The 72,089-nt window shown below is 39.2% G+C and overlaps 1 protein-coding gene across 1 annotated transcript; it reads left to right on the top strand.

Annotated features, from left to right (window-relative positions):
* Window positions 1-12,673: 12,673 nt before the first annotated feature.
* ptpdc1a (protein tyrosine phosphatase domain containing 1a) lies at window positions 12,674-69,045 on the top strand. The gene is made up of 9 exons (XM_060835158.1): window positions 12,674-12,887; window positions 13,548-13,719; window positions 19,913-19,993; window positions 23,021-23,139; window positions 50,618-50,755; window positions 52,288-53,588; window positions 62,514-62,699; window positions 63,096-63,206; window positions 68,606-69,045. The coding sequence occupies exons 1-9, from the start codon at window positions 12,674-12,676 to the stop codon at window positions 68,741-68,743; spliced, it is 2,460 nt and encodes an 819-aa protein (XP_060691141.1). The 3' UTR covers window positions 68,744-69,045.
* The last annotated feature ends 3,044 nt before the right edge of the window (window positions 69,046-72,089 follow it).

Genomic DNA, 72,089 nt, shown 5'->3' with positions numbered 1-72,089 from the left:
GTTAAATTGAGAGATTAGACAAATCAAGCCTTTAATCTCTTGAATTTAGAAGATTAATGGGTAGTCTAAACGAGGTCTTCAGGATATTAATAGGGAACGACAGGGTATATGAAGATAAACTATTTTCATGGATTCAAGATCTTAGAAATTTACGAATTAGGACCAGATTATTCAGCAGAGATGTTAGAAGTACTTCTACATGCAAGGAGTAGTGGAGGTTTGGAACTCTCTCCCTCAAGCAGTGGTTATGTTAATTCAGCTATTAAATTGAAATCTGAAATGAATTTTTTTATGAATCAAGGATATCAAGCGAAATGGACCCAAGGCAGATATATGGAGTTCGGCCACAGATCAGCCATGATCTTACTGAATGGCAGCGCAGGTTCAAGGGGCTGAATGGCCCAATGCTCCTCTATGTTCTGTGTACTTAATAGCTAGTTACATTGCATCTGAGTTTGTGATAATCTCTTGAGACATCAGGTTAGACATACAAGTAGGTATACATACTGCTAGCTCCATGGAACTTAGCACTTGAATAACTCTAACCAAACACTTTCAAACACACTGGTTGACAGTTTTTATGTATCATGACAGTTTTTATGTATCATGACAGTTAGCGTTTGTCTTGTATTGTCAGTTAATCCTTTTGGTCATGTACAATAGTAAGGAAATCCAGATATGTAGTCAGATGCTTAAGTGTAATATCAAGGTTGTAAATGGATTGGTGCATCCTCAGAAAATTATTAGAAAGAGGGATGGAGATTGTGGTGGAGATCAAAGAAAATGGCTTCAGTCTTCTGAATATTTTTGATTGGAGGAAATTTCTGCGCATCCTCATTCAGATGCAGAGGTAATAATTAGTTTTGATAGGTTTTCTGCTGTGGTGTTAGTCTTTATCTAGGAAGAAAATTTTGAGTTAGTTACAAAAATGTGTCTGAAGATTATAGGTTTTGCTTAACATTGGTGTTTAGGTTGTTTTCTGCAAGTTTGTTGCTATATGTTTCTCAGTTTGCTTTGTCACACTATTTTAGAGTTCCTTTCCCTTGTACATTTCCCATTGCATAACCTTATATTTTCCAGTTTCTGTTTGTGACTGTGAGTGAAAGACATAGGGAGGATGAAGTTAGTATATTGGTTCCGGTCAATTTAACCTTAGTGGTGAGAAAACCACTTGGAACAATTATTCAGGACAGAATTGATAGTCGAATGGAAAAATGAAGATTAATTAGGAAGACCTAGCTCTGATTTTGTTTTAAGGTAACGCATCATTTTAAAAGAAATAGGAGTTTTTTTGAAAAGGTGACAGTGTTGATGAGGGTAATGTTATTTATATGGTGTACATGGATTTACAATAGGCATTTGATACCATCCCATGTAACAAATGAGAAACCTTTATAAACTCATTGAATAAATGGATACAAAATCGTCTGAGGACAGGAAACAAAAGACAAAAATAAATTTTTAAAATCTTGAGGTATTTGGAGAAAGTACACAGGGAGAAGTAGTTACTACGCATTAAAAGGACCAAAACTGAGATGATACAGATTTGAAATAATGTGCAAAAGGAGGAAATGTGAAAAAAAAAACTTTTCACATAGCAGGTAGTTATGGTGGAGGCAGGTTCAATTAAAGGCATTTAAAGAGGTCGTTAGATGATTATTTTCAGAGTTCCTGATCAGGATTCACTCGAAGCAATTTTGGACTATTACTGACCTTTTATGCTGGAATTAAGCCAATTTAGATTGACATTCATGGACTATCGATAAGCTAAAATTAATTAAAAACATAAAAGCTAGCATATGAAAGAACATGAAGCATGTTTAGAAGAAACAAAAAAGCAAGATCTAAGAGTCATCTAGCAACCAGAATTTGAAATTGAATACAAATACGTTTTTGAAACCTTATCTATTTTATAAGATGGAGGACACAGTGATACCTGAAGTTTCTCATATAGTGCCACCTATCGAAAAAAGAAACCATTGCAGGAACATGTTCATACTTGCATAATGAGATATCCTGCAAGAGCAGGTTGACCTAATAGTTTTCATAGCAATGTGAGTCTTCATGACGATCTTTAGTATATTTCTGTACATTATTTTGCTTGTTGGGTTTACTTTAACCTGATCTGCTGCTAACTGGAAAAAATTGGTGAATTAACTCATGTTTGTTGTTTGGAAGATTTCAGACACTTCAGTTTAATGCCTCCAATATCATTATCATTAAATTCTATTTGTGCTATGAATTCATCAATCCTGTTACAAACGCTGTGTGACTTTTAATAACTAGCCCTTTAATTTTGTGTTTTTACGATTTCAACTTACTCTGCCTTTATTTTCTGTGTATTATGTTCATATGATCTGGTCCTTTCCTGTTGATATTGGTCAAGTTTACCTGTGCCACTACCATTCTATTGCCTTTACTTTCTTTTCAAATACTTTTCTTTATTCGCCTGTGGCTGCTACTGGCTGGCCAACATTCATTGCTTCCCTTCTCCCCTTACTTTCACAACCCTCTCCTATTATTGTCTAAAGTTCTAGTTTTATGATTTGCCAGTGGTTCAGGTGAAAGCTCTTCCAATAGTACTGATCCTTTTCTAGTACGGATGTCAATGCCCCATGAATTGAAACCCATTTTTCCAATGCAATCTTCAAGCTATTTATTCAACACTGATATTATTTACCTTATGTCAATTTGCTTGTGGTTCGGATTGTAAATGATGATCATTTGTTTTGTTTTGCTTTTTAAATTAGTTCATAGCTGTTCCTACTACTCAGCAGAATATCTTTTAGTCTCTCTGCATTCTTTGGCTGATAACAACTGGATCTTTCCCCTCCCCCTGTCTGTTCCTTTGCAGCTCTGACAAGATGTTCTTTTCCTGGGCACCAGTCAAGTAACACAGACTTCAGGACTTGCACTCTTTGTCTGCAGAAAACAGTGTCTTATCCCCCTACCTATACTTTTTTTTTTACTACTCCTACATTCCTTTCTGCATTCCCTGATGAATGACCTCGAACCACAGTGCAGGGGTCAGCTTGCACATCCTTTGTGCATTCTCTTTTCTCTCTGTCTTTCAAGGTGTAAGAACCTGAAAACTATTGAACAGTTGCAAGGCTAAGACTCCTTCATTGATACCCTTTTTGGATGCAAATAACTGCCTCTCTTACAGTCATACCTACCAGTCCATAACTTTAAAAGTAATGTAAATTACTGAGCAAGAGGAATGTGGTGGTCTCTTAGATGAAAACGTCACTGTAATTTTACTCTATCTGATTCATTGCAATGTTCAATTCTTAGACTCCAGCTCATCAACTCAGAACAGACGTTCCTTGAGCATCAAACACTTCTGATATTGTCAGTGCAGATCACAAAGCATACTAGCAAATCCCAGGTGCTGCAGCCAGAGGATGCATTCATAGGGTATTCAGGACAGTTCCTTTGAGCAATATGTTCTAGAACTGACCAGGGAACAGACTAATGTGGACCTGATTCTGACATAAGATTAACAAATTACCTCAGAGCAAAGAATCCTCTAGCTAAGAGTGATTGCAACATGATAGCATTTCCCATTAAGTTATAAAAAAAAGTTTGTTGATTAGAAATTTGGTTCAAAACTTTTAAATATAGGAAGTGTTGCAAAGACATGCTTGGCTAAAGTAGAATGGGATAAAAAGGTTAAAATTAAAGCATATAGAAAAGAAATGACAGACATTTAAAGACGCATTTCATATTTCCCTTGCATGGTTTCGTTTTCACGAAGAAGATAGATATAGCTCTTGCGACTAAACAGATCAAGGGATATGTGGAAGAGTGGGATGAGGGTATTGAGTTATGATCATATTGAATGGCCTGCTCCTATCTTCTATTTTTCCAAGTATGCTTCTATATTATTTCAAACCAAAATATATTCCATTGAGAAAGGAAGGCTCCACAAGAAGGAGGTTAGGCAGCATCCAAGGAACAGGAAATTCGACATTTCGGGCCAGAGCCCTTCATCAGGCTCTGGCCCGAAACGTCGAATTTTCTGTTCCTTGGATGCTGCCTAACCTGCTGTGCTTTAACCAGCAACACATTTTCAGCTCTGATCTTCAGCATCTGCAGACCTCACTTTTTACTCCACAAGAAGGATGCAGTATCCATGGCTAACTGAAGAAATTAAAGATGGAATTAAATTAAAAAGAAAGGTGTATGATAAAACACTACAGAAAAGCAGGGCAGGAGATTGTAAAAACTTTAAAAACGAGTGAAGGAAGTATGAAAAACAGAGAATTTGGCCAACCTGAGAATACAACCAAGTGATATTGGATAAATTATGAATAATAATAATTTAACAATTGTGGGGGAACAGGGGAGGAATGGCAGGCTTTGAACCAGTATTTACCAGGAGTAGACTCAAAAAGCACCCCAAACATTGTAGAGATGCAGGGCCAAAAAGGAGAGAAGAATTTCAAACAGTCAAATTGTAGACAACTCTGGATGAGGAGTACTAGGAAATATAATTGGACTACAGACTGGAAGTCCCTTAAACATGATGGCCTGCATTCTGGGTCCTAGAGGAAGTGATTGAAGAGGTACTGAATGTATTGGTTGGAATTTTCTGTAATTCCTGAGATTCTGGAACAGCCCCGTAGAGTCAAAATTGTAAATGTAACAAGACTTTCCACATGAGGCAATCTACTCATTTACTCCAATAAAACTACTCAATACATTCTAGGAGTATGATGAATAATTTTACGATTCATCTCATTTCTATCCTCCATTTCAAATTTGACCTTCCTTTCTTCTTCTCTGACAGCTTTTAGCAGGTGGAGATTTAGAAAATAGTCAACTTTACAGTTATCTTTGCAGTATAGTTGTTTGCTAGTCATGTAAAGAAATAGGACAGGATAAATTTAGGTTATCTGGTCGACATGGACGAGTTGAACTGAAGGGACTGTTTCTATGCTGTGTATTTCTGTGACTTCTAAGACTGCTCAAGAAAGCAGGATACTATAGGTTAATTAATCTAACAACTGCCATATGGAAAAGATCAGAATCAATTATTAAGGAGGTCATATCAGGATTTATAGAAAATCATAATGCAACCGGGCAGAATCAAATGATTTAATGAAAGGGTGTGTGTTTGATACATTATTAGAGCTCCTGGAGGATGTGATGAGCAGGATTGTTAAAGTCGAACCATTGTTGTGTTTGGATTTCTATAGGGCATGAAGTAAGGTGACACACACAAGGTTATCATGCAAGATGATGGCTTATAAGATTGGAGGTGACATATTAGCATGAGTAGTGATTTGGCTAGCTAACAGGCAACAGAGTCAAGATAAATAGATATTTTCATGTTGGCAAATTGTGTAATAAGTGCACAAGGATCAGGGTTGAGGCATGAACTATGTTAGTGATTTGAATGAAGGGACAGATAATATTAAAGCCAAATTTTCAAATGTAGGTAGGAAAGCAAGTGTTGAGAAGAATACAAAGAGTCTTCAAAGGAATGTAGATAGATTAAGTGAGTTGCAAAAATTTGGTAGATGGAGTGTGATGTGGGAGATTGCTCACTTTGGTAGGAAGAATAGAAAAACAGAATATTATTTAAATTAAGAGAGTCTGCACGATACTGTAGCACAGAAGGATCTGAATATTGATCTGTATGACTCAAAAAGTTAGCATGTATGAAGCAATTAGGAACACAAAAACATCTTGTCCTTTTTTTTGCAATTGGAATGAAGAGTAAAAGTAAGGAAGTCATGATTCAGTTATACAGAGCTTTGATGAGATCGCAATGTATTAATTATTTCCAGTTTTTGTCTTTTAAGGAAGGCAGGACTTGGAATGCAGCAGTTTAGACACTGTTCTCTGGCTGTGTCTCTTATGAAGAGATTGCCTGATGAAGAAAGGCTGAGCAAGTGGGACTTATTCTTCTAAAGTCCACTGAGTATGAGAGGGAGTAATTTTGGCACCTGCAAGATTCTGAGGAGTCTTGATGGGATATTTAATGCTGAGAGGATATATACCCCCTCCCCTGAGATGGAGAGAAATGTCTTAGTCATTTAGCCTTTGGAATTTTCTTGTACAGATAGGAATGGAAGTTGGGTAATGCATATGTTCAGGGCTGAGTTACACAGATTTTTGATTGACAAGGGAATTGATAGTTTGGAGGGAAAACCAAGAAAGTGAAGCTGAAGCAGTGTTTAGATCAACCGTCATATTGAACGAGGAAGCAAGTGTGCCAATGGCCAATTCCTACTTCGGTTTCTGATGCTATTGTTTAAGATTAGAATATTGTAGTTCCAGATTGCCAAAATACAGGGACATTGCAGAAAAATAGTGTTGAAACAGAAGATCAGCATGATTTCATTGAATGCTAGTGCAAGAGGAGGGCTTATGTCTTATGTTCTTCGATTTTTATGCTGAGTACAGGCCAGGCTACCAGTGACTGAATTTTGTAGAAGTTAAATTTTATGAAGTATAAGCATGTAATTCTGGCAAGAAGGTATTTACCATCATGGAGACTAGAAGTGTGGATGAATTCAGCATAAAAGTATCGTTAAGGCATTTTTTTGGCAAATGCTTATTAGTTTTGAAAGTTTAACACAAGCATCGCTATTATTGGGATGCCACCACCACACTTTTCATACTTTCTGTTCAGCTACCTCATGGAGTCAGCATGAAATTGTCATATTTTTGCATATTCTGTTTGGTCATATTTCCATTTCCCACATATTCATCCTTGTGAGCTGTTTAAGGAGTTTGGCAATTTTGTGCTGCTGGCCCATTTTCTCAAGCAGCTCATTTAATGCTTAGAAGTCTTAAGGAATGGCTAAAATGAACAATGCATGACATCACACTATTTTTTTACCCTGTGCTTTGCACCTTTCCTTGATGGAACAGGCAATATTATAATTAGCCCAACAGTACAGCATTTGTAGTCATAGGGTTATGCAACATGGAAATAGACCATCCAGTCTAACTTGCCCACACTGACCAGATATCCTAAACTAATCTAGTCCCATTGCCAGTTTTACACCCATATTCCTCTAAATCTTTCTTATCAAGTACCCATCTAGATGCCTTTTAAATGTTGTCATTGTACCTGCCTCCATCACAACCAGTGGCAGCTTGTTCCTGACACAAACCATTCTTTGTGTAAAAATGTTGCTCTTAGGTCCCTTGTAAAAATCTTTTTCCTCTGACCTTAATCTTATGCCCTCTAGTTTTGAACTCCCCTACATTTGGGAATAGACCTTGGCTATTCACCCTATCTATGCCCCTCATGATTTTATAAATCTGTACAAGATCACCCCTCAGCCTCAAATGCTCCAGGGAAAAAGCCCCAGCCTATTTGACCTTTCTCTACAGCTCAAACTCTTCAATCCCAGCAATATCTTTGTAAATCTTTTCTGAACCCTTTCAAGTTCAAGTTTAACAACACCTTTCCAAAGCAGGGAGACTAAAGCAGCCTTACTAATGTCCTGTACAGCCACAGTCCTGCTCTAATACTCAGTGCCCTCACCAATGAAGGCAAGCGTGCCAAATGCTGCCTTTACCATCTTGTCAACCTGCAACTCCACTTTCAAGGAACTATGCATCCCTAGATCTTTTTGTTCAGCAACACCCCAGGGTCCTACCATTAACTGTATGAGTCCTCCCATGGTTTGCAACACCTCACATCATCACATCTGCCACTCCTAGGCCCATTGGTCCAACTGATCCAGGTTACATTGTACTGTGAGATAACCTTCACTTTCCACTACACCACTAATTTTGGTGTAATCTGCAAACTTGTTCATCATACCACCTATATTTCCATCCAAATCGTTTCTGTAAATGCTGAAAAGCAGTGAACCCAGCATTGATCCTTACAGCACACCTCTGGTCATAGGCCTTCAGTCCGAACAACAATCCTCTACCACCTCCCTCTGTTTCATACCTTCAAGCCAATTTTGTATCCAAGTGGCTAGATACCCTGGATTCCATGTGATCTAATCTAGCTAACCAGTCTATCATGTGGAACCTTGTTGAATGCCTAGCTAAAATCCATATAGACAATATCTACCACTTATATATACATCAGTCTTCTTTGCCACCTCTTCAAAAACTTCAGTCAAGTTAGTGAGGCAAGATCTCCCACACACAAAGCCATGTTGACTATTCCTACTAAGTCTTTGCCTTTCTCAGCGCATGTAAATCCTGTCCCCCAGAATCACTTTCAACAGCTTACCCACCACTGACATCAGGCTCATCAGTCTATGGTTCCCTGGTTTTTCCTTATCATGTTTCTGAAATAATGGCACCACATTAGCCAACCTCCAGCTCCCAGCACCTCACCCATGGCTGTCGATGATACAAGTATCTCCACAAAGGGCTCAGCAATCTCTTCCCTCGCTTCCACACTAGAGTTCTGGGATACACCTAATCAAGTTCTGAGGGATTTATCTACCTTTATGTTTTAAGACCTCCAGCACCACCTCTTCTGTCCTATGGATGCTTTTCAAAACATCACTGTTTCTTTCCCCAAGTTCCCTAACTTCCATGTCCTTCTGCACAGTAAGTACTGATGTGAAATATTCTTTAGTATCTTATCTCCTCGTTGATCTTTAAGGGGCCCTATTATCTCCCGAGTTACTCTTTTTTCTTTAATGTACTTGTAGAATCTCTTTGGATTACCCTTTAACCTATTTGGCAAAGCTGTCTCATGTCCCTTTTTGCTCTCCTGATTTCTTTCTTCAATATACTCCTACTGCCCTTATATTCCATGAGGGATTCACTTGATCTCTGCTATCTATACTTGATATATACCACCTCCTTTTTTCTTGATCAGAGCTTCAATTTTTCTAGTCATACAACATTCTCTACACCTACCGGCCTTGCCCTTTGCATTAACAGGAATATACAATTTTTGAACTCTAGTTATTTCATTGTTGTAGGCCTTCCACTTTCTAACTGTCCCGTTACCTGAAAATAGCCTCCCCCAATCAACCTTTGAAAGTTCCCAGCTAATGCTATCAAAATTGGCCTTACTCCAGTTTAACTCCTTTTCCATAACTATTATAAAATTATTAGAATTAGGATCACTTGCTCAAAAGTGCTCCTCCACTGACACTTCAGTCGCTTGACCAGCCTTATTTCCCAACAGAAGGTCAAGTTTTGTTCCTTCTCTAGGTACATTCACATTTAGAATAAGAACATTTTCTTGTACACACTTAACAAATTCCTCTCCATCCAAGCCCTTAAAACTATGGCAGACCCAGTGTATGTTTGGAAAGTTAAAATCCACTACTATAGAGTCATAGAGATGTACAGCACAGAAACAGATATCCCAACCTAAACTAGTCCCATTTGCCAACACTTGGCCCATATCCCTATAAATCTTTCCTATTTATATACCCATCCAGATGCCTTTTAAATCCTGCAATTGCACCAGCCTCTACCACTTCCTCTGGCAGCTCATTCCATACACGTATCACTCTCTGCATGGAAAGAGTTGCCCCTTAGATCCCTTTTATATCTTGCCCCTCTCACCCTAAACCTATGCCCTCTAGTTCCGGACTACCCAACACCAGGGAAAAGACTTGGTCTATTTATCCTATCCATGTACTCTATAAGGTCACCCGTCAGCGTCCAACGGTCCAGGGCAAACAGCCTCAGCCTATTCAACCTCTCCCTATAACTCAAATCCTCCAACCCTGGCAAATCCTTGTAAGACTTTTTTGAACCCTTTCAAGTTGCACAACATCCTTCCGATAGGAAGGAGACCAGAATTACATGCAATATTCCAAAAGTGGCCTAACCAATGTCCTGGAGAACCACAACATGACCTCTCAACTCCTACACTCCGTACTCTGACCAATGAAGGTTAGCATACCAAATGCTGCCTTCACCATCCTTTCTACCTGCGATTCTACTTTCGAGGAGCTATGAGCCTGCACTCCAAGGTCTCTTTGTTCAGCAACTCTCCCTAACACCTTACCATTAAGTGTTTAAGTCCTGCTTTGATTTGATTTTCCAAAATGGAGCACCTCACATTTATCTAAATTAAACTACCATTACAACCCTATTATTTGTATAGATAACTGAGAACTCCTTGCATATTTGCTTCTCAACTTCCTATTGACAATTGGGGGAAGGAGTTGGGAGGCACTATAATCCCAATAAGGTGATCATCCATTTCTTATTTTATAGTTCTACCCATATCCTCCACCCATATTTGGAGCTGTGGATAGTGACGAAGGATGTAGTAGGTTGCAGAGAGACATAGATAGGATGCAGAGCTGGGCTGAGAGGTGGCAAATGGAGTTTAATGTGGACAAGTGTGAGGTGATGCACTTTGGACGGAGTAATTGGAATGCAAAGTACTGGGCTAATAGTAAGATTCTTGAGAGTGCAGATGAGCAGAGAGATCTCAGTTTCCATTTACACAGATCCCTGAAAGTTGCCACCCAGATTGACAGGGTTGTTAAGAAGGCATACAGTGTTTTGGCCTTTATTAATAGTGGGATTGAGTTCCGGAACCTGGAGGTTATGCTGCAGCTGTACAAAGCTCTGGTACGGCCACACTTGGAGTATTGTGTACAGTTCTGGTCACCGCATTATAAGAAGGATGTGGAAGCTTTGGAAAGGGTACTAGGATGTTGCCTGGTATGGAAGGAATGTCTTACGAGGAAAGGCTGAGGGCCTTGAGGCTGTTCTCGGTAGAAGAAGGTTGAGAGTTGACTTAATAGAGACACACAAGATAATCAGAGGGTTAGATAGGGTGGACAGGGAGAGCCTTTTTCCAAGGATGGGAACGGCAAACATGAGGGGACACAACTTTAAAGTGAGGTGAGATAGGTATAAGACAGATGTCAGAGGTAGTTTCTTTACTCAGAGAGTAGTAAGGGTATGGAATGCTTTGCCTGCAATGGTAGTAGATTTGCCAAGTCTAAGTTCATTTAAGTCATCATTGGACAGGCATATGGACGTACATGGAATAGTGTAGGTGGGATGGGCTTCAGATTAGTATGACAGGGCAGTGCAACATCAAGGGCCGAAGGGCCTGTACTGTGCTGTAAAGTTCTATGTTCTATATAATATCACTGGACGTTATCCCAGGAATATCCTCTCCAAATACAACTATAATGTTATCCTAGACTAAAAATGTCACTCCTCCTCCTCCTCCTCTCCTGCTTCCTTTTCTATGCTTCCAGTAGCATCTACACCCTGGAACATTAAGCTCTAGTCCTGTACCTCCCTGAGCCATGTTTCTTTAATAGCTATGCTGTCCCGTCCCATGTTTCCAACCATGCCCTGAGTTCATCAATCAGGCCTCTTTCGTTGAAATAAATGCAATTTGTGTTAAGGCTGTGTACTAAATTATCCTATGATTAACTATGAAGAAGAAAATATATTTTCTTTGATTCCCTGATTCTACGAGCATATAATGGAAAATAAAGACTTAGGTAAAACATGGCACAGGAAATCTATAGCAGGCATAGGAAGTGCCAATATAATAAATTAGATATCTATGTATATTTCAACAGATACTGTCATGGCTGCAAGAATTTCCCTACATCCTGAACTGCCTTACTCATCATTAGAACACAGGAGGTATATTGTAACTTCAGACAAAGGTAAATTAATATTTAATGTTTTAATGTACTTGCTTAGCTACTTTGATACTAAACTAATAACCCAGAGGTGATGAGCTCAAAAATCATATTTGCAAGTAGTGAAATTGAATTTAGTTTAGCTTTGTTTTAAACTGCAGAATAAATTAGAATAAATGGAATGCAGGTATAGTTACAACTGTGGATAAGTATATGAATAGGAAAGGTTTGGAGGGATATGGGCTAGATGAAGGCAGGTGGGACTGGTTTAGTTTGGGAACATGGTTGGCATGGACTAGTTGGATTGAAAGGTCTGTTTACGTGCTGTATGACTGTATGACGCTATAAGTAGTGCACAGTACTGATTTGTTAAATGGTTCATATCGTCAATTTGTGAGGGAGCCTGGCAATCCTCTCCTGGTGCAGGAGAATGCCACCATCTGCAAATTCTACTGAAAGTCTCATGCTGGTCTGAACAGGGGCATAAATTAACAATAAATGGTTGAAGGGTGAGGGGGAGAAAGCAGAATGTTTTTTCACCCACATGGTAGGGAATTCAGTATCTGAAAGGATGATCCAGGCAGAAGCTCGCCATATTTGTAGAGAGTTTTGTCTGTCTATCCAAAAGAGCTGGATTTAAAAACTTAGTGCAGGAAGATGAGGCTGTTTGCCAATTAATACAGGCATGAAAGACTGAATGAGTTTATTCTGTGAAGTAGTTTATTATTACATTGCATATTATAGAATGGATCAAAGAATAATTAATTTTATGAAACATGCTACATTGATACTCAAAACAAAAAGTTTCTGAGCCTGATACGAAGCAGCTGCAAAATTGGTCTATTAGAATGCAATACCTGTTGCCTAAGAGAATGATAACTTTCCCAAACCGCAGCATGACATAACGTGCTGCCTACACAAACTATCATAATTGGCTCTGCTAGCTGTTACTATGGAAACTACTTAGCTTTTCCTAAAGGACTGATGTAGTCTATCAGAATACCATCAGATTGTAGTATTCCTTGTAATTTGTTGATTTTTACAAGCTGTAACTGTTCAATGCTGGCAATCTTGAATGTTTCAAAGGAATTATCATGCAAGGGTCTTGTAGAAGGCATTCAACAGTAGAGTATTTGAGCAGCTTCATTCAGAGTCAGAGGCGCTCTGCTTCTATTAGCTTGGACAGAGTTTTGCAGAGACGCCGGAGCTCAGCCATAGAGATGCTTTCATCTACATCTCACCAAGTAATGGTTGCTGTTTCATCGGTCTACATCGAAGAAGCTGAAACCAGCTTGTTAGCAGCAAAAAGTACTTCACTGTGGTGCTGTGATTTGGGATTTAAATATAATAGATATATGCATACATTTCAAACTGTGACATTTTAGTTTTTTGGTGTGTTTTATGTTTCAACTGTTTAATTTAGGCTAATCCTGTGCATCATGCATGTTTTTATAGAATGTACAGAAGCATCCTGGATGTTGATAAAACTACGGTTTATCTTTAAACCAAATTTCAAATGATAGTTATGAAATAGATGTACATAAATTGTACATTAGTATACAAAGATGTACTAAATGTTGTAGCATTAATATGATCAGCCCAACTTGGGCTGATACTGCAAATTTTACTGGATGGAATATTTTGGGAAACTTGGTTTTGAATTTTTGAGATGCATTCCTGTGCTGCATTAGGCTTGTAACTTGTAAAATTATGTTTGATATAAAATAACATTTTTGAAAGTTGATTATTTACTTAACAAAATTAAAATAAATGATTTGATCCAAGTCTTCTAACATAGTCCCTTTGTATTCTGAGATTGTATCTGACACTTAATATGTATTTACCGTAACAAAAATGTTTGTGTCAACAATTTCACAGTTTGATTGAACAAACTGATTACTTTTTTTTAAAGACATGCGTTATCTTGCCATTTTGAAGTGTGCATGATTGTCTGTACCTTCATTTCAGGCAGTATGAGACGTCCAACAGCCAAGTATACTAAAGTTGGAGAACGCCTGCGGCATGTCATTCCAGGCCATATGCAATGCTCAATGGCATGTGGTGGTCGTGCATGCAAGTACGAAAATCCATCCCGATGGACTGAAGAGGAACAAGCTCTTAAAGGATTATATTCTTCATGGTATTGTTTGTTGCCTTTTTATTCAAAGAACAGTTATAAACTAATACTTGACTAATTACTTTTCTCCAATATATGCACTACACTGGCATAGAGAATGGAAGCATTTTATATGGTTATCAAGTAAAGGATATTGATAAATTGTAGTACAAATATTATTAAGTTGGTACAATACTCATAGCAAAATTAATTTATTACTTTAAAAAATAATAGTTGAAGTACTCTCTTGTATAATTAAGTAGCTAACATTTTTAGACTACTTTATTTGTGGCACTCATGCTTGAGAAAAGCTAAATTAACATTAAGATGTATTAAATATGCATGTATTTAGAATTTTAAGTATGATTAAACCAATCTTTCTAACTTGATAAAAGGTACCATTTCCTTTGCTTCACTGACAGATGTCAGTAATGAAACCTAAGAATGTAATGGGCAGTTCAAGTATTTACATGCATCTTAGGAGAAATCTCTGATGTTTATGATTTGTATTTGCAAAAAGCAAACTAAAAAAACTAGTTTCTTCCTACTGGATCCAAATGAACAATTTTTTTCAAATGCAGCTATCAGGGAATGAATATTGAGATTCCAAATGCAATTTTCTTGCATGTTTGAGATTCCAAATGTAACTTTCTCTAAATTGACCAATAACCTTTAATTGCAGGAGTCCTATTCCATAACCTTTATTGTGAAGAAATGACAATATGTATTTTTCATGTTCTGACTTAATGTTAATATTTTATTTCAATTAATCTGGTAACTTAGTGCTTAAATTGTCTGAACCTTTCAGCTCAACGTTTTTTGCACAACAAATTGTTAGAAGTGCCCACTGAAAGCAACAAGGTATTGGCAATGTAGTGAATGATAGGACTAACAGAGTATGTCTTTAAGCAGTGGGATTTAACAATTTAGAAATAAGGTGAGGAAAGATTGAGAAGTAGGGTGAATGTTAAAATTGTTAAATTCAGTACCCAATCCAGTAGAGGGGAAGAATGATTGGATTAAGACTGCCAGAGGGAAAAAAGAAATAAAGGAAATGTAAGAAATAAAATAATTTAAGATTTGGAATTTGTATTCTCCAAAAATTCACTACCTGAAAAATAAACTGTATACTGTGATTTATTCATTTTTTGGGGAGAGATTTGATTGGCTATCTGTAACAGTTCTTGCATTGTTAAAAAGATATTTATGTTCTTAATGACTGGACCTAACTTTCTCTGCAGAATTTAATGAATAATTAGGAATCTTGGAGCAGGAGCAGTTCATTCAATCATTCAAGCTTTTTCAACCATTTTGTGAAATTGTGGATTATCCAAACTCAGGCAGATTGAAAATTGAGCTAGTGTCTACATGTTTTTGTGGGGCTGAGTTCTACGCTTCCACTATCCTTTCCATGAAAAAAAGTACCTTCATTTCTCTACGAAACAACAGGTTTTAAAGTTGTGTCTGCTTTTCTGACACTTCCCATCTGCAGAAAAAAAAATTCTGTCCTACCAGTTTATTTCAAAATCTTAAAAGTCTCAATCAAATTATTCTTCAACCTTCTATATTCCAGGGAATGCATGCATAGTTTATGCAGTCACCCTGTAACTTCCCAATTCACAGGTTATTTCTTCCTTGCCAAAAATTGCTGACTGATTTGCACATTTTCAGCAAATTCTGACCAAGTCATTTTTTTGTAATTTTTTTTATTTCATCATGCCAACTAAACTGAGGGATGTATATGCAAAAGTATTGAATTAATCTGAAATTATTTGAAAGAACCTTTTGAGGGGTGGGGGCTAGAGAATTAAAATTTCGAATAGCTGAGGTTGCATTTATATAAGTATCACTCAGTTACAATGAGTCAACCTACTTTGCATTAAAGAGGACAAATTTGAATGCTGATGAGGAATAATAGGCATATGGTGAGGTGGGAGTTGAAGACACTGTCAGAGAAAAGATTTTTGGGAACATAATCAAGGGAAGTGGGGAGCGATAATGTAAATGATTGATAATGTCAGTTTTGAAGGATATAGGAATGTTGCTAGAGAATGGACACATTTTTGATGTTGGAAAGCATGAGGCTAAGGAGGCGATGCTAAATGGGAGTATGTGTCACGAACAAGATGAAGTTTCTGAGAGAGTTTAATGGGAGAACTGTAGAGATCAGAAGATTGATGGCTTAGTTGGTTATAGAACAGGATCCAAAAACTGTAAGTTAAAGGACAGACTGAAGTTACTAGCTACTGTGCAGATGCTCTTAATTATAAGTTTGTCTATTTTAAGTCAGAAATGAAGTTGGGAAGTGTAAGATGTTTTCTTTTTAAATGCTGTCCACTGTTTCTACCACTTTTTATTTTGAAACACAATATGGATATCTGTAAAATCATAAAATGTGGAAGTAGCCCATTGGGCCCATCAAGTGTGTTTCACCATTCAGTGAGAACATAGATGATATGGTAATTTTCAATTTTACTTTCCTGCCTTTTCTTCCATACCTCTGATTGCCTTATTAAAAATCTGTGTCTCAACATTGAATCTTTATGATCTAGTCTTGTCAACTTTTTGCAGAATAGCATTACACATTGTTACTATCCTCTGGGGCTGCACCTCAACTCTCTCTTAAATGGATGACTACTATCCTGAGATTATGTCCTCTAATCCTTCACTCTTCGTAGAGGAAACTACCTTTCTGCACCTACCCTGTCAAGCCCCATAGAAATCTTGTATGTTTCAATGAGATCTTCTATTCTTCTTAACAGTGAATACAAACCCAACTTACTCAACCTCTTCTCATATTAAAATCACTCTATACCCGGGAGCAAGCTAGTGAACTTTCTCTGGATAGCCGCCAATGCCGGTATTCTAGATGTGGTCTGCAGAGTGTCTTGTATAGTTTTAGTAAACCCCTCTATTTTATACTCCATTCTTTTTGAAATGGAGGCTAACATTACATCAGCCTTCCCTATTACTCACTGAACTTAGATTGTAGTTTTTTGTGATTTATGCAAGAGGAACTGCAAACCCATGCTTCAACTTTCTACAGCCGTCCTTCATTTAATTAATAACTAGCTCCTCTATTCTCACATTTTCCCCACATTATTTTCCATCTGACACGTTTTTGCCTAGTCACGTAATGTGTTTTAAATCCCTCTGCAAACTTACTGTCTTCTTCACTAATATTACATTCACTGTCCCTAACCAAGTAATTTAATATATATTGTAAATAGTTGCGGCCCCACCACTTATCGCTGTGACACTATTTATGACAAGTTGTGACTCTCAAGATGTCCCCTTTGTCCCAACTCTGTCTTCTATTAGTTAGCCAATCTTCTCCCGATGCTAATAAACAACCCCCAACACTATAGGTTCTTATCCTGTTAAATAGCCTTTCTGTGGTACCTTAACAAATGCCTTTTGAAAATCAAAATATGTTATTTAAGAAAGATGCTAAGGAAATGTCAGGAAACTATAAACTGGTGAGCCTGACATCGGCTGATGAGCAGGTTGTTGGAGGAAATCCTGAGGGACAGGATTTACAGGATTTGGAAAGGCACGGACTGACTACGGATAGTCAACATGGCTTTGTGCATGGGAAATCATGTCTCATGATTGAATTTTTGAAGAAATGGTGCGGATTAATGAAGTCAGAACAGTGGACATGGTCTATATGGTTTTCAGTATGGCATTCGACAAGGTTCTGCGTAGTAGACTGGTTAACAAGGGTTAGATCACATGGAACCCAAGTAGGACTAGCCATTCCGATACATAACTGGCTCAAAGGTAGGAGACAAAAGGTGGTGGTGGAGGGGTGCTTTTTGAGCCGTAGGCCTGTGACAAGTGGTGTGTCGCAAGAATTGGTGCTGAGTCCATTGCTCTTTGTCATTTAAATGGATGTGAATTTGGGAGGTATAGATAGTAAATTTGCAGATGATACCAAAATTGATAGAGTAACAGACACCGAACAAGGTTATCTCAGAGTACCTTGATCAGATGGGCCAATGGGTGAAAGAGTGACAGATGGAGTTTAATTTAGATATATGTGAGGTGCTGCATTTTGGTAGGGCAAATCAGAGCAGGGGTTATACACTTAATGATGAGGTGCAGGGGAGCTTTGCTGAGCAGAGATCTTGAACTGGAGATTCATAGTTCCTCGAAAGTGGAATGCAGGGAGACAGAGTAGTGAAGAAAGCATTTGGTATGCTTGCCTTCATTGGCCAGTGCATTGAGTTTTGGAGTCGAGAGGTCATGGTACAACTATCCAGGGCATTGGTTAGCCTGCTTTTGGAATATTACATTCACTCTTGTCTCCCTGCTATAGGAAAGATAGTGTAAAACTTAAAATAGTTCAGAAAAGATTTATAAGGATGTTGCAAGGGTTGGAGGGTTTGAGTTTTAGGGCAAGGCTGTGCAGGCTGGGGCTATTTTCCTGGAGTGTCAGAAATTTATAAAATCATGAGGGGCATGGATAGGGTGAACAGTCAAGGTCTTTTCCCGGGGGTAGTGAAGTCCAAACCTATAGGGCATGGGTTTTAGGAGAGAGGGGAAAGATATACAAGGGACCTAAGGAGCAACCTTCTTCACGCAAAGGGTGATGTATGTATGGAATGAACTGCTAGAGAAAGTTGTGGAACTGGTACAATTACAACATATTAAAAGGCATCTGGATGGGCATGTGAGTAGGAAGGGTTTGGGGCCAAGTGCTGGCAAATGGGACGAGATTAATTTAGGATAGCTGGTTGGCATGGACGAGTTGGACTAAAGGGTCTACCTCTGTGAATCTATTACAGCGAGTGGTTCCCCATTATATTGCTTGTTATCTCCTCAAAGAATTTGAATAACTGTGTTCCCTTCATTACACTACTGGGTTACATTATGCCTTTCTAAATGTTATATTACATCCTTTTTAATAGTCTCAATATTTTCCGAAGACAGGTGACAGATCTTAAGCTAACTGTTAGGCTATAATTATCTGTTTTCTGTCTCCCTCCCTTTCAAATAAGGGTATTAGATTCATAATTTTCCAATTGTCTAGGACTTTCTCTGAGTCTAAGGGATGCTTGAAAGATTACTACCAGTGCATCCACTACCTCTGTAGCTACTGCTTTTAGCTCCATAGTTTCCCCTAATACTTTTTTTGATAGTATATTTATTTCCTACCATCCATTGTTGCTTGCTTTGATATTTTTAGAATGCTAATAATATCCTTAACCATGAAGATTGATGCAAGATATCTGTTGTGGCCTATTTTCAGCTATCCATTTTATTATTTCTAATTGCTCTGTAGCTTTAGAAAATTTCCATTTTTTAAAATCTACATAGATTCTTAATTTGTCTATTGTTTTCCAAGATAATCTCTGCAAGTTTGTGTTCATATGCATGTGTGCAGATATTATTCCATAACTTCATCTTCCAGAAAAATACCCTTATATTCTTCTGTCCAAGCGGTCACACATCTGTTTTCTTAAATGTTGCTCAATCACTCACCTATTTCAATCTTACACTGATTGCTAGACCATTAGAGCACTGAAGCTTATGACTATCCTCTAATAAAGGATACTGACAATCAAATTGTCCCTGCTTGTATACCTTTCTGACACTAAATGATAGTATTACATAAAGTATGATGTTTCCTCTGTAATTAGTACTAAATTTGTTTTATTCCTGACTTCAAATATGCTGATTGAGTGTGTTTGCATTTGTCAGCACCAGAAGATTAACTGAAGTCAACCCATTTAATATTTCAAATGAAGGGTAAACAATCGTGATGTCAATTCAATCATGTTTGCCAGTTCCTTGAGGATACCTAGTGAGTCAAAACAATTATTTGTATATAAAGGATGTCTTGAGATGCGGAAAAGTGCTTCAAGTTTTGGATGAATTGAAAATGAGGTCACCACAATATGTCCAGTTATTTATATACTTCTTATGGCCACAGTCTTAAGTTCAAACTTTTTAAAAAGATGTATATTAGCAGAAGTTTTCGGGAGTCCTTGAGGTAAGAAATTTATTTTTATGCCTTTAGTTTTTTAAATATTATTGTTAATTTGTATCATCAATATTGGAAATTACATGAAATGCACATCCTGTCTGTGAATATATCTAATTTTTGATGAATTGCTTGATATTTTGTAAGTAAAGGACAAGTAGACTACTTTACTAAAGTAATTCATGTATGTGCACATTTATCTTAACAATAGTTTTGTTGTATTTGTAGGATAACTGACAATATTTTGGCAATGGCTCGTCCTTCTACAGAAATTATTGAAAAATACAACATTATTGAACAATTTCAAAGGTATCCTTTAGCTGGAGCAGAAGTTTCTATTGTGCGGTTTTTAGGAGCCACATTTTGCAGATTTTCACATTCCTGCCTGTTCCCTCTGCAGGCAATATCACTTGATAGGATGTATTTCATAAGATCTCCATTTATTATCTTTGTTACCTAGCTGATTATTCTTAATGTGTAAGCTCAAACAATGAGAATCTGTGGAGAAAATGCTGGAAAATCTCAGCAGGTCTGGCAACATCTGTAAGGAGAGAAAAGAGCTGACGTTTCGAGTCTAACTGACCCTTTGTCAAAGCTGTCCGGTTTGACAGAGGGTCAGTTCGACTCGAAACGCCAGCTCTTTTCTCTCTTTACAGATGCTGCCAGACCTACTGAGATTTTCCAGCATTTTCTCTTCTGGTTTCAGATTCCAGCATCCACAGTAATTTGCTTTTATTTAATGAGAATCTGTGGGTTATTTAACTGCAGTTAGTTTCAAAGCCAATCTATCTTAACAATGTTGCCCTTCTGTGTCCAAAAGATTAGATAAGACTTTGTGGAATGTCCCTGTCATCAAGTCTGAATCTGTTTTTATTTCCATTAAATGACGCAGTGCAACTAACTTATTGATAATTATTGGGTATTTGGAATTGCTTAGACTGACAAATCTTACACAAAATTGGCCAATGAGCTACAAAAAGTATATGCATCAAAGAAAGTATTGATTATTTCTTGCACTTTGATATAACAATGAAATTCCTTTCAGCATGATGTGTTGCCAATTTCTGCAGAGTCATAGAGTCATAGAGATGTACAGCATGGAAACAGACCCCTTCGATCCAACCCGTCCATGCCGACCAGATAACCCAACCCAATCTAGTCCCACCTGCCAGCACCTGGCCCATATCCCTCCAAACCCTTCCTATTCATATACCCATCCAAATGCCTCTTAAATGTTGCAATTGTACCAGCCTCCACCACATCCTCTGGCAGCTCATTCCATATACGTACCACCCTCTGCGTGAAAAGGTTGCCCCTTAGGTCTCTTTTATATTAGATTAGATTACTTACAGTGTGGAAACAGGCCCTTCGGCCCAACAAGTCCACACCGACCCGCCGAAGCGCAACCCACCCATACCCCTACATTTACCCCTTACCTAACACCAAGGGCAATTTAGCATGGCCGATTCACCTGACCCGCACATCTTTGGACTGTGGGAGGGAACCAGAGCACCTGGAGGAAACCCATGCAGACACGGGGAGAACATGCAAACTCCACACAGTCAGTCGCCTGAGTCGGGAATTGAACCCGGGTCTCAGGCACTGTGAGGCAACAGTGCTAACCACTGTGCCACCGTGCCGCCCTCTCACCTCTCACCCTAATCCTATGCCCTCTAGTTCTGGACTCCCCAACTCCAGGGAAAAGACTTTGTCTATTTATCCTATCCATGCCCCTCATAATTTTGTAAACCTCTGTAAGGTTAACCCTCAGCCTCCGATGCTCCAGGGAAAACAGCCCCAGCCTGTTCAGCCTCTCCCTGTAGCTCAGATCCTCCTGCCCTGGCAAGATTCTTGTAAATCTTTTCTGAACCCTTTCAAGTTTCACAACATCTTTCCGATAGGAAGGAGACCAGACTTGCACGCAATATTCCAACAGTGGCCTGATTCTTGTAAATCTTTTCTGAACCCTTTCAAGTTTCACAACAGCTTTCCAATAGGAAGGGAGACCAGAATTGCACGCAATATTCCAACAGTGGCCTGCCCAATGTCCTGTACAGCTGCAATGTGACCTCCCAACTCCTGTACTCAATACTCTGACCAATAAAGGAAAGCATACCAAATGCCTTCTTCACTATCCTATCTACCTGTGACTCCACTTTCAAGGAGCTATGAACCTGCACTCCAAGGTCTCTTTGTTCAGCAACATCTTTATCAATAAATATAATTCATATTAAGGCAAGTTAGTGCCTGTTCTCATAATATTTTAGTTCACTTCACATCCTCATGATAAATTTTAAAGAATTTAGAAATAAAAAGAAATAATGGAATTCAAAAGTAATTAAACAATTTGCTGGCAAACAGGGCCTGTTAGCATATATGGAAAGAGAGAAGATTGGTGAATGTTTTGGCCAGAGATCCTTCTTCAGAATTCTGAAGTACTTGAAGCAATAGCTGAACTCATACCTAAAGTACAGTAGTTACTGGCACAGACATGACTGGCTGCCTTTTGTGTTGTAGGTTAATTGTCTCAATATAATTGAACCTTTTTTGGTGGAAATTAATACTATTTTTAAGGAATGATGGCAACAACCTTTTGTTTTACACATAGGAATGTTTGTCATGACAACCGCTTTCAGAAGTAATTCTAGATTTTCTTTCTTTAACTACATTTGTATATCTTCTTGAGCAAGGGAGATTGTTGAAGTGCCAGATCAAATTTTTTTGTCTAATTGTATTTAAAAAAATAAATAAGCATGATGAATTATCTTTTTCTTCATTCTGTTCATGAAGGAAATCTTTGTTGATGTTTCTTAATACAGGGGTTTAATATGAGCTTAGCAAGTCCTGATTTCCCTCTATTATTTTATCTTTCTTTAAGGATTATGTGAGTTTGCATTGAATGTATTAAGTTTCTAAACATTGCTTTAATTCAGCACCCAAGTTCTTCTTACTGTATACCTTTATTTCTGCAGCTGAGTTTGGTAATAGTTGAGGATGTAATATTCTAAAAGCAAGAGCTCAATCATCTGTGGCTTACGTGAAATATGGTTTCTAGCGGAAGATTTTATCTTGATTGCCCTGGTCACTATTTATCCCTGAACTAATATCTGACAAATCAATCTGGTTGTGATCACATTGCTGTTGTTGGGAATTTGCTGTACATAAATTAGCTGCTGTGTTTCCTACCTTACAATAGTAATTACATTTCAAAAATTATTTCATTGACTATAAAATGCTTTAACTATCTGGTGGTTGTAAAAGGCACTATATAAGTGGAAGGTTTTAACTGTTGACCCATGTTTCAAATAGAAACTGACTGCTGTACTCCCGCTTCAGGCATGGTATAAAGACGGTAATTAATCTTCAGCGTCCTGGGGAGCATGCACGCTGCGGTAATCCACTGGAACCAGCAAGTGGTTTTACTTACCTACCAGAGGTATTCATGGAAGCTGGAAGTGAGTCCCTTCTTCTGTTGTTCTTAATTAACAGAAACCCTATGGATTGTACTGGGGTTTGACTAATGCACAAAATTTAATGACTTTTTTTGTAAAATACCATTAAAAGAGAACCTATGTCTAGAAATTCTTTACATTGAGGCAAAGAAAATAGTAGTGTTTCCAGTGTGTACTTTCTAGAACTCACTGTTTTATCCTGTTCTCCTAGTCCTATGGAGTTACCTTTTCCATTTTATTCATTTGCTTCTTAAGAAATGTCAGTTGAGGGAAATTCTAAAGCACTGACTTTTGGGGAGACATTGAGGAAGTTCAGGTACATGAGGATATTGAAGACTTTGGGCTTAAAAGGAAAGCTAAAACTCATGTCATCTGATACAGTCAACATAGTTGGCAATTAGGGCTACAGCACTATTACAAATGACCTTTCCAGTGCCAATCAGGATGTACATCCTGCTGTTAGCATTTCTTAATTTATCAATGACATTAGGTATGTGAAAATACCCTGCTGAGACATGTTGCTACTTGTATGAAATTCTATGCACGACAGCAGGAAAACTAACAACAGCTTGGTTAGCAATTTGTGTGGGACTTCTAATATAGTAAAACTTGACATTGTTACTGGAAAGGTCATGGTAATGGCAATATTTGTAATGGTTCTGTAAAAGGTCATGCGTGACAGTGAAAACTTCCCTACTTAGCCCAAGTCCTTGATACCCTAATGAACTTGAACTTCCTCAATATTGTTGAGAACTTGCTGTACATAAATTAGTTGAGCTTCTAGATCAAGGCCAAGCCCTGGGCTGAGATGATTGATCTTCATAACTGCCCACAATTGGGCAAACCTTGACATATCAAAGAAGCTATATTAACAGATGATATTGCTAAATGGCAGCTTGTAGGTGGTAAATATAAAGGGGCAAGGACAGATTGTTAGGGATTCTAAAGATTAATGTGGAAGTGTGAGAGAAGCCATTACAGGTGATCCTTTGGATACTATTTGAAAGGTAAGAATGGAACCAAACAAGAGCAGTTCCATCTAGCTGGGCATCAGAGTGACATTAGCTGTGTTAAAGATTACTAATAGTTTGTGAAATCTGAGGAGGGGTGTATACTCTCAGTGACACAGAAAAAACAGAATGCCGCTTGATATTGGTAAGGACCATTTCAGTACTGTGGTGGGACTAGAAACAGAATTGTAGAGATTCTAACATGGTTGTGGGAAAGATTTGGCAGGTGATAGCTCTTTGAGATTTTGTAGTAGAAAGAAATGTTGAAAAAAAAGGCAGGTGGCAGGGTTGATGCTTTGCAAATTATGTTTGGTAAGGGGTTGATGATACAAGATTTGAAGAGCATTTGTGGAATGGATGAGGGAAGATAGTGTTCAAGGATAAGGGATTATTATCAACTGCTTATGAAGGGATGTTGTGGTGTTAATTAGGTAGAGCGATCAGAACATTAACTCTCATAAGATGTACTCTTAAAGTAAAGGCAGATGAGCTAAAATGGACCATCTAGAAAAAAAGCATGTGATTTCTGGGCTAAGCCAGTAAGGAATTAGAAAACAAGTTTGGCTTATGAGCTGTGTAAGAAAGGGCCTCTGTCTTGAGTATTTATGAGAAAAATATCCATGGCTCCTTGTGCTTGATGCCCTTGCAGAGTTGGGAATGGCTTACTGTTTTTTGTGTGCTTCATAATATAGCATTTATTACAGAAGCTTTATTTTGGATGTTGATGAGCCTAAAATGTAGCATTTCATGAAGATTGTCGAGTGAGCAGAACAGTTGTTACTGAATACATTGAAAGACAGAGAATATCATGCATATCTGTACTAATTGGGCTTGGGAGTTCACAGAAACTTTTCATCCACAAGCTCTTAAATGGTAGTGTATGCAGTTTGAAAAACCTCCGTTCAGAGCTGTTGAACTGAATTCTAAGCTGCAAACATTAGAGGGGGTCAGGAAGGAGCAGAGTTACTTTTACACTGTTCCAGAAAGCATTAACACCCCTTATTTTAAGATTAACTCAGGCATAGGATGTGACTGTGAATTGGGCAGATATGGGGATTTGGAATGTTGTGATGGAGGAGCTTCAGCCCCTGACTTTGATTACCAAGTAAATGGTACTTGTTACCTTCTGCATTAGAACAAGGACCATAGGTATGATGAGCAAACTGATTTTTGCATCATGGCACAGCAAGCAGTTAAAATCAAGGGAGTGAAAAGGACTAATTAACCTGACATGAGTTGTTGGTTTGATGCACTTAGAAAAATCATGGTATGAAAAGACACAATCAGCATGGTTTTACAAATGGGGAATTGTATTTGACAAATTTATTAAAATGTGTTTCAGGATTCACTTATAGGGTAGATAAAGGGGAGTTAGTAGATGTGGACTTCGATTTTTAAAAGGAATTTCATAACGTTGAAAAGTGTGACACTGGAAAAGCACAGCAGGTCAGGCACCATCCAAGGAGCAAGAGAGTCAATGTTTTGGGCATAAGCCCTTCAGGAATGTGCTTTCTTGATGAAGGGCTTGTGCCCGAAATGTCAATTGTCCTGCTCCTTGGATGCTGCCTGATCTGCTGTGCTTTTCCAGTGCCACACTTTTCAACTCTGACCTCCCGCATCTGCAGTCCTCACTTTTTCCTTGTTGTGTTCCATAAGGTGCCAACAAAAGATACTACACAAGACAAGAGTTTACAGAGTTGGGGTAAATGGTCTAGATCATCTTATTGAATTAGTGGTGAACTTGCATTACCAGGTTTGTGCATTTGGACCCAGAGGAGGTTCCAGTGCATGTAACTACCCTGAATATTAGAGTCATAGAGTCATAGAGATGTACAGTATGGAAACAGATCCCTTCGGTCCAACCCGTCCATGCTGACCAGATATCCCAACCCAATCTAGTCCCACCTGCCAGCACCCGGCCCATATCCCTCCAAACCCTTCCTATTCATATACACATCCAAATGCCTCTTAAATGTTGCAATTGTACCAGCCTCCACCACATCCTCTGGCAGCTCATTCCATATATGTACTACCCTCTGCGTGAAACAGTTGCCCCTTAGGTCTCTTTTATATCTTTCCCCTCTCACCCCAAACCTATGCCCTCTAGTTCTGGACTCCCCGACCCCAGGGAAAAGACTTTGTCTATTTATCCTATCCATGCCCCTCATAATTTTGTAACCTCTATAAGGTCACTCCTCAGCCTCCGATGCTCCTGGGAAAACAGCCCCAGCCTGTTCAGCCTCTCCCTGTAGCTCAGATCCTCCAAGCTTGGCAAAATCCTTCTAAGTCTTTTCTGAACCCTTTCAAGTTTCACAACATCTTTCAATAGGAAGGAGACCAGAATTGCACGCAATATTCCAACAGTGGCCTGACCAATGTCCTGTAAAGCTGCAACATGACCTCCCAACTCCTTTACTCAATACGTTGACCAATAAAGGAAAGCCTACCAAACGCCGCCTTCACTATCCTGTCTACTGGCGACTCCACTTTCAAGGAGTTATGAACCTGCACTCCAAGTCTCTTTGTTCAGCAACACTCCCTAGGACCTTAGCATTAAGTGTATAAGTTCTGCTAAGACTTGCTTTCCCAAAATGCACCACCTCGCATTTATCTGAATTAAACTCCATCTGCCACTTCTCAACCAATTGGCCCATCTGGTCCAGATCCTGTTGTAATCTGAGGTAACCCTCTTCACTGTCCACTACCCCTCCAGTTTTGGTGTCATCTGCAAACGTACTAACTGTACCTCTTATGCTCACATCCAAATCATTTATGTAAATGACAAAAAGTAGAGGCCCCAGCACCGATCCTTGTGGCACTCCACTGGTCACAGGCCTCCAGTCTGAAAAACAACCCTCCACCACCACCCTCTGTCTTCTACCTTTGAGCCAGTTCTGTATCCAAATGGCTAGTTCTCCCTTTATTCCATGAGATCTAACCTTGCTAATCAGTCTCCCATGGGGAGTCTTGTCGAACGCCTTACTGAAGTCCATATAGATCACATCTACTGCTCTGTCCTCATCAATCTTCTTTGTTACTTCTTCAAAAAACTCAATCAAGTTTGTGAGACATGATTTCCCACGCACAAAGCCATGTTGACTATCCCGAATCAGTCCTTGCCTTTCCAAATACATGACATCCTGTCCCTCAGGATTTCCTCCAACAACTTGCCCACCACTGAGGTCAGGCTCACCGGTCCATAGTTCCCTGGCTTGTCTTTACCGCCCTTCTTAAACAGTGGCACCACATTAGCCTACCTCTAGTCTTCTAGCACCTCACCTGTGACTATCGATGATACAAATATCTCAGCAAGAGGCCCAGCAATCACTTCTCTAGCTTCCCACAGAGTTCTGGGTTACACCTGATCAGGTCCTGGGGATTTATCCACTTTTAACTGTTTCAAGACATCCAGCACTTTCTCCTCTGTAATCTGGACATTTTGCAAGATGTCACTATCTATTTCCCTGCAGTCTATATCTTCCATATCCTTTTCCACAGTAAATACTGATGCAAAATATTCATTTAGTATCTCCCCCATTTTCTGCGGTTCCACACAAAGGCCGCCTTGCTGATCTTTGAGGGGCTGAAAATGTGTTGCTGGAAAAGCGCAGCAGGTCAGGCAGCATCCAAGGAGCAGGAGAATCGATGTTTCGGGCATGAGCCCTTCAGGAATGAGGAAAGTGCGTCCAGCAGGCTAAGATAAAAGCCTTGATCTGCAGTGCTTTTCCAGCAACAAATTTTCAGCTCTGGTTTCCAGCATCTGCGGTCCTCACTTTCTCCTCTGATCTTCAAGGGGCCCTATTCTCTCCCTAGTTATCCTTTTGTCCTTAATATATTTGTAAAAACCCTTTGGATTCTCCTTAATTCTATTTGCCAAAGCTATCTCAAGTCCCAGTTTTGCCCTCCTGATTTCCCTCTTAAGTATACTCCTACTTTATTTATACTCTTCTAAGGAATCACTCCATCTATCCTGTCTATACCTGACACATGCTTCTTTTTCTTAACCAAACCCTCAATTTCTTTAGTCATGTAGCATTCTCTATACGTACCAGCCTTCCCTTTCACCCTGACAGGAATATACTTTCTGTGGATTCTTGTTATTTCATTTCTGAAGGCTTCCCATTTTCCAGCCGTCCCTTTACCTGCGAACATCTGCCTCCAATCAGCTTTCGAACGTTCTTGCCAAATACAGTCAAAATTGGCCTTTCTCCAATTTAGAACTTTAACTTTTAGATTTGTTCTATCTTTTTCCATCAGTATTTTAAAACGAATAGAATTATGGTCGCTGGCCCCAAAGTGCTCCCCACTGACACCTCAATCACCTGCCCTGCCTTATTTCCCAAGTGTAGGTCTAGTTTTGCACCTTCTCTAATAGGTACATTCCACATACTGAATCATAAAATTGTCTTATACACACTTAAGAAATTCCTCTCCATCTAAACCTTTAACACTATGGCAGTCCCAGTCTATGTTTGGAAAGTTAAAATCCCTACCATAACTACCCTATTATTCTTACAGATAGCTGAGATCTCCTTGCAAGTTTGTTTCTCAATTTCCCTCTCACTATTGGGGGGTCTATAATGCATTCCCAATAAGGTTATCATCCCTTTCTTATTTCTCAGTTCCACCCAAATAACTTCCCTGGATGTATTTCCGGGAATATCTTCCCTCAGCACAGCTGTAATGTGATGCCTTATCAAAAATGCCACTCCCCCTCCTCTTTTGCCTCCATTTCTATCCTTCCTGTAGCATTTGTATCCTGGAATATTCAGCTGCCAGTCCTGCCCATGAATATTTTCGTAATTGCTATGATATCCCAGTCCCATGTTCCTAACCATGCCCTGAGTTCATCTGCCTTCCCTGTTAGGCCCCTTACATTGAAATAAATGCTGTTTAATTTATTAGTCCTACCTTGTGCCTGCCTGCCCTGACTGATTGACTCATTTCTGTTCTCAGCTGTACCCGTCTCAGATCGATTTCTTTCCTCACTATCTCCCTGGGTTCCCCCCCCACCCCCCCACCTTACTAGTTTAAATCCTCCCAAGCAGTTCACGCAAATCTCCCTGCCAGTGTATTAGTCCCCTTCCAATTTAGGTGCAATCCGTCCTTCTTGTACAAGTCACTTCTATCCCAAAAGAGATTTAAATGATCCAAAAATGTGAATCCTTCTCCCATACACCAGCTCCTCAGCCATGCATTCATCTTCTTTATCCTCCTATTCCTGTCCTCACTAACTCATAGCACTGGGAGTAATACAGATATTACTACCCTTGAGGACCTCCTTTTTAAATTTCTGCCTCACTATCTGTAATCTCCCTTCAGAATCTCAACCTTTTCCCTTCCTATATCGTTGGTTCCAATGTTTGCATGCAAATTTTAAACTTCGGATGCGAAGGGGTACACTACCTGGAACTCTTCTATGGATGTCTCAAACATTGACACTGTCGTTATGGATTTGGGCTAGATTTCTAGAACTTCCCCAAAGGTTTATTCCAGGATATTCATGTTGCTAACTACAGATATAGGATCTGGGTTGAAAATTATTAATAAAAGCTGTCTAGGGAGGGCTTCAAATGAGTTTAGAAATAAACTTGCTGAGCAATTAATAACCAACTCACCAGGCTTCTGCCTTCCAGTCCCATACCCAATATTATCCCACACCATGACTCAGTCTCCCAGGCCCCCATCTTTCACCACCATTCCATTTCTAAACAGTTCTGGTCCACTAAAATGCCTTTCTGTAATTTAAAAAATGGAAGCAGAAATTGCATCTATTTGGGAACAGCTGTGTTTGCTTATCTGTAAGGTAAAAAAATGAATAAATCAATGAGCTGAGATTTAATGAGCTTTACCATCTATTTAATTATGATTAAACAATAAAAACAATTAAAAAGCTTTGAACAATTTAAAACTAGTTTAAAATACCTCAAACTTTTAAAAATCTCACCATAACAGTGTCGGCTGCTGGTTTTGTTAGGGACATTCCCAGTGCTGCAAATGTGAAAGGGTCCTTGGCCACTACCGCTTGAAGCTTTCTTGTTTGCTCCCTAAAGTTGGGAGGGATTTGAGAAGTTGATACAAAGTGAAATTGAGACAGAAGTTCCATTAAACATTGAGACATCAGTGTCAGAATTGCATGTGACTGCAATCTTTAACTATGTGTCCTCAGCCCATGACCAGCATCAAACTAGGAGAATAACTCTGGCTCAACGAGGGTGTAACACCAAGCATGCTTTAAAATGTGGTACTACTGAGTTAACCAGGAGGACAGGATTATATGCATGAAAAAACTAAAAGCATCAGTGTTTAGCTAAAAAAGCAGTCATGTGACCTATAGCCTGTTCCATCTAGCAGAGAACAGTGGTGAGTAATTGCACATTTTTGTCTACCGTGGATCTGAATGGCAGTTTTGTTCTTCTGATGACAATAAGCTTTCAAACTTTGGTGCCCAGACCTGAGTAACTGGTTGGTTGCTTTACAGACTTTTGTGTAACAACTTTCGGATATCTGCTCTGCTAGTTATTGTGTGAAACCCCTGGACATGACATCTGGCTTTCCTGATGATTGCAGGATGTGATGTGGGAACAGTATGATGTGGCACAACCTCAGTCGTGAAAGATTCCACCAGAGCTCTTTTGATCTGTCATCTAAGAAAAGCAGTTAAACCTGTGTATGTGCCCAACTTTAAATACATGACTGGAGCTTACAAAAGTAATCAGTGGTGCTGAGCATGTGTGTCTGCCCATAATGAGTTTGCAGATGTACATTGCAATATGCGGATCTGACAGAACAAGTCACTTAGCTCCTCTCTAATGTCTAACCTACTCCTTCTGCAACCTCCATGCCTAGAATGTTTATAATTTCCTCACACGTGCAGGAAACCACTTCAGTATACTGATTTTCCTTTTAACATGAAGTTAGTTGCTTCTGCAAAGAACAGATCTTGTTGAGATATTTTAATGACCATTTTTTATAGAAAGAAATTGAGTTGATTAAAGTATCCATTAAAACCTACAGAAAATAGGAGAAAAACATTATTGTCAAGTGTTAAATAGAGGATTGCATGGTATTTTGAGATTAGGAATGTTGGAAGAGATTTAGATGTTATCTTAGGTTACGTAGGATGAACTGATATAAATATGATATAAGTATGCACTGTTCTTTGTAGTGTTCAATGAAAATCAAGTTGTACTGATAACTACGATTCCAAATATTCATGTGACTGTGAAATAAAATATCTTTCATTTTGCTAAAAAAATTCTCTGTTGTCCCTGGAAAGATTGGAGAGATATATCTGAAAGATAGAAATATCCAGTTGAGGTTATAAGAAGTAATCTTCCACTCCTAAAGGCAACTTATCATTGTACAATGAAAGAGAACTCACATTCAAAGAAATGAAGATGTTCACTGATAATGGCTGATATTGTGGCAGGTCTGAATTTTAATGCAAACAAAAATAAAATACCTGATACTGAAAACTGAAATAAAAATAGAAAATACTGGAAAACTCAAAAAGCAGGCAGATCTTTGATCAGAGAAATACACTTAACCTTATCAGATCAATGATTTTTACAGGAAAAGAATTGATACCATCTGAAAGGGTGATAGAATCATTGACTACAGAGAATTAAAGAATGTGCTCTCGTAGCCTGTTTTACAATTGAAATCATGACAGTTATCTGACTTGACTCCATTGAAATATCCTTTGAAAACATTGCCTAGCAGATCATCATTCTTAAACATGTAGTTTTTCTCTCTTTGCTGATATGGCTTTACTTGCTGAATATTCCCAGCAGATTGTCAAATTTGAATTTATAGTAGTTAGTTGTTGCAATATTAATTTATACTGGTTACAAAAAAGTTAACAGGACTTGCACAGAAATGCAATTTTAAAATTTGCAAATTAAAATGAAGTTAACTCTGAATCGTTTAGAATGGTGACCAAAAAGAATGTGATATGTGTCTAGTTCAGTTCACACCTGAGTATTGTGTCCAACTCAGAGCACCACACTTCAGCTTAGAAATGAGAACGTTAGAGAGGATGCAGACAAAACTCGTGAAAATGGTTCCAGGAATAAGAAACTGTCATTGTACGGACAGTTTGGAGAAGTTAAGCTAGGTTCTTTTGGAGAAGTGCATGAATCATGGAAGGTTGGTTTGCAGGTGCAAAATTAAGAAGGCAAATGGAATTTTATCCTTCATTGTTAAAGGGATTCAGTTTAAAAACAGACAGGTTACATTGTAGCTGTGTAGGGTGCTGGTAAGGCCACAGCTGGAGGACTGTGTGCAAGTTTAGTCTCCTTACTTAAGAAAAGGATGTATTGGCACTAGAGGGGGGTGCAGAGAGGTTCACTGGGTTGATTCTGGAGTTGAGGGGATTGGTTTATGAGGAGAGATTGATAAGACTGGAATTCCATTCACTGGAATTTAGAAGAATGGGAAAGGATCTCATAGAAACACATAAAATTATGAAGGAACTAGATTAAAAAGAAGTAGCAGGTGAAACTAGGACAAGAGGGCATAGCCTCAAAATTAGGGGTGCAGATTTGGGACTGAATTGAGAAGGAACAATTTCACCCAGAGGATTGTGAATCTATGCAACTCCCTGCCCAGTGAAGTGGTTAAGGCGTCCTTGGTAAATGTTTTTAAAGCTAAGATAGATCATTTTTTGAACAGTAAAAAAATAAGGGTTATGCTGAGAGGGTGAGTAAGTGGAGCTGAGGCCACGAAAAGATCAACTGTGATCTTATTAAATGGCGGAGCAGGCTCGAAGGGCCAGATGACCTACTCCTGCTCATAGTTCTTACGTTCAAAGAAAAAGATAAAAAGAGATTTGACTGATATTAAAAGCCAGAAGGCATCTGGACAGAGTAGATAGGGAGCTGGAGGACACCGATTTGAGGTAATTGATAAAAGAAGCAATAGTAGCATGAGAGGGCTTTTCATGCAAGCAGTGGTTAAAGTCCAGAATGTGTGTTTTATTTATCGTTTTCATGGGATACAACCATTTCTGATTAGGCCAGCAATTGTTACATATCTTTAATTGTTACTGAAGGTGGTGGTGAGTTACCTTCTTGAACCGCTACAGTCCATGTAAATATAGTACATCTGTAATGCTATTAAGGAGTGAAAGAGCGGCATGGTGGCACAGTGGTTAGCACTGCTGCCTCACAGTGCCAGAGACCTGGGTTCAATTCCTGCCTCAGGCAACTGTCTGTGTGGAGCTTGCACATTCTCTGCATGTCTGCGTTCGTTTCCTCCGGGTGCTCCGGTTTCCTCCCACAGTCCAAAGATGTGCAGGTCAGGTGAGTTGACCGTGTTGAATTGTCCGGAGTGATAGGTGAAGGGGTAAATGTAGGGGAATGGGTCTGGGTGGATTGCTGTTTGGAGGGTCAGTTTGAACTTGTTGGGCCGAAGTGCATGTTTCCACACTGTAAGTAATCTAATCTAATCTAATAAATTTTGACCTACTGACAATGAAGGAAAAACAATATAGTTCCAAGTCAGGATGATGTATGATTTTCAGAGCATTTGCTGATAGTGGTGTTCCAGTGCATCTATACTTTTGTCTTTCTAGCTGGTAGAAGTTACAGATTTGGAAGATAAGACCACAGGACCATGAGACATAGGAATGGAAGTAAGGCCATTCGGCCCATCGAGTCCACTCCGCCATTCAATCATGGCTGATGGGCATTTCAATTCCACTTACCCGCATTCTCCCCATAGCCCTTAATTCCTTGTGACATCAAGAATTTATCAATCTCTGCCTTGAAGACATTTAACGTTCTGGCCTCCACTGCACTCGGCGGCAATGCATTCCACAGGCCCACCACGCTCTGGCTTGAAGAAATGTCTCTGCATTTCTGTTCTGAATTGACCCCCTCTAATTCTAAGGCTGTGTTCACGAGTCCTAGTCTCCTCGCCTAACGGAAACAATTTCCTAGCATCCACCCTTTCCAAGCCATGTATTATCTCGTAAGTTTCTATTAGATCTCCCCTTAATCTTTTAAACTCCAATCAATACAATCCCGGGGGGGATCCTCAGCCGTTCCTCGTATGTTAGACCTACCAATCCAGGGATCATCTGTGTGAATCTCCGCTGGACACGCTCCAGTGCCATTATGTCCTTCCCGAGATGTGGGGGCCAAAACTGGACACAGTACTCCAAATGGGGCCGAACCAGAGCTTTATAAAGTCTCAGTAGCACAATGGTGCTTTTATATTCCAACCCTCTTGAGATAAATGACAACATTGCATTTGCTTTCTTAATCACGGACTCAACCAGCATGTTTACCTTTAGAGAATCCTTGACTAGCACTCCCAAATCCCTTTGTACTTTGGCTTTATGAATTTTCTCACCGTTTAGAAAGTAGTCCATGCTTGTATTCTTTTTTCCAAAGTGCAAGACCTTGCATTTGCTCACATTGACTTCCATCAGCCATTTCCTCGACCACTCTCCCAAACTGTCTAGATCCTTCTGCAGCCTCCCCACTTCCTCAGTACTACCTGCCTGTCCACCTAACTTTGTATCATCGGCAAACTTTGTTAGAATGCCCCCAGTCCCTTCATCCAGATCGTTAATATATAACGTGAACAGCTGCGGCCCCAACACTGAATTCTGTGGGACACCGCTTGTCACCGGCTGCCATTCTGAAAAAGAACCTTTTATCCCAACTCGCTGCCTTCTGTCAGACAGCCAATCCTCAATCCATACCAGTAGCTCACCTCGAACACCATGGGCCCTCACCTTGCTCAGCAGCCTCCCGTGTGGCACCTTATCAAAGGCCTTTTGGAAGTCTAGATAGACCACATCCACTGCATTACCCTGGTCTAACCTACTTGTCACCTCTTCAAAGAATTCCAACAGGTTTGTCAGGCACAACCTCCCCTTACTAAATCCATGTTGACTTGTTCTAATCCGACCCTGCTCTTCCAAGAATTTAGAAACCTCATCCTTAATGCTGTTGAAAGAATTTTGAAGAATTTCAGCAGTACATCATGTGCATGATACACATTGTGCTTTGGTGGTGAATGAAGTGCTAATCAAGCAGGCTGTTTTGTTGTGGATGGTATTGAGCTTGGGTATTGTAGAGTTATACTCATTGAGACAAATATTTGGTATTCCACCACAGTCCTAATTATGGCTTGTAGATGATGCCAGTTTTTCCCAGGTTTGCTACCGGTGCCATGAGATAGTGAGGTGAGGAACAGGCAGCGAGTTCAGCTTAACACGTGGCTGTGCAGCTGGTACAGGAGGGAGGACCTCAGATATTTAGACCATTGGGATGTCTTTTGGGGAAGGTGAGACCTGGACATGAAGGATGGGTTGCACCTGAATTGGAGGAGCATAAATGTTCTGGGCGGGAGATTTGCTCGTGTGGTTCGGGAGGGTTTAAATTAGTTTGGCAGGGGGTTGGGAACCAGAGCTACATATCTGAGAGGGGGGTAGTTAGATATGGGGCAGTGACAGGATGTAGTGAATCTATCGGGAATGTTATCCATGTCATGGGACAAAGGGATCGTTTAAAGCATGTCTGCTTTAACGCAAGGAGTGTCAGAAATAAGTGTGATGAATTTAGAGCATAGATCAGTACTTGGGACTATGATGTTGTGGTCATAACAAAGACGTGGGTTTCACAGGGACAGGAATGGTTACTAGATGTTCCAGGGTTTAGAATGTTTAAAAAGAACAGGGAGGGTGGGAAAAGAGGAGGTGGTGTAGCATTGCTAATCAGAGAGTGCATCACAGCTACAGAAACGAAGGTTGTTAAGGAAGGCTGGTCTACTGAGTCAGTATGGGTGGAAGTTAGGAACAGCAAGGGAGCAGCCACATCATTGGGGATTTTCTACAAACTCCCTAATAGTAGTACGGAGATTGAAGAACTCACAGGCTGGCAGATTTTGGAAAAATACAGGGCTGTTTTTATGGATGACTTCAACTTTCCCAATATTGACTGGAACCTCCTTAGTGCAGATGGTTTGGATGGAGCCGTTTTTGTCACGTGTGTTCAGGAGGATTTCCTTACTCTGTATGTCGACAGGCTGCCGAGAGGAGAGACCATTTTGGATTTGGTGGTTGGCAATGAGCCAGGACAGGTGTCCGATCTCATGGTGGGAGAACACTTTGGTGACAGTGATCACAACTGCCTCACATTTTCCATAGACTTAGAGAGGGAAAGGAGTCATTACCTTGGGAAGATATTTAATTGGGGAAATGGAAATTATGACGGTATCAGACAGGAGTTGGGAAGTACAGATTGGGAGCAATTGTTCCACAGAAAGGGCACAACAGACATGTGGAGACTGTTTAAGGAGCAGTTGTTGCGAGTGATGCACAAATTTGTTCCTCTGAGACAGGCAAGAAGGGGTAAGATTAAGGAGCCTTGTTTGATGGGAACAGAGGAGCTTCTCGTTATAAGGAACAAGGCAGCTTATGTAAGGTGAAGGAAGCAAGGATCGAGCATAGCTTTAGAGGATTAGCGAGTTTTGAGAAGATTTGTAGCTCAGGTTGAGGTTCTGGATATAGGCTTGCTCAATGAGCTGGAAGATTCATTTCCAGACGTTTCATCACCCTACTGCATAACATCTTCAGTGGGCCTATGGCAAAGCACTGTTGATAATTCTTGCTTTCTATTTATATGTTTGAGTTTTTTGGGTTGGTGACATTATCACCTGTGGTGATGCCATTTCCTATTCTTTTTCTCAGAGGATGGTAGATGTGTTTGTTCATAGAATTCTGGTTGGAGTGCATTGCTTCTAGGAATACTCGTGCATGTCGCTGTTTGGTTTGTCCTAGAATGTGTGTGTTGTCCCAGTCGAAATGGTGTCTTGCCTCCTCTGTATGTAAGGATATTACTGAGAGAGGGTCATGTAGTTTTGTGGCTAGTTCATGTATCCTGATGGTAGATTTCTGCCTGTTTGCCCAATATATTTTTTTTTACAATTCTTGCACGGTATTTTGTAAATTACATTAGTTTTGCTTGTTATCTGTGTCGGGTCTTTCAAGTTCATTAGCTGCTCTTTTAATGTCTTGGTAGGTTTATGGGCTACCATGATGCTAAGGGGTCTGAGCAGTTGGCAGTTATTTCCGAGATGTCTTTGATGTAGGGGAGAGTGGCTAGGGTTTCTGGAAGTGTTTTATCTGCTTGTTTGGGTTTGTTGCTGAAAAATCGGTGGACTGCATTCATTGGGTACCCATTCTTTTTGAATACACTGAATAGGTGATTTTCCTCTGCTCTGTGTAGATCTTCTGTGCTGCAGTGTGTGGTGGCTCGTTGCGATAATGTTCTGATGCAGCTTCATTTGTGTATGTTGGGATAATTGTTTCTGTAGTTCAGTATTTGGTTCGTATGTGTTGTTTTCCTGTAGATGCTGGTTTTAGGTTGCCCATTGGCTGTTTGCTCTACTGTGACATGTAGGAATGGCAGTTTGTTGTTGCTTTCCTCCTCTTTAGTGAATTTTATGCTAGTAAGGGTATTATTGATGACAATACTGTCCTTGGCCAAGGAAATACTGACTACACTATTAGAAGATCCAAAGACACATGCATGAAACACCACCAACTTAATCAGCAAGGACAGTATCATCAAGCTAGCCAAGCCTTACCACACATTTCACCTTCAACAACAAAACCTACAGACGAACCAACGGTATACCCATGGGATCTCCGATATCAGGTTTCTTAGCAGAGGCAGTAATGCAGAGACTTGAGCAAATAGCTCTGCAAACCATCCAACCCAAACTTTGGGTCTGCTATGTGGATGACACCTTTGTCATGACTAAACGAAACAAATTTGAGGAAACCTTCAAGACCATCACTGCAGTGTGACATAGACACGATGCAGAGCTGGGCTGAGAAATGGCAGATGGAGTTCAATCTGAATAAATGCGAAGTGATGCATTTTGGAAGGTTGAACTTGAATGCTGAATATAGGAATATAGGATTCTTGGCAGTGTGGAGGAACAGAGGGCTTTTGGTGTTCAAGTGCACAGATCCCTCAAAGTTGCCACCCAAGTGGATAGGGTTGTTAAGAAAACATATGTTGTTTTGGCTTTCATTAACAGGGGGATCGAGTTTAAGAGCTGCAAGGTTTGCTGCAGCTTTACAAGTCCCTGGTGAGACCACACTTGGAATATTGTGTCCAGTTATGGTTGCCATATTGTAGGAAAGATATGGAGGCTTTGGAGAGAGTGCAAAGAAGGTTTACCAGGATGCTGCCTGGACTGGAGGGCTTGTCTTATGAAGAGAGGTTGACTAAGCTTGGACATTTCTCTCTGGAGAGAAGAAGGAAGAGAGGTGACCTGATCAAGTTATACAAGGCATAGATAGAGTCAATAGCCAGAGACTTTTCCCCAGAGCTGAATTGACTGGCACAAGGGGTCATAGTTTTAAGACTTTAGGAGGAAGATATAGAGGAGACATCAGAGGTAGGTTCTATATGCACAGAGTTGTGAATGCATGGAATGCATTTCCAGCAGTGGTGGTGGAAGCAGAGTCATTAGGTACATTTAAGCGACTGCTGGACGTGCACATGGACAGCAGTGAATTGAGGGATGTGTATGTTAGGTTATTTTATTTTAGAGTAGGAATAATCCTTGGCACAACAATATGGGCCAAAGGGGCCAAAGGGCCTGTTCTGTACAGTATTTTTCTATGTTATACTTAGTGAAGAATTTATAGCTTCTCACTGCTCTTGTGACCATAGTATTTGTGGTGGAGGCAGATTCAATTGTGGCATTCAGGAGGAAAGTGAACTATTATCTTAAAAATAACCATGTGTGGATTTGCAGGGAGAAGATGAAAATGATTTGGAGTTAATACAAACACAATAGGCTGAAAGATGGCTTCCTGTGATGCAACAACTCTGTGACAGAAATGTTATTTCAAGTAGACTTAGTGATGTTGACAGGAAGAACACTGCAAGTAGGAAGAACAGTGTGGACAAGTTCAATGCAGATTATGAGAAAAGGTGGAATGACACGTGATGGTGATCAAATTACTGGTGGAGATGCCTAGAATCCATGCAGTCATTAATTTAGATCAAGACTGATTTCTATTACAATTCCATTTCACTGCCTTTCTTCCCCTTGATACTTTTGCCCAACTAAAATGTTCCAACAGCAACTTTGAAAATCTTATTTGAGGCAGAATCTGCAACTTTCCCCTTTGTTTGCAAATTGCTTCCCTGATTTCACAGTTTCTCTATCTACCTATTGATTCTCTATATGATCTTAAATACCTTTGTAAGGTCATCTTCAATCTTCTAACCTCAAGACAATACAAGCTAATTCATCTTTTCTAAACTTCAGAATCCAAAACTAAAATGTAGTTAGGAAGATTTAAATGAGACTCTGGGAAACTAATACATTGCTTTTGTATTTGAATTCTAACAAATTTCTGCATCATCTTGTAGACTTACTTTTGACAATTTGTGAACTTTGACACTTGTTCAAAAGCAAAACTGCAAATGCTGAAAATTTGAACAAAATGGATAAAGTTGGAAATACTCAGCAGGTCAGGTAGCATCAAAAGAGACAAAAGTTAAAATTTCAGTTGAGTAATCTTACGCCAGAATTATGGGTAACCTTTTCCAATCTAAAAATGGAAGCCCTTATGCTTCCAAACATTGAACATTATCTGTCATTGTCTTCCGCCTAGGAACCCTCCAGCCACAAAGGATGAACTCAGATTTCTCTAGTTTCCTCATTTCCCCTCCCCCCACCTTGTCTCAGTCCCAACCCTCGAACTCAGCACCACCTTCCTAACCTGCAATCTTCTTCCTGACCTCTCCACCCCCACCCCCACTCCGGCTTATCACCCTCACCTCAACCTCCTTCCACCTATCGCATTTCCAACACCCCTCCCCCAAGGCCCTCCTCCCTGCCTTTTATCTTAGCCTGCTTGGCACACTGTCCTCATTCCTGAAGAAGGGCTCATGCCCGAAACGTCGATTCTCCTGCTCCTTGGATGCTGCCTGACCTGCTGTGCTTTTCCAGCAACACATTTTCAGTAAACAATTCACCATAGCCCTGTAAATTTTCTCTTCAGCGCTAATCCATTTCCTGTTTAGAAGCTATTATTCAATCTGTCTCCACTATTTCTCCCAGGCAGTACATTCAAGATCATCATGTTTTGAATGTAGTATTATGTCAAAAATATAAATTTAAAGGCATGCAACCTGAATGCATAAAACATTCTGGACAAGGCAGGTGACCTAAAGGCACAATAAAGGTAAATGGGTATGATTTAATTACTGTTACAGAAACATGTCTGCATGGGAACTGTATAGTCATGATATATGACTCTTGGGAAAGACATAAGAAGGAAATGAAAGTAGAGTTGTGCTGATAATAAGGGATGGAATCAGTATATTAGTAAGGGAGTGTCTTGATCGAAAGAACAATTTGTGGAATCATTTTGGGTGAAGCTAAGAAACAGCAAAGGCAGCAAACATGGGTTTAAGTTATTTATAGGCCACCAAATGGTGTGGGACATGGAATAAATATGAAACGAGAAACCAAAAAGTTATTATTGAGTGCCTTCAACCTGTATATAGATTGGTTAAGCTAAGTGAAAATGAAAACTGGAGGATAAGTATTCGGAGTCTGTTTCTGGATGTCTTTCTAAAACATGGTGTTGAGGAGCTGACTTGAAAAAAGGCTATTTTAGATCTATTATGATGTAATGAAAAAGTGCTAATTCATAATCTTGTTATATAAGAATCTTTAGGGATGAGTGACCACAGTGATGTAATTTACATAACATCGACATTTTGATAGTAAGGTAGTTCAACATGACACAAGGATGTTAAATTTGAATAAGGAAAATTATGAAGGCACAAAGCACAAATCGCTAAGGTGGATTGTGAAAGTACATTAAAAGGCCTGACTGTACATAGACAATAGTACTTTAAAGATAATCAAATGACTACAGCAATTATACATTCCTTCAAGGTACAAAACTCAACAAAGATCAGTCAATGAGGGATGTTGAAAGAAGGTTAAGCATAGTAAACGATTAAGATAAAAGGTTTGTAATGTTAATCTGAAAATCTGATAGGCTTTCAGAGTATAGCAAAAGGAGGTCTAAAAATCTGATAAAGAAAGGGAGGACAGAATATGCATGCGATTTAATGAAAAACCTTAATGACAGTCAAAGCTTTCAGAAGTATGTTTTTAAATCAGCACATAAAAATAGCTTCACTCAGATGAATGTTGGACCTATTCTAGGCAGAGTCAGCAGTATTTATAATGAGAAATGGCGGAGAAGTTAAGTAATTTTTATCACTGAGGAGGCTACAAGAAATCTCCCAGGATTAAAGATCTGCGTCGAGAGAGAATGATAAATTGATGGAAATTAATATTTAATAACAATGTTATATTGGAGAAATTTTGGTGCTAAAAGTTGATAAGTCCACAGAACCTGATATTCTACAAACCAGAGTGTTGAATGAGATAACTGTAGAGATAGTTGATACATTGGTGATCTTTCAAAATTCTGTAGATTTGTGAACGATTCCTGATGATTGGGAGCAGATCATTGTCAAAACACTATTTCAGAAGAAAGTGAGAGTGAAAACAGAGAACTACAGGTCTGTTAGCCTTACATCATTTCATGAAAATGTTAGAATCTATTAGAAAAGATGTGGTAAATTGATGCTTGAATAATAACGATCTGATTGAACATAGTCAACATTGATTTGCAAATGGGAAGTCATGTTTGACAAGCCTGTTGGAAATTTTTTTGAATGTTACTAATAAAATTGATAAAGGGGAGTTAATGGATGAAGTATTGAATTTTTGAGAAAGTTTCTAATAAGTCCTGAACAGGAATTTGGTTAGCAAAACTGAGACACATGCAGAGGAGGCAATATACTGGTATGGATGAAGCATTGGTAACTGTGACTGGTGGTATACTGCAAAGATCACTACTTGAGTGTCAATCATTGACAATATATATCAAGTATTTGCATATGTTGGAATCAAATGTAATATTTACAGATGATATGAAGCACTATTTTCCTTGGAGCGTTGGAGGCTGAGGGGTGACCTTAGAGCTTTATAAAATCATGAGGGGCAGGGATAGGATAAACAGGCAAGGTCTTTTCACTGGGGTGGGGGAATCCAAAGCTAGAGGGCATGGATTAAAGTTGAGAGGGGAAAGATACAAAAAGGAACCTAAAAAGCAACGTTTTCATGCAGAGGATGGTACATGTTTGTAATGAGCTGCCAAAGGAAGTGATGGAGGCTAATACGATTACAACAGTTAAAAAGCATCTGGATGGATATATGAATAGGAAGGGTTTAGAGGGATATCGACCAAATGCAGGCAATTTATATAGGATATCTGGTTGGACTGAATTATTTGCTTCCGTGCTGCATATCTGTAAGCAGGAATGTATGTTGCAAGGAATATTAAAGTGACTCCAGGAGATTTAGATAGGCTTACTGAGTGGTCGAGAACATGGCAGGTGAAATATTATTTGGAAAAATGAGAAGTTATCCAAGTTGAGAGAAGAGACATGTGTGCATTGTACTGTATTTGTTAAATGACAAGAAATTAAAAAGTGTAGATACATATAGGGAACTGTGTATTCTTGTTGCTAAGCCACTGAAAGCCAACATACATTTTCAACAAGCAACAAGGAAGGCAAATAGAATTTTACTCTTTATTGCAAGAGGATTTGTGTACAGGAGTAGTGAATTGTTGCTTTAACTATATAGAAGCTTGGGCTTGACTGCATTTGGAGTACTGTTTGTAATTTTGCTCTCCTTACCTCAGGAAGGATTTGTTGCTATAGAGGAAGTGCAACAAGGTTCACCAGACTTGTTCTAGGATGACAGAAAAGAAAAAAGTAGAAAAAGTGGATCTGTATTTTCTAGAGTTTCAAAGGCTGCAAGGTGATCTCATTGAAACTTCCTAAACATTTAAAGGGATAGACAAGGTAGATACAGGTAAGATGTTTCTCCTGATTTGGGAGTGTAGAGCCTGGGGCTCAAATTAAAAACAAAGAGGATGCCATTTGAAGAGAATTTTTATTACTGAGGATTGTGAATCTGTGGAAGCTCAAGATTTTGGGTGTTTAAAATCGAGATTGATAATCAGAAATCTATCAATGGCATAAAGGGTTAAGAAGATAATATTGCTACAAGGCATTGAAATGTTTGATCAGCCATGATTGTATTAAGTGGTGGAGTAGGTTTGAGAGACTTAATGAAGAACAATACAGCACAGGAACAGGCTTTTGTGACCTCTAAGCCTATCCCAGCACATTTTTCCCTTCCAATAAAATTGGACAGGACCCATATCCCTGCATTCCCTTCCTCTTCATGCTTCGTCCAGGTGCTTCTCAAATGCTGCTATTCTGTCTGCTTCCACTACCACCTCTGGCAACATGTTTCAGGCACTCACCAGCCTTTGAGTGAAAAACATCTCTCGCACATCTCTTTTAAACTTCCCCCCTCGCACATTGAACCGGTGTCCCCTAATTGTTGACCGCTCGCTTATGCTTTCCACTCTATCCATTGCCATTCACAATCTTATAAACTTCTGTCATGTTGCACCTCAACTTCCTGCATTCCAATGAAAACAAACCTAGTCTATCCAACTTTCCTGCATAGCTAAAATACCCATACTAGGCAACGTCCTGGCAAACCTTTTCTGTAGCTTCACCAAAGCATCCACATCCTTCTGGTAGTATGGTGACCAGAACTGTTTGCAGTATTCTAAGTGTGGCCTAATTAAAGTTCTTTCAAACTGCAGCATCACTTGTCCATCCTTATACTCAAAGCCCCTTTCAATGAAGGCAAGCATGCTCTTGGCCTTTCTTATTACCTTATCTACCTGCACTGCCACCTTCAGTGATCTGTGGGCCTGCACACTCAGATCCCTCTGCATATCAATACTCGTAAGGGTTCTGCCATTCACTGTACAATTTCCACCTGTAATTGACCTTCCAAAATGCATCACCTCACATTTGTCCGGATTAAACTTCACCTGCCATTTTTCTGCTCATGCCTCCAACTGATATATATCCTACTGTATCCTCTGACAATCCTCCTCACTTTCCACAACTCTACCAATCTTTGTATCATCTGCAAATGTACTAATTAGATCAGTTGAATTTTGTTCCAAATCATTTATGTGGTCACGAACAGCAGAGATCCCACACTGATCTCTGTGAAACACTACTAGTCACAACTCTCCATTCCAAAATGCATCCTTCTACTGCTGCTTTCTGTTTCCTATTACCAAGTCAGTTATGTATCCATCTTGCCAGCTCACTCCTTATATCATGTGACTTCATCTTTTGTACCGGTCTGCCATGAGGAACCTTGTCAAAGATTTTACTGAAGTCCATGTAAATGATATCAACCACTTTCCCTCATCAATCATCTTTGTCACCTCCTCAAAAAAATTCGTTAGTGAGGCATGACCTCCCCCACGCAAAATAATTCTGTCTATCGCTAATAAGTTCATTCACTTCTAAATGCGTATTGACCTTGTCCCTGAGAATCTTTTCTCATAATTTCCCTACTACCACCATGAGACTCACAGACCTGTAATTTCAAGGATTATCCCTGTTACCCTTCTTAAGCAATGGGACAATATTGGCTATTCTCTAGGACTTCCTCTCTCCCTATGTTCCTATCGTAATTCAATGTTTAAAAATAGATTTCCCCTTGGTACTTCTGGTTCTTTTTGTGAATTACCATAAATGTGTGCCTTCTGATTACTGAACCATTTGCCACTGATAACAGTTTATTTTTATTTCCTTTAGCAAAACTCTTAATGACTTTGCAAAACGTTATTCGCCCACCCATGAAACATCTCAGCTGTAAGAACAACACACAATTTTTTCTAACCTCTCCATGGAACTGAAATTGTTCATCCCTAGTAATAATTCAGGAAATATATATTTTTCAACCCCATTCTCCTGCCATTTCTCCATAACCTTTTGATTCCTTTACCTATCAGCAGGTTTCTTAGCAATATCCTGATACTTGTGACATTATGTCATCAAATCTCATCAATACTTTAGAAAATCCTTTTCAGATGTAGCTTTATAAGTCCCTCAATTATACGACCATAAGATATAGGAGCAGAAATTAGGCCGTTCAGCCCATCGAGTCTGCTCTTTCATTCAATCATGGCTGAGAAGTTTCTCAACCCCATTATTCCATTTTCTCCCATAACCCTTGATACTCAAGAACTGTCTATCTCAGTCTTTAAATATACTCAATAACCTGGCCCCACAGCCTTCTGTGGCAATGAATTCCGTAGATTCATCATTCTTTGGCTGAAGAAGTTTCTCCTTATTACCTTTACTCTAAGGTTGTGCCCGTGTCCTAGTCTCTCCTACCACTGGAAACATCTTCCTAACATCCATTCTGTCCAGGACATTCAGTATTCTGTACGTTTCAATTAGGTCCCCCTCATCCTTCTAAACCCCATTGAGTAAAAACCCGTACATGTTCCTCATACATTAAGCTTTTCATTCCTGGCATCATTCTTGTGAGCTTGCTCTGAACACCCTCCAGGGTCAGTCCATCCTTCCTGAGATATGAGGCCCAAAACAGCACACTATACTCCAAATGTGGCCTGATTCAGAAGTACAGCCCTACTTTTATATTCAAGTCCTCTCAAAAAAATGCTGTCATTGCATTTGCCTTCCTAACTACTGACTCAACCTGCAGGTTTACCTTGAGAGAATCCTGGACTAGAACTCCCAGGTCTGTTTGCACTTCAGAATTCTGAATTTTCTCCCCATTTAGAAAATAGTCCATGCTTCTATTCTTCCTACCAGAGTACATGACCTTACACTTTTCCATGTTGTACTCCACCTACCATTTCTTTGCTCACTCTCCTAATCTGTCCAAATCCTTCTGCAGCATCCCTGCCTCCTCAATGCTACCAGTTCCTCTACCTATCTTTGTATTGTCTGCAAACTTAGCCAGAATTCCCTCAGTTCCTTCATCTAGATTGTTATGCTGCCTCAATGACTTCAATTCACTTACCATTTTTGTGACTGCGCTCCCTGGATTCTGGGAACTCAACTCTAGTGCTTACCCAAAGTTCTGTCTCCAGACTGGTACTACTCCTACAATTCTCTGAATTCTTATCTTGCTCAGCTGCGCCATGCAAATACTACTTGTGAACTTCCTTCATGCCTGCACTTCACAGTTCCACTGAAGTATTATGGTTCACAGACTTTTTTTGAGCCCTAAGAGTCCCAGGACAACTACGATGTTTAACTACCTGGAGTCTCCTTATAGCCCTTGTGCTGTCTGAAACCACATCTTTGCTTCACTCCCTTCTCAGTTTTGACTAATTCTGACTGTTCTGTGTAATCTATTGCAAATGTTACAACACGTCCTGCTATTATTACTAGGCAAAACCAAGCATAGCTGAATGTTATGAAATTTACACAGGTGACTTGTAAATTACAAATTGAAACAGAATAATGGATTTCATCACAAAACATTGAGCAGAGCATTTTTATCTTTTTGTTTGTAAAACTGAAGATTTTACATCCCTTATTAACAACTTTCTCATCTTGTCCTGCCAGTTTCAAAAATTTGTGTATGTATCGTTGTGTCTCTGTTCTCACAACCTGCTTAAATTTACAGTATTTCGTTTATTTTTCAAGCATCGATGAAGTTTTCTTTGCATTAGTGTTTATGAAGGTTCTGCACCACCAGTGTTAGGCTGACTGGCCTGTAGTTGCCCAGCTTTTTCTTATTCTTACCTTTATGATCCCTTTTTGAACAGGTATGAAATGTTTACAATCCTCAGGTGCTACTTTCACATACAACTTCAACCATTACTTCAACCACTACAACATAGTGTGGCCTGACCATATCGTGGTGACTTCACGACTTTATACAGTGTAGTCAGGTATATCCCTATTGTGAATAGCTTGGCAGCATTGTTTGTCACATCCTGCCAATGATAGAACTTTCCCAGTATTCCTACTTTGTGATATTTTTCCAACACATATCTTCAATTTGTGTACTTTGCAAGCTTTATCATGTGCATTTATAAGAATATCAGAATAGCTGAGGATCCGAGCCCTGCACGATTACACTGTATGCAGATTTTAACTTCTGTGAGAAAGTGACAACTCAAATGAACTGTGTTTAAACCTATGCTGTGGTGTACCACAGCTTCCATAAATATTACACAAGAAAAGGTTAATGATTCAATTCAAAACTGTAGGATTCAGGGGAATTTCTAGGAATCGATAAAACTGGTTGAACCATAGGAAACAATATGTAAGTGTTTGAGTTATGTATGATTGCGGAATAATGAGTAGGATGCCTCCAGGCTCAATGCTGGAATCACTGCTGTTTCTAATTTATGTAATCACTTTTGATGTAGAAACTGGTTAAATTTGCAGATGATACCAGACTAGGGACTGAAAGTAGTTTGGAGATAACAGAAGGAATTGGACAAGATATGTAAATGGAATAATGGCAGAAAAATATTCATATAAAGGTGATGTCGCCATAATTTTACTGGACCATCAGGCTACATTCTCATTCAAGAGAGACGATTGGTAGTGGTTTCACCGGAGGGTCACCACACCTCCACAGAGGGGCGAGGTTGAGAGGGAAAGTCCTTTGTGGTAACTTCAGCCAGTGCAGGAATTGAAGCCATGCTGGTTGTCCAGCCCAAGTAAGCTGACTAATCTCCTTAAACTTTTATGTCAGGTATAATAGAAAAAAACAGATTACCAACATGCCATGAATAATTCCACAGTCTTGCTAGATGAACAAGATCTAGTCATCGGATCCCTTATGTGGAAGCAGGCCATTTGGGCCATTGATCCTCTGAAGAATGTTCTTCGGAATGCTCAGACCCATCCTATTGCCCTATCCCTGTAACCCTGCATTTCCCATGGGTAGTCCACTGACCTGCCAATCCCTGAACATTATGGGTACTTTAGCATGACTAACCCATTTAACAGGCACATCTTTGGACTGGAAACTTGAGCACCTGCTGGAAATCCATGCAGACACAGGGAGCATGTGTAAACTCTACACAAATAGTCACCCGAGAGTGGAATCAAACCAATGTCCCTGGTACTGTGAGGCAGCAGCGCTAATCACTGAGCTACCGTGCAGCCCAATAGAGTCCAAGTAAATTAAAAATTAAACATGATTGATTAATGCACATTAGCAATCAACAAAGCGAACAGGATCACAAAATACAAGATCAGAATAGTAAAATGTAATTTATAAGATTCATTGATTGAATTTCATGGTGATTGAAATTGCAGTTTGAATAATGTAACCAGTTCAAGTCACCAAGAAATGAGAACTTCAAAGTGCAGGGGTCAGTGCAGAGAACGGTAAGGTTTAGTAACAGTATGGTTTATCATTACCTATTTCTAATGTAATAATGTTTGCTGAATGTAAGTACCCAGGATATCTAATTAGGTGAGATGAGATTCCCTACAGTATGGAAACAGGCTCTTCAGCCCTCCTGAGGAGTAACCCGCCCAGACTTATTCCTCGACCCTATATTTACCTCTGACTAACGCACCTAACTTAGCATGGCCAATTTACCTGACCTTGGATTGTGGGAGGAAAGCGGGGCACCTGGAGGAAGCCTACGCAGACACAGGGAGAATGTGCAAACTCCATATAGACTGTCGCCTGAGGCAGGAATTGAACCCGGGCCCCTGGTGCTGTGAGAAAGTGAGGACTGCAGATGCTGGAGATCAGAGCTTAAAAATGTGTTGCTGGAAAAGTGCAGCAGGTCAGGCAGCATCAAAGGAGAAGGAGAATCGACGTTTCGGGCATAAGCCCTTATGCTCAAAACGTCGATTCTCCTTCTCCCCTGGTGCTGTGTGGCAACAGTGCTAACCACTGAGCCACTGTGCCGCCTTAGATCCATTTTCTAAACCATAACCGGTACCATCCTAGAAAGACATGTGCAGTGGACAAGTGTGAACTCTGCCTGCAAGTTATTCTCCAAATCGTTTGTGGGCGGCACGGTGGCACAGTGGTTAGCACTGCTGCCTCGCAGCGCCAGAGACCCGGGTTCATTTCCCGCCTCAGGTGACTCTGTGTGGAGTTTGCACATTCTCCCCCTGTCTGCCCGGGTTTCCTCCGGGTGCTCCGGTTTCCCCCCACAATTCAAAAATGTGCAGGTTAGGTGAATTGGGCCGAAGGGCCTGTTTTCACACTAATGTAATATAATCTAATCTAATCCCATATACCAGATCATTCCCGGTCTGACCCTGCTATGAGTGTAGATAGAGCAAATGAATTTTCACTTTCTCAAGTGCATCTTGGGATAGGTGACAAGTAAGAGCCTTGTCAATGGTAAACCTTTCGAGATTGACTTTTGGAGTAGCACCAAATCACACTTTCTTTGCAAGTGGCTTCATCAACATGGCCATGACTTGAAAAGTCATGGAATTGGTGAGTAAGGAAAAATGTTGACATAGTGGTAATGTCACTAGCAGTCCATAGTCCATTAGCCCAGTTTAATACTGTGGGATATGGGTTCAAATCCCACCACAGCAGATGGTTGAATTTAAATTAACCTGGAGTGGAAAGCTAGATTCAGAAATGGTAACCATTGAAAGCATTGTTGTTTCAACCCATTTGGTTTACTGATGTCATCAAGAGATGGAAATCTCCCATCCTAATCTAGTCTAGTCTATATATGATTCCAGACCCACAGCAATCTGGTTAATTCTTAACTGGCCTCTGAAACCCCTCATAAGCCACTTACTTCAAAGGCTCTTGGAAATGAGCAACAAATGCTTGTATTACCAGCAAGATCCCTATTTCATGAAAGAAATAATGCAAGACTGTTCTGACAATTGCTGTCAGTTTGTACCGACATCTTGTATCTACTTTTTATTTTTGCCTGTGACTGCTTAGATTCTTGTCCCTTTAGCCTTGCTAAAGACTTCTAATTAGTTGTTATGCCTTTGAAACTATTCCAATGGCTTTCCAAAATTCCTCTTATTTTGATAACCTAATTGCTCCTTTCTTCCTAAATTTTGTTTCCATGTAATTTCCCATTTAAGTGCTTCCTATCCTTGTCCAAGGTTAAAATTCCTTGAAGGACCGTCGCTCTGAAAGCTAGTGTGCTTCCAATTAAACCTGTTGGACCATAACCTGGTGTTGTGTGATTTTAACTTTGTACAACCTAGTCCAATACCGACATCTCCAAATCTTGTCCAAGGTTGTATTTGATGCTATGCCACTGAGCTAACCTCAGAAAAATATGGTGCAAACCATCCCATCTAATTGGTGTCAAATTGAAAATCAGAGCTTCTTCTCTGTCTGCAGTCAGACTGCAAATTAAATCCAGGAACATTGCAAACTTGCCCTATACAAAGATTCTAAGGAAAAATTCCATTTAGTCTTTAAAGGACATGAACGAACAAACTAAAAACTTCATCCACATTTAAAATTTTGTGAATATATTTTTAAACTTGTGTTTTCAGATTACTTTTATAATTTTGGATGGAAAGACTATGGCGTGGCGTCTCTTACCACAATTCTTGATATGGTCAAAGTTATGGCTTTCGCCCTACAAGAAGGGAAAGTGGCTATTCACTGTCATGCTGGACTTGGAAGGACAGGTAAACACGGTACCTCTTTGTAGTTTTTATCTGTAGGTGTTTGTGGTCTTCAGTCAGAATTCAATATGAACCAAATACTTATTTGACTGATTATGTTATTTACTAAACCATATTAAAGTTCACAGTAAGTGTCATTGTTTACAATAAGCTAAATTGATTACATGCACAAATGGTAATTAATATCTAACATAATGTTAGACAGTCCAATGCTCTGCTATCATTGCAGAATTGTGGGAGTTTCTGCCTAGCATTGAGAGTCTTGGCAACCATAAAGCTACAAGTGTCTGCATCTTGAGGAATTAGCTCTGCTATACTAAGTTGGAGTGTGTATTACAGTTATTGTGACATATCAGGGAAGAGCTGTTCAAGATGCCTAGATTCAGGAAGTGCTCTTGCATCTTCTATTGGGAAACAATGCATATTTGGTAGGTGATCATGAACAAGAGGCCATGACTGCAAGATAGGCAGTTTACATGTACCTTTGGTACATTACTGAAGATACTTCTGCCTTTGCTGTTATTTAACAGACTGAGATTCTTGCCTGTTTGGATGAGAGTAAAATTGCACCTTAGGTACGCTTATGGCAATGTTATACAGCAGATCTTCAAGTCGGGACCATGTTCTCTGCAGTCATGACCAGGAGTTCCAAAATATCAAGGTTTTCTTGCCAGATGCTTGAGTTAAGATGTTCAAACACATACAAACACAGCAGGCTATTTAGCCCCTCAAACCTATCCATCATTCAGTGAGGTCAGTGCTGAAGTGCACATTAACTTCATTAAATCGTTTGTACTCTTGGTTGGCAAAAATATATCAATTTTGAATTGAAATCAATAATTTTTCTGCCATCAATTGGTGTAGGAATGTGTTCCAGACTTCTAACACCAGAAGTGTCTCTTAATTTTATTATTGAAATATCTTGGTCTAATTTTTAGGATATTGCTCTTAAACTTAAGGCAAATAGAGAGAAGCTAATGATCCAATTAATCTCATCGTGTTGGGGAGGTGATTGTTATTTGATACACTTACATATTGGGTATGAGAGTGACATACATGGGTCTGCAGCTAGATGATTAAACTTAGTGTTCAGTAATGCAAGAAACTCTTTTTCTTTCTTCAGAATATCTTGCATAATGTTTAGTGCAGCTTTTTCTTTGGTTATTACCAGACCATGCATTACCTTGTGGTTTTCAAGGAAGTGATTGGTTACTCCTAGATCATTGGTGATGTGTTATTTTTTGAGAAGTTATACAAAGTCTTCAGCGGAAATTTTCTCACCCCAGTTCATAGGAGCATTTTATCTGACAATGGAAATTCAGCTTTGTAGAAACAGCTATTTTTTACATATATATTTCCTTTGCTGCTTGGTTTAGAGATATTTCATTCTAAACATCTGAAATTTTATCTGACATGCCTTTACTGTAATGTAGGAAAAACAAAAAAAAAGTTTTATTTCTATATTGCATATTCAAGTCAAAGGATATTTAATTCTGAATAACTTTTAATTTTGATATTCCCTTGTATCTCCTTAGGTGTCCTAATAGCTTGTTACCTAGTCTTTGCAACAAGAATGAGTGCAGACCAAGCAATACTGTTTGTTCGTGCTAAGAGGCCAAATGCAATTCAGACTCGTGGGCAGTTGTTGTGTGTGCGGGAATTTTCCCAGTTCCTGATTCCATTACGAAATGTATTTTCCTGCTGTGATCCAAGAGCCCACGCTGTTACAGTCTCTCAGTATCTCATTCGCCAGCGCCACCTGCTGCACGGATATGAAGCACGACAACTCAGACATGTCCCAAAAATAATTCATCTGACCTGCAAATTATTATTAGACTTTGCAGAAAACAGGCAATTGATTGAAGAAGGTAATATAGAAATCCCAGATCTTACAGCCGAAATTGAAAAAACAGTGTCACAATTAGGGGTAGTGCAACTGGATAAGGAATTTGATGGCCAAGGCTTTGATATGGGAGATCATTTTGAGCACACTGCGACTGAATTTATTCCCAATGATTCAGCCTTGATTAGTGAGCAAGAATTTGACCCTCTTTGGAAAAGGCGTAATGCAGACTTCCTTCAGCCCTTGTCTCACTTGAAAAAACGTCTCAGCTACAGTGAATCAGATCTTCATAGAGCTGAACTCTTTACAGAGCAAAGTGAAACACCTTTTACAGCACCCACACAGGTTGCTTTCTCCAGCAAGTTCCATCAGCAAAGTTTGTCCCAGCTCAATCTCAGACAGCCCAGTCCAATGCCAGTGGACACAAATCAGATTAGCCCAACAGTTTTGAAAGTACCAGAGCTTTGTCTTATTAAGCAAAGTCCATCATTTACTTTTAAATCTAATCAATGGGAATGTCAAAAATCTTGTAATGCAAATGACCAAAAAGTGGAATCTCCTCTTTTTGTAAGGAGAAAACTATCAAAAGAAATCCATAGAACATTTTCCTTAAGATCATCAACTACAGCTGCTGCGCTGAAATATTTGATTTCTGAAGCACCTGATACAGTTATCACTTCTCATGGCACTATTAATGCAGAAGAATGTACTAGGACCAGTGCTGCCAGTAAACAGAATGCCAGGCCTGCTAAGGAAAGTTTATTCTCTTCTTCAGTTTGCAAACAATCTACAGATGAAGCTTCTTTAAATCACAAAAAAATATTTGTGTTTGGGGATGAGGAAAGAACAGCTAACTGGTCAGCTGAAGATGTTCCATGTATCACTATACAGTCAGAATTGAGCATTGAAGGAAGAAGGTTGGCAGCAGGAAAAGCCATGGCGTTTTACATGGATTTTGATGAAGAAATCATGGATAAAGTTGAAATGTGGCAAGTAAGTTATTCTGCAAAACATTTGTAATACAAACCTAAATGTTATGATTTCCATTTCTGACATGAATGATATAAGATCAGTTCCCATCTTTCACCTTTTCTGTCTCTTTCCTACTAATACACTGTCTCCTAGATTTTAAATATCAACAAACCCCTCAATTCAACACAGACTACCATTGACTCTCTATTATACTTAAAAAAAAAACTGGCAGTGACATGAAACACAGGATTTTCAATCTCTTTAGCCATAACTGGGCCTCACAAAACAACACCTTTTCCTACCTCTGTATCACCTTTGAATTTCTATTTATTTTTATCAATAGCAGTTACCTTCACAGTTTAAAGAACATTTGAAACTGAAGCTTAGTGGAAGCACATAACTCGGCTCTTCAAGATTATTGCTTATGATTTCCAATTTCACTCTGTTTAATTCCAAGAAAACAGTGTTGTATATACAATGCTGATGTAAAAATTGAATTATTGGCAGATTGTGAAGACGTTTTTACAAATCATTAATTGTTTACTCATATGTAATAACCAAAGAAAATCATAACTAATCAAATAACCAAGACTGAGCAACATTTTAAAACAAAATAACAACAGCGTTTAATACTGTCACATTTGGCTGGATTTATCTTATTTCTCCAGATTATAGCTGAAGAGTGCTTGCCTAAACAAGGAGAATTTTTGAAGACACTTTTAGTTGAAGCTTTATGTCTTGCGCTCATAGGACATTTGCTAGAAAAGGAAAAAGGAAAACAGCATTTATATTCTGAGAAGTGAGTGCTGACTGCTAGAGGTGTATCATGGAAATTGGACCATTTTAGATTGGACCATTTTCTGTCAGTTAACTGCCAAACTTTCTTTAAATTTAAACCAGGCAGGTTGGTCAATGCATTTTGCTGAGGGATGAACTAGAGAATGCCTGTCACTTATTTTGTTAAATTGAAGCAAGCACAATGTGTGAATATATTGTATTAATATGTACAACTTTGAAGTGTGTCACACAAAGTCTGAATGGCAATCTGAAATTGTTTGTCTGTGTAATTCTTAGGATTATTTAGCAAATTTTGTCCAATTGCATAATTTCTTCTGATGTTGGGCATTGCTTTAACTTTTGCTGTATGAGTTGGTTGAATATGAACAGTATATTAAATTTAAACAAAAAGCGATGCTTCGAGAACTAAACTGGTCCGGCAGCATCTGTGAAAACACAATTAATTAATTTTTCAAATCCAATATGACTTCTTCAGAATGGAAGAACAGTTTAAAGTTTAAACAACATCTGGCAGTTGACTGTCAGTCATCTTCAAACTGGATTATTTTCTATGACAGTGCCTTAATCAATTGGAGTTCACTGAGCAATCAAACAGCGCAGTCTTCTCATAGTATATGTTTTTTTTTGTTTTCCTGTCTACATTGATATTCTTATGATTGTCCTGATAAGTACAACCTAAAAAGCTTTGACAAATTATTTAATTATACTCCAGCATTGCACTACCCCTGACTGTTAATATTTGTTAGTTTTTATATTGTGTTTCTTTTCTGCTTTGTTACATGAATTTAAAAATCGCACAAAACCAAGTTATATAGTCCAACAGGTTTAATTGAAGCACTAGCTTTCAGAGCACTGCTCGTTCATCAGGTGGTTGTGTCCTGATGAAGGAGCAGCGCTCCAAAAGCAAGTGCTTCCAATTAAACCTGTTGGACTATAACCTGGCGTTGTGTGATTTTTAACTTTGTACACCCTGGTCCAACACCAGCATCTCCATATCATTGTTACATGAAAGTTGTAAACTTTTGCCATTTTTGCTCAATTCACAGTATGGGGGGTATGCAAGAGCATTTTTGCAAGTATATTTTTGCGGTCATCAAATGGAGGAATTTTGATCCTATTTGAATTTTATTTCACTTTGAGCATTAACAATAAAATCAATTTAAATGGTCCAGTGAGAATTTCATGTGTCAACCTAGTGTGAGCGGCCTCCTAAACATACGATACAAATTGGTGAGGATGAGTGATAAAAGTGTATTTTTGACAAATTGCAATATCACCTAGTGTTTTAAATTTTAAAACTTAGAAACAGTGGTAGCTATTAGCCTTCCTGGGTCTTATTTATTGTTGTTGAAAGTTAGTTGGCCAATTATAATTACTGTTTCTGAAGATTTTATATTAGAACAGGCATTCTTAATACTTTTTGGTTCTGAGGTCTTTCCACTTCAATTCCACCATCAGTGTTATAAAAATTGTATAGAACTCCTGTAACACAACATATATATCTATATTCATAGATTATGGGGAGAACTGGAAGGTATTAAACTATTTGGTCACTTTCAGGATTAAAATTGGGTTTTTACCAAAAGCTTGAAAGGAAGGTCAACAGTTTAATGTGGGCTGTGACCCGTCTACTAGTTACAGAATGTTAAATAACTTTGGAAAATAACACTTGGGGAGATGAGATATAAGGTTAATTGCCTGTAATTACTGGATGACCTGGTTTTGGAAGAAACTTTGGGCATTCCTGTGCTGATGGTTGCTTAGCAACTCTTTCTGGATTTGGTTTTTGGTTTCACAATCCTAGGGGGTCAAAGAGGAAGGGATGAAACCTTCAAAACTGTAGTCTGGCTGCAAATTCGCCCTCTTTTTGGCACACCTGATAAGAGTTTCCACACGTCAGTATTTTGATTAGCTTGTGAACCTGAAATTCTGAACTGTGACCACTGTGCAAAGACACGAATACAGAGGAACCTTGATTATCCGAACAAGGTGGGTAGGCACTATTTTGTTTGGATAATTGATTATTTGGTTAATCAATTCAATACGTTTCCTCTGGGGCTCGGAATTTTTTATTACGTCTGCTTCCCGTTCAGAAGACGAGCTCTTGCACACCCCCAATACTGTCCACTGCCTGCCCCCAACACTGCCCCACTGCCCGGCCACCCCAACCAGCCCCGTCCAACACTGTCCCACTGCCCGACCCCCCAATCCCCCATCCAACACTGCCCCATTGCCCGCTTCCCCAAACCCCATCCAACATCACCCTGCCGCCCGACCCCATACTCCATCCAACACCGCCCCCGCCTGCCCCCAAACCCTGTCCAACGCCGCCCCCACTACCCGCGCCCCTAAACCCCAGTCCAACACCGCACCACCCGTCCTCAAACGCCATCCAACACTGCCCCCCGCCCTCCAAACCCCAGCCAACACCACCCTACTGCCTGCACCCAAACCCCACCCATCACCGCCCCAAACCCTGTCCAACATCGCCCCCATCCGCCCCCCAAACCCCGTCCAACACCGCCCCACCCGTCCTCAAACCCCATCCAACACCATCCTACTGCCTGCACCCAAACCCCACCCAACACCGCCCCCAAACCTGTCCAACACCGCCCCATTTGCCCCCCCAAACACTGTCCAACATGACCCCCCCCCCCCCCCCCCAACAACCCCCATCCACACCAACACATCTCCTGCCCTGCCCCCTCTCTGGGGTAGCTGGACTGGACACCAACAACAAGACTGCTGCTGCTAATGCCTTTTGTGAGTCTCCAAACAGCACGTGTGCACGCGCGCGCGCGCACACACACACACACACATATACAAAACTTTTTGACAGATTCCAACCTCTGCACTGTACAGGACAGTGTTAGAGAGATTATCTGGGGAAGGAGGGGTTTAGGGTACACGTCTATGTAGAACTCCAGGGAAAGTGTGGGAAGAGAGGGAGGGGGGAGGTGGGAGGTCAGTCATTTAGAGATGGTGCTGGTGCTCCCAGGAGTCTAGGACTGTTCTCGGCAGCACTTTTAATCACTGTAGACAAAAGACGCGATCAGTGTTGGACACAGTCTTTGTTGTAATGTTTCCAACCTCGAGATCTCCTTTGGATAATCCGATTTTTGGATAATTGGTATTCGGATATTCGAGGTTCCTCGGTATACTTGATTTCCAACCAAACTGCAGTCTTGTTTGAAAAGATCTTCCATTCGTCTACAACGGACAGTAATTCATTTCATCAACAAGAAATGTCGTTGACCTAGAGAATCCATCAAATCCTATCCTTTACTTCCAAACTGTTGGCCAAGAAGATTGTTTTTCTTTTGTCCTTTGTTATAAAATCATCTTTGCAGAGTTTTTTTTGTGTGAGTCTCTGTTTTGGGATTGAAAAGATATATTCTGATTCTGAATTATAGCCTAGATGTAAAGCAGTTTCACCACTTTTTTTTCAGAATGAGTTTTGTTTTATAATAAACTGATATTTTGAGCTCGGTAAAGCAGCCTGGCAAAGGTCTCACTTTTTCTGGATAGCATTCTAAAAGTGAATCAACCAAGTATTTTGGTGACCTATACTAAGCATTTTCATTCAATCGTCTGACTCACGGACTTGTGGTGCTTGATTATCTGGCCATACCTCCCATCCTATCAATCTCTTTATTTTTGTTAACCTTGAGAGGTTCTGTCAAGATATCACTACATCTTGGAGCATACATGCATGACTTGGTTCCCGATGAAGGGCTTATGCCCGAAACCTTAATTCTTCTGCTCCTTGGATGCTGCCTGACCTGTTGTGTTTTTCCAGAACCCCACACTCGACTCTGATCACCTCGCTGTCTCCATGCATGACTTGGTACCTTGTTTTCAAATATGTAATCGTTGACCATCCAACTTCATCTTAGTAGGTTGTGCTAAATGGTACCAATGTATTCTGTGCTACAGAACAACTGTATACTGTAGAATCATAGAATGGCACACACTACAGGAGACCTCTCAATCCACTAAGTTGGGCATTGACTCTTTCGAAGAATGTTTCAGTTAGTTCCACCCGCTAAATCTTTCCAACATCTTTTTAAATGTTTTCTCCTTCAAATATTTTCTATCCAATTCCTTTATATCTAATTTCTCTCAAACTATGAGAAATACCTTTGACAATTTATTAAACATCTGACATTGAAGCCATTTCCCTTAATCAGTTCTACAATTAATTATATCCCCACCTTTTCAATTTTGGATTTGCTCAGGCAGCTTTGATTAATATTCAAATCATTATTTGTTTTCAGCAGCAGGCATTTTGGTTCGAAGAGAGTATCATGCAATGTTATACAGCTGATTTACATCATTCACCATAATAATGATGAATTATCATCAACATCCAATTTATGGGAAGTAATGCATTTACATTATATATTCAAGTTTTGAAGAGTTTAGAATTGGTGAATAAATTGGCTTGAGTTGAAATTAACATCTGTGGCTTCATGAATTTCAACATTCAACTTCAAAGTTGTTGCTTTGATCTCCAAGAAGAAATGGCAAGAAGTCATTTGGAAACTAGTATCCTGTTACTATAAACTGCACATGCACTCTGTGGTGATTGTACAGATAGTGTTTACACAGTTTGACAAATGTTATGACAAGCCAAAACCCTTCCCATTTAAGGCTGAATTCTTTTGAACTGAATAAATTTTACAACAGTTCCATGGTAAATTTGAACTTTTTATAGCCCTTTAATTGTATTATAATTTATTGAAAATTTCTTATTAAGGCATTGAGTTTTGGATGTTAAATAAGTTAGGTTTAAACCTAACTTCTTATTTTCAAAAAGGTTTCTAATTGCTCCCTGCATAATTTCATTAAATATTGACATAACGCCTCGTTTGGTTTTTCAAAGTTGTACAAAAGGTGACGAGTATGGAAGCTATTCCCAGATGTTTTTCATGGTTACCAGGAAAGACTTTTATTTGTATACAGTATACTCTTTTAACAATGGTCAATAAATACTGGAGGGAGTAATAATGGTGACATTAACCATTAAGCAAAATGTGCTCGGAGATTCTACTAAGTGGAATGTAATTAGCATGGGGACCTTCATGTAGACTGGATAAAGCAATTGAGCAAAAGCAATCTAGAAAATGAGTTTCAGAAAAGTTTCTGGCATTGTAAAATCAACTTGCGGGCAAACTAATTTTAGATCTCAGCAGGTTTAATTAGCAATCGTAAAAGAGTATAAGGACAATAGAAATAGAAACATGAGTAGGCTATTTGGCCCTTCAAATATGTCTGTCACTCAACAACATGTCTGATCTTCCGTAGGCCTCAACTCTTCACTTGTGCAAGCTCATTATAATTCAGGACTCACCAATATTTTTAAAAAGTCTATGTACTACCCTTTTAGAACTTTGCGATCGAGTCTCCACATCTTTCTGTGGTACTTTACTCCAGACATTCATAGGTCTGGGAGAAGACGTTCCTTCACACCTCAGTTTTAAATGAGTGGTCCCTTTGTTGTGAACTATGTTCACTAGTTTGAGAGTCTCTCCTCATCGCAACATTTACCCTGTCAAGGGAAAAGATAAATATGAGAATTGACCAGCCAGGAATGTGAAAACGATTGTCAGATCTTTTAAGGGTATACGTAAAGGAAAGTAACTAAATTAAACATTAGTTCTTTAGAGGCAGACAAGAGATTTGTTTTTAACTCACTTATGGGTTATGTACTTTGCATGCTGGGCCAGCATTCATTACCCATTAATAGTTGCCGTTGAGAAGGGATTAGTGAACTGCCTATTTGAACTGCTTCTAACTTCGAAGAGCATTCCTGGATTTTGACTTTGTTACAGTGAAGGAACAGCTACATGGTTCCAAGTCAGGATGTTGGATGGCTTAAAGGGTACTATTCCCATATATCTTTTGCCCTTTTGTTCTCGATGGTAGTGTTTGTGGGTTTGGAAGGTAATGAACCGTGGTGAATTGTAGTTTACAAATGTTGGGGAATGAATATTGTTGGTGTTAGATGGGGTGGCAGTCAGGCAGGCTACTTTATCCTGAATGGTGTTGACTCTATTGTTGGAGTTGCATTCATCAGCTGACTGGAAAGTATTCCACCACAATCCCGACTTTTGTCTTGCTTGTGCCTTGTAGATGGTGCATAGGCTTTTGGGAGTCAGGAACTGAATTACTCACTGCAGAATTCCTAGTCTCTGACCTGCTCTTGTTTCCACAATGGTTGTATGGCTGGTCCAGTAGTTTCTGATGAATGGTAACTGCTCCCTCTCTCAGGATGTGAGAATGGGACAAATTTATTGATGGTAATGTCATTGAAAGTCATGGGGTGATGGTTGGATATTCTTCTGCTGGAGATGATCATTGCCTTATGGTATGACTGTTAGTTGCCACTTATCAGCACAAGCCTGAATGGTGACCAGATTTTGCTGCAGTTGGGTTTTGACTGCTTCAGTATTTGAGGGGTCAGTGAATCACAAGTCATGAGTTATGAGAAGCTGTCAAAGGTTTTGAATCTGAGTTCAGAGTTTAACCCTTCCCTTCTGAAAGAGGAATCTCAAGAGATGATAGCTCTGTGACGATCTTGAAGAGTAATCTTACTTTCATCGTTTTAATATCTTTAATCCTTACCTACTTTCAGTCTTTGTATATGTATTTTTAGTAAATAACCTTATCAGTTTTTCACTTAAATAAATATAGACGTTTTGCAATACAGTAACCTTTGTATTATTTTAGGCTAAAGCTTTGCAGATGGTAATTTAAAGGTAAAACACTCAAATTGAAAGGGGGTCTATGTACAAGCTGAGACAAGTTCTTAGTTCATGGACCACTCTGGAGACCTGCCTGTTCCATTGTGACACTGGATCCATTGGCCTTGAAAACTGCATAAATAAAGGTTAGATAAATAAGTACCAATAATATAGGTGCAATTTATTGAGCCTATAGATTCTGGAATTTAGAAGAACAAGAGGTGATCTTATTCAAGATTATGAAGGGGCTTAACAAGGCAAAACAACTTCTTAGTATCTGCCTTTTTGAGGAACCTAGAACACGGAGACAATAGTGCAGGGCTACTTCTGGAAGCTAATGGGGAGTGTGGCAGAGTCTCTGCTAAACTCAATAGCTGAGATCAGTCCAGCAATTACATCAAGATCATTGAGGGCAGGTTTTTTTTTTCACTGTGGATTGTAGACTAGATCACAGGCATGTCATAGTTTCACTTTGGCTGATCCCTCCCACCAGTTTTCTTGCCAAGCAATGAAGGTTAAAATACCCTTGTGAAAAATACTGTGCAGAAAACAGCCATTTGGTCCATTATATGTGTGGTTTTCAACTAAAGCGCTTGACTTGAATCTTATCTCCCTGACCTTAAATAATTACAGAGTTATTAAATGATACTCATAGTCCTATATAGAAAGAATTCTAATAAGCGTAACCTCCTTGTCTAAAGATATGTCTGACCCACAGAACCATGACCTTCACCACAGGTAGAACAAGGAAACAGGTCCTGATCTACTTTAGCTAGAATGGGGTTTGAACATGTACTGTTGACAGTGACCATTCAGCGAACCAGCAAATCTTACCCTTACCTGCCCTATGCACACATGCGCAGGTAGAGAGGTTAAATCATCTGTATTTGTTAATTTAATTGAGAATAGAATACATCTGAAGAGTAAGCTCGAAGGTTGAACCTAACTATTTTTCATGTCTTCGACTTTTGATAATTCTCTCAATTCATTTTGACTACTCCTTATTCATGAGTAATTACAGAACTGCTAGTGAAGCTCAAGAACTCTAAAGTTGATTATAAGATGAAGAAAAGCCATACCCAGGTAGAGTTTATTGTAGAATATCTTTCTAACACTCTCATTTGTGATGCAGTGCAAAGCTGCAAATGTGGGTTCAATTCATACACTGGCTGAAGTTGCCATGAAGGACTCTTCTTATCAACCTCTCCCCTCACCTTACCCTCAGGTTAAGTCACCGCTAGTTGTGTCTTTCTAATGAGACAGCAGCCCATGTTCTGGTGAAACTACAACAACTTTACCTTTATATGAGTATCAATAATATGTGTTTTTGAAGTGCTCACTGTTCATAATATCCATATAAGCTTTTGCTAAATCTAACTGTGAACAGTACTTTTTTTTTCAGCGGGAACTTAATATTAGAGAAGGAACTTGGGAGAGAATTCGTACAGAAAAGAATCCTTATGTGCTGTGTAGTCTTATGTGGTCCTGGCTGGAACAGTTGAAAGAACCAGTTATAAGTAGGGAAGATGTGGAAACTTTGGCACATAAATATATGGATCCCAATAAAGCATTTTATTCATTAGAAAAGGTAATTTTCAGTTTTCTTGTATTTCATATCCATCCATTCTATATTTTAACATAGCAAAGTAATTTTCACTAGCCTTTCTGTTGAACCTATAAATGTAAGACTGAAGAGTGGAACTAGAAATTCTCTGGGGGAGGGGAGAGGAGAATCTACCCGTTTGATGCATGATTGAAACCTATAGTATGAATCATTCTTCTTGTGAGTCTTGGTTAGTGTCTAGAGTTATACTGATTCTATTCATTTTTAATAAATGTCTTTATTTGATTAAGGCATATTTAAAAGGCAGTTCATCAATATGAAATGGAAATAGTTCAATAATATGATATAATCATATATGACTATATAATATTCTTGTTAGCATAATATTCACTTACATGGTATTTTATCACTTTAAACAAGGGCCAATATCAGACACTGCTTTGCATTCTTGATTGTATGGCACAATTGCGTGATCTACCGTTTGATGTAGAAGATGCTATACTTACTCGGGCAATTCGAGCTTTTACTAAGGTAAGTACTCCATCTCTTGGGGGAAAAAGAATTGAATGAAGTCTTGGAGTGACAGAATTAGGGAAATGCTGTTTTATTTCATTATTCAACCCTAAATGTTGTACTTCCATAGAAATGAATAGAAAAGGTTTTTTTTAATTCCTGCGGTCTGTGTTTCATGTTGATTAAATTACTTTTGAATTTAGTCACTGTTATATAATTAAATATGACAGCTAATTTATGCCAACTAAGAGCCAACAAATAGCGAAGAGATGACTTTTTTTTGTTCATGTTGGTTGAGGGATAAATGTTGGACAAAAGGTACACAATAGAGAATAAATAGGATTACGGTTTATTATTAGAAAGTGACTGTAATCTGTTTCCCTGAAGACTTTGCAAATGACGTTTGACTGATCTTGCATATTTTTATAATTTTGTAATATTTGTATGAATGATAACACCCAATCAAATCAAGAGCCAGAAAAAGAGCAGAAGCTTCTTGAGCCCATTGGGTTAAATTCATTCAGTGTCAAGTGATGTAGATTAAGGTCATATTGAAGAAAAAAAAATCAAGTCTGCATTATAAGTACCTGTTAACAATGCAATCCTTTTCTTTTGCATAGACATAGTGCAGAAAGCTTGTGGTGTCAAAAAAATCTCACTGTTTCAGGCATGGAGAACATCTCGATACCTAGAACATTGATGGGAAATAAATGCTGACCTAGCTAGTGACCCTCAAGTCCTAAGAACAAGTAACAAAAGAAACAAATGACACATTGAGTACACTCTCCATTGTGAATATTTGTAGGTTCTCAAAACATGGGCATTAAAAGTGGGCGGTTTTTATTGTCCTGTATTAGTCAGGAATAAATCATTGCCAAGATTCTGTTGTACATGTTGAGGCAGTCATGTGGTCAGCATTAATGATTTATCCTTGTTATAGATTATTGTGCTACCTTTGTTTCCTGGATGATCAATCCTCCCATCCCTTCCCCACCTATCTAGCCTATGATTCAATTCAAGAGATTTAAATGATGGAGATGATAAAAGTTCTTATATCTCTTTGTTTTACGTCCTGTGGAAGCTGAGCATCACTTTGCATATTTTCCTGCAGCCAGTCCTGCATTTTACAGCAACTAGTAGAATTTAATTAATAAATCTGGAATGTAAAGCTAGTCTCAGTAATGGTGACCATTACAGCTAATATTGATTATTGTAAAAAGCCAACCGGTTTACTAATGTCCTTTTGGGAAGAAAATCTGCTGCCCCTGCCTAGCATAACTAGCGATTCAGACACATAGTAATATGGTTGATTCTTAACTGTCCTCCGACATAGCCTAGCAATCCACTCAGTTCAAGGGCATGTGGGAATGGACAACAATGTTGGCCTTTCCAACAATGCCCACCTTCCATGAAAGAACAAAAAACTTAAAATAATTAATTCTGTTAATGCCTCCTGATAATGTGTATCCATTAGAGTTGAGAAGGTATTTTTTTAATGAAAATGATGTAGCGTGAAAAGGTTGACAGTATAATCAAATTGAATGATTCATGCTTATTTATACCAATAAATCTACTGTGATATCACCCAAAATGAGCAGTTCTATTGTCTGTCTGTCATATTGCTGCTACTTGCTCTCCATTTCCACTTATGGTTGACAGTGTCATCTTCCATTTTTGCACCTTTCTCTTATTTTGGAGGCAATGGGGCATCAATGGAGAAGGAATGCTTCAACACTCATCGTAACCAGTCCTTTCCAGTTGACTCCCATTATCCTTTTCATTCATACCGCTCACCCGATATAGTCCCTTCTTCCCTACTGCCATTATATGTGCTGTAACCCAAATTCATTATCACTTTGAGCCAGTCTCCCTCTTTTGTTTAGCTTTCTTTCTAAAAGTGACATACTCCTCCTTAAACTTTGCCTCCGTCATTGCTCCACATCCATATTGCTCCACAATAATAGCTCCTATTGACATTAATACCATAATTTTAATGTAGAAAACACAAGCATTTTGCATCAACTTCATCAGACATAAATCTGATGAAAAATAGATTAAGCAGGACAGTCTTAAGATGTACTAGCCAATAAAAAATATATTGGCAAGTACATCTTAAGACTGTCCTGCTTAATCAAGAATAGAAGGATGCTGTTCAAGAAGCTGAGTATGAAGGCAAAGATATTTAGGGAGAGAATTCTAGAGCTTGTAGCCCAGAGGCAGCAGGTGGATCTACGAATTCTGAGATTAAAGTAATACGGAATATGCAACAGGCTACATTTAGAAGGATCTTCTCAAACTTTCCCCGAATCTTAGTGTGCTGACCTTGGGTTAACTACCACCAGTTGTTTTTCTCTTCTCATTTCTCATCTGTCTAATGAGAGGGCAGCGCTATGGACTAGTAGGATGGTGGCAACTTTATCTTTATTGAAAGCCGATATAAACGGGGAAACAATAATTGAGAACAACACTGGAAAACAAACAGAATGTTAACAATCCTTCATCAAAATACAACGTAGTAAGCATTTCCATTCAAGGTGGAATACTATTTATGAGAAGATTCCACTTCATGACATTAATGCTTTATAATTTGATGCCTTAGAAAATATTGGTTGATTGAGGTAGGAATGGCAAATATATACACATAAACGTGTAGCAATAAGTAGAACATAAGTGGGTGCTAAGTAGAACATGATATTTATAACTTTGTAGGGCCAAACTAAAGCTAACTGTAGTAAAAAAAATATAGCATTGATGTTCTAGTTTTGTTTGATATACCGAATGGGCCAAAGGGTCTTTTTATGTGCTGTAGACCTCTGACCCTACATTGGAAGGGAGGAGTGGCTTTGTGGAGCTTTTTCCTGGGGGATGAAACTGCTATAATTTTATAGCTCGTACATGGCCAGTGGAAAGAATGGCCTGTTAAGTTGTTATTTCCTCACTTCATGATTTCTTGTGGTCTTCCAGTTGGAAATACCAATCTGTGTAGAATAAATACTTGTGTATCAATAGTTTGTTGGAATAAAACCAAAACTGAGTGCTAGAGATCTAAAACAAAGAAAAACAGAATTTTCTGGAGAAACTCAGGTCTGGCAGCATCTGTGAAGAGAAAACAGCATTAACTTTTTGAGTCCAGTGATCCTTTCTCAGAACTGTTTGCAGCTATAAAATCTTTTCCGAACTGCTATCAGAAATATTAACACTTTTCTTCACAGATGCTGCCAACCTTCTGAGTTTCTCCAACAATTTTTATTTTTGTTTGCAATCGTTTGTTACAATTCTGTTCTTTTCCATTTTTTTAAACAGTATTCAATAGTATTCTTGCTTAAGTGGAAGAAACAACACCATTATTTGACAAATTATGTCTGATGCAACTTAATTTTAGTTTCCCATTTAATTTTATGATCTGCTTTTCTTTCCATATCTTTAAACTAATGTACAGAATAACCTTGATTATCTGAACAATCAGTTATCCGAACAAAATACTCCCCACCTGTCTTGTTCAGATAATCGAAGTTGTTCTGTACATTAGATTAGATTACTTACAGTGTGAAAACAGGCCCTTTGGCCCAACAAGTCCACACCAACCCACCCCCACTCTGCACCTAACACTATGGGCAATTTAACATGACCAATTCACCTAACCTGCACATTTTTTTGGACTGTGGGAGGAAACCGGAGCACCCAGAGGAAACCCACGCAGACACGGGGAGAATGTACAAACTCTACATAGTCAGTCACCTGAGGCGGAAATTGAACCTGGGTCCCTGGTGCTATGAGGCAGCAGTACTAACCACTGTGCCACAGTGCCGCCCACAAACATCTTTCAGTAAAATAGACTGAATAATGTTTAGACATGAAGTGCTGCTTTTGTTGGTGTTTTAAGAAAAGGATTACATGATTTTGACTGAGAAAGGAGCAAACATCACACTGTAGTAAGGAGCTGATCACAGCAGAACCAATATGGGGTTAGAATTAATTTGGGAGGGAAAAACAGTTTGATTCTTGTTGCTTGCTACACAGGGACCTCTAAAGCTGTACAGTTGTGAAGTTGAGCAAGAACAACTGTAAGCCATTTTCCAGCCAAAATGCTCACATTCTTGTGAAAGTAAATAGTAGCTATAAAGACTATAAAGAATAGTAGCTTGCATGTTGAGCTAATTTTTTTACAACTAGTTGATGCCTTCAGATGGGCTAGGGAGAAGGTTGAAAGAAAAACAATTCAAAATGAAAACGAAGGAATATTATAATATTTCCATCTACTTAGCTTTTCTTATTTATTGTTTCTTGAGTTAAATCTCATTGTAAAAAGTGAGGTCTGCAGATGCTGGAGATCAGAGCTGAAAATGTGTTGCTGGTTAAAGCACAGCAGGTTAGGCAGCATCCAAGGAACAGGAAATTCGACGTTTCGGGCCAGAGCCCTTCATCAGGAATGAGGATGGCGCATCATCCGCCGTCATTTCCGCCAACTCCAAACCGACCCCACCACCAGGGATATATTTCCCTCCCCTCCCCTATCAGCGTTCCTCAAAGACCACTCCCTTCGTGACTCCCTCGTCAGGTCCACACCCCCCACCAACCCAACCTCCACTCCCGGCACCTTCCCCTGCAACCGCAGGAAATGCAAAACTTGCGCCCACACCTCCTCCCTTACTTCTCTCCAAGGCCCCAAGGGATCCTTCCATATCCGCCACAAATTCACCTGCACCTCCACTCACATCATCTATTGCATCCGCTGCACCCGATGTGGCCTCCTCTATACTGGGGAGACAGGCCGCCTACTTGCAGAACGCTTCAGGGAACACCTCTGGGACACCCGAACCAACCAACCCAACCACCCCGTGGCTCAACACTTTAACTCTCCCTCCCACTCCACCGAAGACATGCAGGTCCTTGGACTCCTCCATTGCCAGAACATAACAACACGACGGTTGGAGGAAGAGCACCTCATCTTCCGCCTGGGAACCCTCCAGCCACAAGGGATGAACTCGGATTTCTCCAGTTTCCTCATTTCCCCTCCCCCAACCTTGTCTCAGTCGATTCCCTTGAACTCAGCACCGCCCTCCTAACCTGCAATCCTCTTCCTGACCTCTCCGCCCCCACCCCACTCTGGCCTATCACCCTCACCTTACCTCCTTCCACCTATCACATCTCCATCGCCCCTCCCCCAAGTCCCTCCTCCCTACCTTTTATCTTAGCCTGCCTGGCACCCTCTCCTCATTCCTGATGAAGGGCTCTGGCCCGAAACGTCGAATTTCCTGTTCCTTGGATGCTGCCTAACCTGCTGTGCTTTAACCAGCAACACATTTTCAGCTTAAATCTCATTGTGGCTGACTACTGCACAATAGATATGGGGCTCTACATTAGAGTTTCTTAATTGTCAATTGGTTAATAGGTATTTCTGTTATATCTTTCCCCAGGTCAGTTTTGATGCTGATGAAGCTCCTAAGGTTTACAATACACTCAAAACCATATTAAAGCCAATCTTAGAAGACAAGCAAGCAAAACTTGCAGATTTTGATGTTTCGAATAACTGTGCACAAAGTATAGGTTTGTAGATTCACTGAGCAAGAATGTAAAACATTCAGTTTTTCTGTTCCTGTTACCATCCCCAAAACATAGGGAGTACTTGAAAAACTAGATTATAGAGCAGGGCACTTTAATTAGGCAGTAAAATTTAAAATTCAGTAGCACACACTTAATTGTTGACAATGCATGCATTACAAAAACAAGCTTTGTTTCAAAAGAACAAGATGTACCATTGAGAAAAAAATCCTGCTCTATAACTTGCTCATCAAATATATGAACTGGCCACCAGTATTTAATGAGGTCTATTTGTTTAAAATCTGTCATGATTTGAAGTGCCATATATCAAAGTGGCAATATGTTGTTATTTTGAAGATGTTTAGTGTTTACAGTCATATGGTATATTTTGTACTGTACATGTTTTTTATTTGTAAAATATTGCTTTCCATGGCGAGTGTTACACGTTTAATGCAATAATCCAATGTTACATAGAAAAATGAAAGTGTATTTGAAAAATGTATGAAGAGAAAATTCATGACAGTTTAGATTGTTTTTATGAATTTTTAATAAGTGCATTACCCAGCAACTGTGATTTATTCTAAGGATAACATTCTTAGTGTATTTAAAACTGCAACAAAAGTACATGTAATTGAGATATTAATAAATTGTTAAAAATGTCTTGTACTCAGAATGCTATGTACACAAACTTATTTATTTACTTACAATGCATTCTTCTCAAAGCATCATAAGCTTTGAAATGGTTTATTGTTTGAACAGAGCTCCTGATGGTCTTTTCGGAAAGTAAGCACAATGGAAAGTTGAGGTATATATTAATTTCACCTGATCTGAAATGCTGGTACCTGTATGTAGAATTTTTTTATTTGTCATTTGAATACAATTTATGTAAAAAGAATGGTAATAAGAATATAAACAATGTAAAATATTGCATAATCTTTTATTTAATGTACATCATTTTACTTTAATTTGTCTTGTGGAAGCACTTCGTATTCTCAATAGGTTATTTTATAAATATATATCACCTGTTTTTCACCACCAACATGTACGTTTGTTGCAGAGTAGACAATAGTGATAATAAAGTTAAATATACAGCTTATGAAAAACTAAGAATCAAAAAAAAATTCATTCGACCTGTGCAGAATTGTGGAATACATTTACAATTTTAGTGAGACTTAAATTTGTGCGTTTATTATTTTCATTCTCTGCTCAGCTCCAGTTGTAAAGTCCAGCTTCTGAGCTTTGTGATCTACTTATCCTATGTATCCCATCTAATGGTGAGGTGTTCTTCCTTTACCTTGTGAATATATTTCAGAGCATTTACACTGTTTTCAAAACCCTTCATTTTCTTATTATAGCCTATGCGATGTTTCCTAGCTAAACTACTCCACATGTAATATCTTCTCTAATGATACAACTGATTTGACAAACTAAGATGGTCTGTAGTATAGAATGGGAGTAGAGTTGGAGAAACTGATGCGATTGAAGATCGATAAATCCCTACAGCTTGGGTACTTAGGAAGTGGCTCAAGAAATTGTGGATGCATTGGTCATCTTCCCGGATCCTTTCTATTCTGGAATAGTTCCTATAAATTGGAGAGTAGCTAATGTATCCCCACTATTTAAAAAGGAGGTAGAGAGAAAACATGCAATTATAGACCAATGAGTTTGATGTCATTAGTGGGGAAGATGCCGGTGTCCGTCATTAAGGATTTAATAGCAGAGCACTTCAAAAATAGTGGTAGAATCAAATACAGTCCACATAGATTTACAAAAGGGAAACCGTGCTTGACAAATTTACAGGAATTATTTGAGGATGGAACTAGTAAAGTTGATTGGGGGAGCCTGTTTATGTGGTTTATTTGGACTCTCAGAAGGCTTTAAACAGTTCCACATAAGAGATTGGTATATTGAGTTGGATAGGAGATTGGTTAGCAGACAGGAAACAAAGAATAGGGATATTTTTCTCAATGGTGGGCGGTGATTAATGAGATACCACACAGCTACAATCACAGCTATTCTCAATAAATGTTAATGATTAAGATGACGGAATTAAACATTCGAATTTGCAGATGGCACAAAACTGGGTGGAAGGATATGCTGTAAGGAAATACAGAGCTAACATCCTTTTTCACTATTGCGTTAATCTCCTCTTTAACCAGCAATGCAACTCCACTGCCTTTTCCTTTTTGTCAATCTGTCTTGTATACAGAATACTCCTGGATGTTCAGTTTGAATGCCAGATTACCCTGAAGCCTTGTCTCTCTTATCCTGACTATATCATCCTGTTTTCATCTATATGGTTAATTAATTCATCATTTTATTGTGAATGCTCAGTGCATTAAGGCACACAGCTTTGAGGCTTGTTTTGTTTTTAGCATTTTTGTCCTGTTACCAATATTTTTCTATGTATCCCTATTTGATCCTGACCCTTGATTTCTGTGTGTGTGTATTTTTTAATATCCTTTTCTGACTTTTGTTCTGGTCCTTGAACCCCTTCCTTTGACTCTTCCAATCCCCCCACCATTTTAGTTTAAAACCTCCCCAACCTTATAGAAATATACCCCTCGGACATCAGTAACCTATTCAATTTATATTGTTCCCCTGCCCCAGAACCAGTGCCAGTGACTCAGGAATCTGAAACCCTACCCTCACTGCTTCTCTTCAGCCATGTATTCATCTAATAGATCGTCTAATTTTGCTCTGACTAGCACATGATACTGACACTGAGATCACTACCTTTTGAGGTCCTACTTGTCACCTTACTTTCTAACTTTCCATATTCTGGTTTTAGAACGTTATTGTTGTTTTGTAACCAATTTGCCCCACAGGCACCGGCTGTTCATCCTACCCCTCCAGAGTGTCTTGCAGCTGCACTGAGACAACCATGACCCTAGCACCAGGAAAGTAACAAATCACACTGGAGTCTCATTTCTGGCCATAGAAATGGCTATTAATTCCCTAAATATTCAATCCCTATAATCATTGCATTCCTATATTTTTTATTCCCCCCTGTAAAGCAGAGTGAATTGTTGTGCAACAAATTTGACTGTTGATTCTTTCACCAAAGAGGCCATTCTCCTCAACAGTATCCAAATCTGTATATCTATTTTTCAGGGAAAGACCCACAAGAAACTCCTGCTCTGCCTGTTTGGTCTCTTGCTTGCCTAGTGGTTAGCAATTCCTTTCTTGCATGTGGAGTCTCTGCCTGCTGTGTGACTACCTCTCTATGTGCTATCCACAAGCCTCTTCAGCCCTCAGCTGCATAGTGACCCCAGCTGCTGCTCCAGCTTCAAAACCCTGGCTTTTAGGAGCTGCACCTGGAGACACCTCCTGTGCACAATGGTCCTGGGCACTGGAAAT

Source organism: Hemiscyllium ocellatum, chromosome 14, assembly GCF_020745735.1.
Source record: "Hemiscyllium ocellatum isolate sHemOce1 chromosome 14, sHemOce1.pat.X.cur, whole genome shotgun sequence".
Classification (NCBI taxonomy): Eukaryota; Metazoa; Chordata; class Chondrichthyes; order Orectolobiformes; family Hemiscylliidae; genus Hemiscyllium; species Hemiscyllium ocellatum.
Note: the sequence above shows the minus strand (reverse complement) of the source record. Positions and strands in the feature narration are given on the sequence as shown.

What these genes read in the sequence shown, in the direction of transcription:
- ptpdc1a (XM_060835158.1), top strand. Translation starts at nt 12,674, where the DNA reads ATGCAAGGGTCTTGTAGAAGGCATTCAACAGTAGAGTATTTGAGCAGC. An exon ending in GGTATTCATGGAAGCTGGAA is followed by an intron (nt 23,140 to 50,617) that starts GTGAGTCCCTTC and finishes TTGTGTTTTCAG; the next exon opens with ATTACTTTTATAATTTTGGA. An exon ending in ATAAAGTTGAAATGTGGCAA is followed by an intron (nt 53,589 to 62,513) that starts GTAAGTTATTCT and finishes TTTTTTTTTCAG; the next exon opens with CGGGAACTTAATATTAGAGA.